Source organism: Chenopodium quinoa, unplaced genomic scaffold, assembly GCF_001683475.1.
Source record: "Chenopodium quinoa cultivar QQ74 unplaced genomic scaffold, ASM168347v1, whole genome shotgun sequence".
Classification (NCBI taxonomy): Eukaryota; Viridiplantae; Streptophyta; class Magnoliopsida; order Caryophyllales; family Amaranthaceae; genus Chenopodium; species Chenopodium quinoa.
Window position 1 is genome coordinate 3059538 of NW_018744066.1, and position 72089 is coordinate 3131626.

Consider the following 72089-nt stretch of genomic DNA (forward strand, 5'->3'; position numbering starts at 1 on the left):
AACTTACACGAGATTAAATGGATTCGTTATTTAGTTTGTTACTTTATTTAGATTACTAACTCAAACAACTTAATAAGTTAAATGGACGAAATCACTAATTAAAGTGGTGATGAAATCATTATGCAATACTAATGTACGAATAGTCAAATATACAACGGTTAGATTGAATGCCCATGAAAAACAATGGTTAGATTTTCATTACTTTATTAGTTATTAGTATTATTACTTATTAAGTTATTATTAGTTTATTATATATACTGATATACAGTCACAGACTCACAGATATATATAATATACATATAGACTATAGAGATGTCAGATATTGATGTGCATTAACTCATTAAGTCATTAACGGGTCGGTTTAAACGGTTTCGGTTCATAAACGGGTCGGTTTAAACGGTTAGCGGGTTACAAATGGTTCGGTTTAAACGGTTTTTTTTTCGGTTTAAACGGTTTCGGTTTATAAACGGTTTGGGTCATTAACGGGTTTATAAACCATTCGGTTCGGTTCGGTTTCGTTTCGGTTCGGATTTGCGCAGTTTGGTTTGTTATCGGTTTACGGTCCGTAACGGATTGACATTGAGCGGTTCAATTCGGTTTCGGTTTGATATTGAACGGTTCAGTTCGGTTTCGGTTTATATTTATCGGTTTATAAACGGATCGGTCCGTGATGGTTCGGATCGGTAACGGGCGGTTTCACGGTTCGGTTTGAAAAGTCCCACCCCTAGTATTTACCTACCAAAAGCAAGTTAAGTGCTTTCAATCACGAGTATCATGCATTCATGCTCTAGTTGTCTACTCCATGAGCACGATTGAACATACATTAACATAAAGAGCTAAAATGAGTTGAATGGAAGCTTTTGAGCTATAACATGTTTACAGAAAGGCAAATCAGAGGATTGGATCAATTTATCCACTTATTTTATTTTGTCTTCTTTATTTGGTTTTTATGCCTTTTTATAGCATCCCATTGAATTCGAATTGATATTTCTGTTATTTGTACAATGTATTAAAATTAAACACAAGCGATTTCGGCCGAAAATGGAAGGACGGAACACAAATCTTAATTTGCCCCTAAAGCACCCAAAGATAAAGAAATCAAATTCTTCTATTCTTCTTTCACCCTAAATTTAATAACTTAAATCAATGGCAATAACAGAAATAACTCATCTTCTGTATATTTCATGCACGATATATATATATATATATATATATATATATATATATATATATATATATATATATATATATATAATATATATATATATATATATATATATATATATATATATATATATATATATATATATATATATATATATATATATATATATATATATATATATATAATATATAATATATATATATATGAAAGTCCACTTTAAGTGTGAAGAGGTTCCATCTCAAAACCGTATGACAATGATTCAATGGGGGTAGTCCTTAATCTTCTAATATAAATTGAATGTAACTTCCTTGTTTCTTCAATATGGGATGCGCATTCCAACACCCCCCCCCCTCATTTATGACGATCTTTCATTCTTTCAATTTAATGTGGGACAAATACTTCTACTCACGCACTCAGATGTGGGTTGGTTCATGGGTTTAACCTTAACCGTACCACCTGTTTTTGTTCAATGACTTAGGGTCTGTTCTCATTGACTAAACTCAGCTGAACTGAACTGAAATGAATATTTTATAAGAGAAGGAAATTAGGAATTGTACTGAACTGAATTGAAATGAATATTTTGTAAGAGAAGGAAATTAGGAGCTGAACTGAATTGAGTTGAGCTGAACTGAACTGAACTGAACTGAAATGAATTTCAACGTAAGAAAACAGGCCCTTAGATCATAAACTTCTACACACTTTTTTAATGAAAGAGATTAATCTATTGCTCATGGGCCCATGGCTTGATGGTAATGCACTATAATGTAGCATGAAGATAAATCACAATCTATAATATCATTAAAAAAGGATAAATCATAGTAATGAAACCAAAAAATGGTCCAAATGGAGGCTAATAAAGAGCTGAAAGACTTGGCGTGTGAATTAGTGACCGTGTGGGAGGGGGCGAGTGAGTGACGACGTCGACGGTTCCAAAAAGAGTTTCTACTTTTTACGGACTACATTATTATTTCCAACTCAGAATATACCCACCCTATTATATTCAATCCGTGTTTCATTTCCTTTTCAGTCTTACTCATAACAAGTTCGAATAGTAAGAAAATAGTACAGTAAAATAACAATAGTGTGAAAACTACAAACTTCATTCTTCTTATGTGGCTTTTGCTTAATTAGTAATTTTGAGGGAAAAAGAGAGAAGGAATGATCACGCTTAATTAGTTGACATCTTTTTATTATCACGCTTCTTAACGTATGTTTTTTAACGATTAATATATCTAATTATCAATATTATAAAATTATAAAAAGTAAATATTAATAAAATATATATTTAAGCGATTCAAACAAGATCCAAATGAATATGTTTTATCGTACCTATAAACCACAAAAGCAAGTCAAAGATTTTTACTCGTATGTGAATAGTGTAAAAGTTAAACGGCGTCAACTAAAAAAACGGAGGAAGTATATAATTGAATAGACTTAGATTCACGACATTTTTGTTAAAATGACCCTAATACCATATCAAAGAATCAAGTCAACCAAAAACTTAATTACTTGTACTACTTATATATTTGAAGTTTATAATTAGTTTATGTACACTATTAATTTCCATAGGAAAAAGGGGAATTTAAAATTTATTTTAATGTTATAAGTAGTGTAGGTGCAATTTAATGCCGAAATTTGAAGTCAACACTCCTAACCTGACATGCAAGGGATCGAAAATGTTTTTTTACAAAAAAAAAAATTGTTGTCACATGAAGACGTGAAGTGCAAAAGCGTAATGGTTGTACCATGAGAAATGATATAGTAAGAGATAGTGGGGTGAGGATATATTATTAAAATGTAAGGAATTTCTAAAAGAGAAAGTGTGTCACCTTAAAAAAAAAATGGCCGTTTAAAGAAAGTGTGTTACTTAAAAAAACACGGAGGAAGTATTAAGGAACACATATATGATATATCATACTCTGTATTATTCATTGGAAAATGGATATATAGCTTTATTTCAGGCTTATTGTTGTTTTTGTTGTTGTTGGTGGTGGTGATGGTGCTATTATAGTTTTTCAATTTTTGTTTTTAGATTCAAAAGGTCATATGACCTAATTTGTATGATGAACTTATACTTGATCATAAACTTAACTATTCAGGTTAGTTTTCAAATACTCGTTCCATTTTTTTTTTTAGTGTATCATTATTTTGACCGATGCACATTTTGGCCATCAATATTTCAACATTACGTTGAGAAGAAGAAAAAATAAATAAATAAAAAATTGGAGGGATGAGTAGCTATTTTTACTTTTCAAAAAACTGAAACCTAAATACGATACCTAACAAGACCTTAATTTTAACATAAGACAAGCGCGAGTATATCAAAATGAAAAATAAAATACTGTAGTATAATTAGGGGATTGTAAGACCACATATATATGATTTTATTATAATGATTCATTTGTCATTCACTCATTCCCCCTTTAAGCTACAAGTGATGATTCATAATGATGCTTTAGAAAAATGGGCAACCCAGTCCAAAAAACTTTAGTTTTCAACAGTATAATTGTTGAAACCCATTGTATCCCACTTGTGAGTGTCCCACATTGGAGAAAGAGGAGAAGTGGTTCCACTTTATAAGGTAGAGGAGTTACTCCTACTATTGTCAATTGGTTTTAGTGTGGAAGCTCCAAAGCCTAGTTTGTGGACCAAACTCTCCTCCTCCTTGTTCAGATTGCCCAAGCCCATTCCATATTGTTTCAAAATTTATCAATAATTCCTTTTATAATGCATCAATTAAAGGGTATGATGAAGCTAATACCTGGGAAATATAAGGTTGTCAATGGCTGCTGCCTTAGTGAACAACCAAGGAAGGTTTTATTTGATAGTGATCAACACACTTGTAAACTAACGTTGGTTGTTGCAACTGTTTTTACTCGATTTTCTTGTTTGAAAACGCAGCAGGTAGGGTTTCAGCAACATTTGATACCAACACAACACTAATGCTTACTTTCTAGTTTCAACGGTTCATTGTCTTTGTCTTTTGATGAGCAATAAACCTATTCTTACGTATGATTTAGAATCGCCTCATTATTTATTATTGTTTTTGTCAATTTCATCGAAAATGCTAGCTAGGTAGGACATTTTTCAAATTAAATCCGTCTTTGTACATCAACATTATGTCATATGATCTCATCGTGACTAACATGTACTGATGTACTATATATGTTACAAGTTTGAATTAAAGCGACACAAATATGTATCGCTAGGCTCTTCATTACCGTAACTATAAGGACTATTATTGAACAATACATAAGTTCTTAAATCGGTACCGATTATGCTTTGTTCAATATTTATACTATTAGTTTTCTATTTAATTATTTTACATTAGCATGCAAAAGATATGTTGGAAAATTTTCTAGCCAATAATTAATTCTACGTACCAATAACCATTATTTTTAATAATAAAGAAATTATTATCTTACTAATCATGTGCTTCATGTCATTATCTATATATTGACATTAAAATTAACATGATATGGTAATCTCAAAACATACGATTCCTTTAGATCCTTGAAAATTCTTTTTTTATTAATTCGAGTCATTTATTTGGTCACATCTACTTCAAGTAAACTTCATTTTAATCATCTAACTAAGGTCAAACAAAAAAACCTTTGTTTGTACGAAAACTCTTTAGTAGTTCAAACTTATAACATTGCATGATGTAATTCATTGTACAAACTTAGATCATCATTTTGGACCAACAAGGTTCTACCACGACATTAAATCATAAGAAATAATAAATTCTCCGTGTTTGATTTAATATTTTTACTCGTCTAATTAAATGTGAAAATAATTTAATGTGAACCATAACACAAGAGTTATGGATGCTCCACCATTTGAATCTCAGGTTCAATCTTGGTAGTAAGTAATATAGTACCAAGTAATAAATCCTATGCTAGTACCGTTGAATTTTGTGTGTCTAGTTCATGAACATGAATGCTTAGAAGGTAATAAAATGGTCCATATATTTTAGGTGCAATTGCTGAGGATGTCTATTGCTTCCAGAATTCCAGCAGGTAGGCATAAATTTTTGATTGAACTCTTTATCCTTTAGTTTGACTTCATGGTTCATTAGAACTGTTAGGTTTTTTTTCTTGAGACTTGGGGCTCCAGTCCCCGCCCAGTTATTGTTGCAGGAAATTAAGCATGCGGTTCCTTAATTACAAATAATACAGTCCCAATTATTGCAACACCAATAATCAATCGGTACATGAATTGTATATAGTTACGTGTTACAACACACATGTAAGCTCACACATACATTTCATACCCAAAGACCCACCCTCCTATCTCTCCCTACTATGACTTGACCCTTAGAGTTCCAAATTCTATTTTGCTATTATTTTGAATTTTATCGGAATAATATAATTTAAGTAAGCATAAGAAAACAAAGTAGACAATTACAACTTATTGTCGAGTACCAATTTTTTGTTTTATCGATCGTCACTATGAAACAAAATACAATGCAAATTGATTTGGAAAACAATTGTCACTGAATGTCTTGTATCCCTGCATATTAGTCACAAGTTAAACAGAATTAGCAGCCAGAAATAAATATTTTTTTTATAAACTATAAACAGCATTTGCAGGACATCAAGTAAAGGTCTGTTCTCTTACGTTGAAATTCAGTTCAGTTCAGTTCAGCTCAATTCAATTCAATTCAGTTCAGTTCAGTTCAGTTTAGTTTAGTTCAGTTCAGCTCCTAATTTCCTTCTCTTATAAAATATTCAGTTCAGTTCAGTTCAGTTCAGCTCAGTTCAGTTCAGTTCAGCTGAGTTCAGTCAATGAGAACAAGCCCTAATAATGTCAAAGACAGTACATTGCTATTTATTTGTTACCCGTGTTTACTATATAATTATGTACTTTGGAAAACTAAAGAAAATGATTAGATTGATCACTGAAGATTTTCGCTTGACGAAAAAATTTAATACTATGTAAGGTAATTTATTTGAAAGATATTCGATCAAATTTTCCAAGAACTACAACAATGTTATAAACATGAATTGTTCCCCAATTTTGTTATATCAAACAAATTATATTTGACATCTACAATATGCACTAGTTTGACCCTAAGAGTGTGTTTTATTCATCTAATTTTACTTATAATAAACTTATCTTAAATTCTCTGAACTTGTTTTACGTTATGCAAACTTATTTTAGTTGAAATTTGCACTCGACTAACCCTTATTAAAACTTACTTTTCCTGAACTGAACTAATCTAAACTTATACTCCGTATGAATTTATTTGAACTCATTACATTTAAAATAATGTCAATTGTATAAGCACTAATTGATCCATAAACTATGACTGATAACACTCGTGATGTATCTTTTGGGCATTCCCATGGGATGCCACTAAACTCTATTGCTGCTAATATATAATTTTATCCCCCTTTCTTCAAAAAAAAAAAATAAAAAATTTCATTTGAAATAAGCTTGGTTAAGTTGATCTTGAACCAGGAGCCATGTCATATCCGCAATTTAACCCGTTCTTATATAAGTGGGCGTGATAGAGTATATAAATTAATTAGACTTTAACTATCCTCTTAAAAAAGTAATTTAATACTCTTGTAATCAACTAATCATCATTCCCTGATTATTTGTAATTTGGAAACTTTAAAGGAATCTACCATATGATAATTTTTTTTATTGAGGGAATCTACCATATGATTTTTTTTCCCACTTTACTATGTTAAAAAGAGTTATATAAATCACATTAGTATAAATTACAAAAAAAAAAAAAAAAATTTTAATACATATATCAACTAATTCAACTCTCAATCTTCTCCCAAAAAAAAAAAAAAAAAGTAATTTTAATTTTAACGTACTTCTTATCCAAATTACCTGTCTCTTCTCTATCATCACAGTCCACTAATTACCTCAAACACACAATTTTTTCACTCTATATAAACCCACAATTTTCCCTAACGTATACACCTAACTTCCTCTCATTCTCCTCTGTTTCCCCTCTATTTCTTCTCCTCTGTTTTATTTTTTCCTCTGTTTTCACAAACTCCAAATCCAGAAACCAACACAACAATGGAGGACGGAAATTACGATCATACCCATCACCACAATGTGAACTTTGCTCAACCAAGAAAATTTAAAGAAAAATTAAAATCCAGTCTTGCTGAAACATTTTTTCCCGACGATCCTTTTAGAGGATATAGCAATGACCCTCCAAAACAGAGATTAATTAAGGGAATTAAGTATTTTGTTCCGATTTTCGAGTGGCTTCCGAGTTATAATTTTAGCCTTTTTAGGTATGATGTTCTTGCTGGTCTTACCATTGCTAGTCTTGCTATTCCTCAAGGTATCAGTTATGCTAATCTTACCAAAATTCCTCCCGTCATTGGCCTCTGTAAGTACCTACATCTTTTCTTGCTTCTTCTTTCGTTTTTGGAAAACTTTTGTATACATCCGGTTTTCAGTAACTTACTGTACATCGGGTATACTTTTGCCAGATTTAGTGTCACTTTTGTCAAATTTAGTGTCACTTTTGTCAAATTTATCAATAAAACATAAATAACTCTTATATATGCCACGGTAACTTTTGTGCGTTTTAGTGTAACTTTTGCACATTTTATTGTCATTCTATAACGGATGTTCAGTAATTTACTGAACATCCGTTTTATTTAAAAGTTTGTGTTCGTTTTTATAAATTAATTATTAGCGGAAAGTCAAAGATAGCTCGAGTGGTTAGAACTTCCCTCCCGATTTTAAGAGATACTGGATCGATATAACAAAATTATCAGCGAATTTATTTCTATAAATGTCGTAAGAAATAGTCTATCGATATAACTCCTTAGAGTTTCCTTCTAATGTGGATCGTGCATTAGTCTTTGACTGTGTTTATGCGGTTATGTATTTTCTTAGGCAGTTTTATAGTAACTTGTTTTTTTTTACTACGTGTGTATAATTGTATATACGAATTTATATAAGCTATATTATACTCGGAGATTCATATATACACCTGGTGCAAGATGCACATATGAATTTGGTCATTTTCAATTTGTATTAGTCCGTGGTATAAATCACAAATGCAAATTTTCTTTAGACATACGAATTATTTGGTCGATTAATCTAATTTTTAATCTATTGAACACAGAAAAGTTATCTCAAATCTGTACAGTTTATATCTCAAATCAATTGAGGTTTGTTTTTTTTTATTACTTTTAATCAGCTATTTTGTTTACATATAACTATATAAATACTCCGTAGTAATTATTCTTTAGTATTTTCTTGTGATAAAAAAAAAATCATTAATGATTAGTAAAAGAGATTCTATAAAAAGTATCTATGGGCACTTTTTAAGCTAAGATAGATGCTATATAAAGGGATTAAAATTAATTATATAGATACGAATAAAACATTTTATCATAAAATAAAAATATATTCTTTCCATGTTGCTAGAAAATAAATTGAACTTAACAAGTGTAGGTCCTAAAATTGAATACGAATTAATTAATGTCACCAAGATCGCAAAAACTAGAATATACTGAGTACAATAGACCAATAATATTTATATTATTTATCTTGAAATATCAACTTAAAATTATTGTACACGACTTAGAAAAAATGATGTGTACTGAGAGAAATAAAACATTTTTTTGTCGTATGACATAGAATTAAAGACGGGTGCAGTAGCAGCAAGGATAAAAATAAAAGTATAGGTTGGACTCCAAGCTATATTATGTCTACTAGTGTGACTTGTGTCTATCAAGATCGTCGTCTAAGATACGTAAATTGGGGGGCTAGAAGGCGACATTGGGGCCTCACGTATATGTTAATTGTCTTCTGTGATTTATATATGCGTAGAATATGTCGAAAAAAAACTTAGCTTATTATCCATCAGGTAAATCAATTGGTAGTTGGAAGTTCAAACACGCTCAATTGATTTTAATTTTATTTCATTTAATGATATTGGTTACGTTATTAAATACCCTATTATCAGTAAAGTCGTGGCTTTGTCTCGTGGAGTGGTTAATGTTGAAGCTAAAATTTAACCTACCCTTTGTTAGCTTATTGGATGTCCGTGTGTTTTTCAATTTAACGTGATTAGACTTAATTGTTGTAGAAAAAAATGTTGCAAAAACTTTCTAAAATCACAATCAAAATTAATTAATCATAAATTAATTAAATGCAGATTCAAGTTTTGTGCCACCATTTATATATGCTGTATTTGGGAGTTCAAAGAATTTGGCCGTGGGAACGGTGGCGGCTTGCTCCTTACTCATAGCAAACACTATTGGAGAGACGGTTTCGCCAACGGACAACCCGTCTTTGTATCTCAGCTTGGTGTTCACTGCTACTTTCTTTTGTGGAATCATTGAAACTGCTTTGGGTCTATTAAGGTAATGCATGTCTTTTTATGTATGCATATTGCATAACATTCACGGAGTGTTTCGTGCATATTTTAGATCGATCAAAAAATGAGTCAATTATACTTTGTAGTAAATAAATTACATGGCCTAATTAAACGATAAACTACCCCGTATAAGTTTACCTTATAAATGTTTATTATATTTAATTAGCCCTAAAACTTATTTATATAAGATGAAGAGAATACACCCATAGTAATAATATGTCGATCAAATTTCTTTTAATGGTGAGTCGACTTTTGGTGACATAGGAGCTTTGTGTTATAGGACTATAGGAGTATACTATTCTATTATGTGCATGACTTAATGGGTTGGTATGTTAAATTACCTTGTCCTATCACATCGGAGTTTCTTAGTGATTTAATACTAAAAAGTGTTAACATTATAAGTAGAGGGGAGTTGGGAAATAGTCCAGGTTGTATCTGAATATTTGGTTTAGGGGTCCATAACTCCATTTCCTAGTCAAAAACATTTCTACTTTTCATATGGTTTCATGGATGAGTCAAAGTTAATGATTTCACATTCGATTAGTTTTTACAATAAGTTAGATTTTTTTATTAGTATGATTAATGCTTGCTATTAATTAATTAAAATTGAAGTCGACGAAATGACTTTACTAAAATGGAAAAATTGTTGTTTGTATATATTAACTTTTGGTTTACAGAGAGTCACAAAGGAATTTAGGTTTTAAAGTCAACGAGTTGGATCTATTATGAATACAATGTAAATTCACGCAAGTATTAATTGTAAATGATGATATTAATTTGTGCTTTCCTAGTGTTATAGTACGTAGTTGGTTACTTTGAACCATATATACCAATATACCATGACGTGCCACCAACCTTTTGCTGATTTTATGAGACCAATTAGCGTGTCAAGATCGATCATTTTCTAAAAATAATGAAAAAAGTACCAAAGAGGTGATGAAATTTGAAATATGAATTTGATCTAGTGTTCCAAATTATCTATAATTTGGATCAAAATTAGGTAGGATACTGTGATCTGTCTATGATGTAGATTTTTCAAACATGACTAATGCTCACATGTGAAATACCTAAGTATATACTTGTATCAAAAGTACTTCAATGATGGAAATGTTGACAACAATCACAACATTAAATCATACTCCTAGTACAACTTTCTTGATTTATAAAGCGATTTTAACATATTTTCCATATTCAATAAAACAATTTTGTTAATTACTCAACGCACACTAATAGTTTCCTGTTCTTAATCTATTACATGCCTTAACGACAGACAATCTTTTCCTTTTGGGCGTAATATCCCTATTTTAGCTTCTTATTCATAACTCTTTCGTGTGACATTTAGCATTGAATATTGTGTGTTTCAGCTTAGAAGGCCAAGATTTAATTATATCATACACCCGTGCAATAAATCATTTAAATCTAATCCGAAATTGCACGAACCCTATTAACATAAAAAATTTGTTCCATTTAATTTTCAGATTAGGAATTCTGGTGGATTTCCTATCACATTCAACGATTACTGGGTTTATGGGAGGAACAGCAGTGATAATTATTCTGCAACAGTTAAAGGGATTTTTGGGGTTGACACATTTTACTGCTAAGACTGATATTATCTCAGTAACGAAAACCTTGCTCAGCCACAAAAATGAGGTACATTACACATCTTACCTTTTCAATTCTATCCTTTAAATTTATGGCTGTGTTTTATTATTATAAAGATTAAGGCCCTACTTCTTTGTTATGTCGTTTTATGCTTTTATTAGTATTATCCTTGATTGATAGTAACAATAATTCCCTTAGTTTGTAAAGCACACCAAATACAAAAATGAGTTTTTTGTTTTCACCTTTAAATCACCATACTGATGATTAATACTACCTCCGTTACATATTATTTACAACGATTTGACATAAAGTAGAGAGAAAAAATGTCTAATCGTTGCAAATAATATGTAACGGAGGTAGTACATACAATATGAAATTATAAATACGCGACATATTTTGTATGTACCGTCATATGCACAAATGCATATGCCTTGTGAGCCCTTTGAGGTCACAAATTCGAGCCCACCAAGGGCACCAACTACATGAGAGTAGGGAGATTCCCCTATCTCCCCCGTTCCCTCTATTCTCAAGGGTTGACCTACAGAGTTGAACTGTCTTAATCTTTTAGAAATGTTGATTCAATAGGGTCCTTCATCTTACCTTGAAAAACAAAATTATACAAATATACTCGACTGTACATTTGTCCGTAACAAGATACAATATTATGTTTAAACGTACATATATTAGTACATCTTATTATTAATGGAACACTCCATATTTTTTTTCTGATTTTTGATTGAATATATGATTAAAGGTAAAGCTTAGTCTTGTATCATTCAACAATTTCTGTTTGATTTTTGTTGGATGAAGTGGGTCCCAAGTTATAAGTTGCAAACTTGAATTTTTCTCATTACTTGCATGATTGAGGAAACAGATCATCATCACTCCCCTTTGTATGTTGTAACGATAGTCAAATTAGCAGTTATTGAATTGAGTTGTAATTTTAATGTTTGAATTATTTGTGTGTATATGCAGTGGCATTGGCAGAGTGCACTTATTGGTATAATCTTCCTTGTTTTCCTACAGTTCACTAGATACGTGGTTAGACTCCTCTCTTTACCTTCCTTATTCTACTTTTTCATTTACTTTTAATTTCGTCTTTGATTAAAAAAAAAAAACAGTTGATTTATTCACAAAAACGTCCTGGGATAAACAATCACAGAGATAAACATGGGCGTCCTTGAATTAATTTAAATGCGCTTTATTATTTGTTTTAAAAAAAATCTCTATAAACGTAACAACACATGATTGACATTTTGGCATAGTGTATAAATGGATCTTTGGACGGTCCAAAACTTGATCCTGTATGACTCGTGATGTAAGGAATATATATGCTGATAATTATAATGTAATGTAATTCAAAGATTCTATAACTCGTGATTTTGTGAATCATGTTAGCATGCAAATTTATATTTTATTTTTAATCCTTTCTTTGATTCTGTGGACAGAAAACCAAAAGACCAAAGCTATTTTGGATTTCAGCCATGGCTCCTCTGGTGGTTGTCATAGTCGGCGGCCTTTTCGCCTACCTTGCCCATGCCGAAAAATTTGGTGTCCAAATAGTGAGTTGCCACATTTTGTTACATACTGCTCTTATATTCAAATTGACTAGGCAAAATATTACATGAAATTGTCTTGAACACTTCATAAGACCATAACACAAACGTCACAAAATTATATACCGTGATCTAGGTATACAAACAATAAACGTTACACGATCATAGATGGGTTTAAAATGTATTCTAGCATGTATTAAGTTGCAAAATCATGACATGTTTCAATACCTTTGGAATGTTGGACTTATTTTAGTTTTGGTATTTTATTCATAGGTTAAGAGTTACGTTTATCATTTTCCTATGTTAGAAACGATTTTTCCATTGAATTAACGATTGATGGTGCATATTGCAGGTTGGTCATTTGAATAGAGGGATCAATCCATCCTCCATTAAACAATTGAACTTTGATCCCAAGTACATTGCTACACCTATTAAAGCTGGAATACTTACAGCTATTCTCGGTCTTGCTGTAAGGCTACTAATTCGTCTTTGCTTTAATCAGTACTTAGTGTTAATGTTCCAAAAATAATTGAATTCATTAATCAGAATAAGAAAAATTTTAATTTGAGGTATGGAATCTAATGTAACAGGAAGGAATTGCCATTGGAAGAAGTTTCGCGATAATGAAGAATCAACAGACTGATGGTAACAAAGAGATGATCGCGTTTGGTCTTATGAACATTGTTGGCTCATTTACTTCTTGTTACTTGACTACAGGTTTGTCCAAGTTTCTTCAACTCTGAAAAAAAAAAATTATTAGACTTGATCAGGATTTCATGTTAACAAATTTATATGTTATGTGTGTTTCTTATGTATGTATATATGCAGGGCCATTTTCGAAGACTGCTGTAAACTTCAATGCAGGATGCAGAACACAAATGTCCAATGTGGTGATGGCGATAATTATGATGATGACATTGTTGTTCTTGGCACCTTTGTTTAGTTACACTCCTATGGTTGCTCTTTCTGCAATCATCATGTCTGCCATGTTCGGTCTAATCGAGTATGACAAGGCGTTCCACCTCTATAAAGTTGATAAATTTGACTTCTGTATTTGCATGGTTGCCTTCTTTGGAGTCACCTTCCTCAGTATGGATATTGGCCTTGGGATGTCGGTAAGAATAGCCTCGTTTATCTGAGTCTTTTGATGTTGTTTTTATGTACTCAGAAAATTTACTTCTTTGCTTGGTTTAATGTATTCATACATTTTGCAGATTGGATTGGGAATTATAAGGGCACTACTATACACAGCAAGGCCAGCAACCTGTAAGTTAGGGAACCTTCCTAACACAAATCTGTATCGCGACATAGAGCAATACCCTACAGCACAAGGGACTGCAGGAGTCCTGATTCTTCAACTAGGCTCCCCGATTTTATACTCAAACAGCACATATGTTCGAGAAAGGTGATTGATTAGTATCAAACTCGTTTATAGCCCCAGAGTTTCTTAGGATGTTCTTATAGCTAAATACTTGTGTTTAATGTCATGCAGAGTTCTAAGGTGGATTAGAGATGAGGAATTGAACAAGGATTATCAAGGGGATTCCGTTGAGCACCTTATTTTGGAATTAGGAGGTAATTACATTCATCTCACTTTCATGTCTCAAACATTAATATATCATCAACATGTGGGGTAGAGAGTTGAAAAGTTCGATATTTTCTTACTATAGGAGTGACAACTATAGACATGACCGGAATTGAGGCTTTGTACGAATTGAAAAGACTCCTAGGAGCAAAAGAAATCAAGGTATGTCACATTCTTTCATCTCTCTAGTTGAGTATATACTTCTCGGATTCTTTGTTTTATGTTTATAGTATGTGTTAAAAGATCGCGACTTATAGTTGGTTGTTCATAAAAATGCAGATGATACTGGTTAATCCAAGGATTGAAGTAATGGAGAAGTTGATAGCTTCAAAGTTCATTGATGTAATTGGCAAAGAATCTGTATTTTTGTCAATTGATGATGCAGTTGAGGCTTGTAGATTTAGATTGGGCGGCCCAAGTAAATTGAATGGGGCAGAACAAGCATGAAGCTCCACATTTTTGTGTTGTAAAGAAGGGATAAATTTGCAATGCTATTGCAATTGCCATGTAATATTTTAAATGGGCTTTTAAAATTTTGTAACAATTGTGGGCCCAAGTATACTTTGAGGCTGAATGGGTGCAAAATGTTCTCCTACTTCTAAAAGAAGAGGAACAAAGAGAGGTGGAGGGGTGGGGAAGATGTGCTAATGCATGTAGTATTTTAGAAGGTATATTGAGGTTTTCATTCTTTGTGGTGCTTTAAATTTGTATAAATGATGTTGTATGGTTGTCGAAATCTATAATGAAAGCCATATTAATAGGCGTTTGCCTAGTTTTGCAATAGAATTTTTACAATTTAAGTCATTTATAGTACTTTATCGATCCTAGATTTCATTTAGTTCACTTTTGTCAAACAGACTACTGTAACGCGATTTATCAAACCAAATCACAACCACTTGTTAAAAAAATTGGTTTGACTGTATGAACCCATCGTAAGCTTGAAAAAGCACAAGAGACATGATGGTGGGCCATTACTGATACACGGACATCATATTTCAAATTAGGCATGAGCTTGACACAATCATAAAAAGACTGACATAATTAATTAATAATGAGGTTCGCAATAAGGGTGGCCATGACACTACAAATGGGCACTGAGCCAAATCATGCATGAGCTTCGTTTATGAAATAGTGACACGAGCACGATATTCCATAACACCTTTTAAGTTTGACCCACTTGAACACGAGGCCAACTAAGCTATGGCTAGATAGTTAAAGGTTTAAACAGGCCAACAAAGCCCATTAAAGCAAGAAATTACTAACTATAAAATCAACACAAAGTGATCAAAATTAGGGTAAATGGAAAGAACAAGAAAGAGGCAAGGAGAGGCCATGGGAGTTTATGAGGACCGTTTGCCACTCTCCTCTTTGCCGATGATTTCTGCGACCAAATTAAACGGCCCTCAAACAATCATCATCATCAACAACAACAACAAAAACAACAATTATACTTGTACAACTTCTACTCCATTTTTCTTGCGTTAACTAAACGCCCCCTTATTTTATACGGAGTACAAATTACATGAAATAATAATAATAATAATAATAGTAATAATTTTATGAGGCTGTGATGATTTTGTTCTTTCCATTGTTGTCGATTTCAGTTTGGATTTGTGGCTAATTTCTTCGAGTTGGGTAATTTTCCCATTTGGCTTGGCAGCAATTTGATTTTGATTTAGGTTTTATGCGTTTGTTGGTGATTTTTCTCTCCTCAAATGCTTAGACTCAAGTCTTGTTATTTTGATTTGCCGCCTTTTGGTTGATTTTTTTCCCTTTTTTGAAATTTGCTGCACCAAATTGGTTGATGAATTCCAGATCTGAGCCTCCAAAAATTAAAAATTAACTTTTTTTTTCTCTCTCGACTAAATCGGTTTTTGGGGTATGAGTTTTGGAGCAAATTAATTTTCAGAAATTATTGATGGGGTTAAAGAGGGTGTCTTTGATTTTCTGGGTTGTTAAAGATTGAAACTTTAATGGGCATTTTAAGACTATTTGATGGATATTGAAAGTACTACTATTATTATAGATAAACTTTATTATCTTACCATTGCAATTGTATCATTGTGCCATTGATTGTGAACAGCATAGCAAGTGAAGGACAACATTCAGCTCTATGCCTCTATCCCAAAAGACATTACATAGCAAGTTGTATTATTACTTATTAGTCACAGACTCACAGTTGCACATAATTATTGACGGAAACTAGAGTTGTACATGAGTCAAGTCGGCCTAATATGGCTCGTTACCGGTTATATTTGGTATTGTATTGATCATATTCAACCTATTATCACAAGTTATTGATCAACAAACGAAATAAGGCAAATTGGTACTCCATATGTGGAACTAACGAATTGCATAGCTAAATGAAGTAAACCCTATATCATATTAGCAAATTAAATCAAAATCATTTGGAACTGAATGGTTAGACACCTAAACCCTGTATCACACAAGCAAATTAAATCAAAATCATTTCCGATTAAATGGTTAGAAGGTTAAACTCTAATCTACTCTTACATAGTTGCACAATTGCTTGCAGGATTATAACAGTACATACTCCGCCCTCAGCGAAAGTCTGCTGCTGGAGGTTCGTTCTCTTTCAACCCCATTTCTTTCTTATTTTCCCCTTTATTTGATGTTAAAATTATAATTTTGATTTAAATGCTTAGAATTTACTTGCTTCTTTCATTAATTTGGATTTACTGGCTTCCTGCATAATTCAGTATTTTCATCAATTTAGAAGTGAAAATTCTAATTCGAAATATAAAGGGGAGTTGTAGAATAATGTTTTCATGTTAATTCTCTGTATTCTGAATTATCTTATCAATTAACTCCCGATAAAAATAAATAAATAAATGCTGAAATGTCGATTTTGAGCAAGTTATTTTTCTTGAATGAATTTTGCAGAACACAATTTGAATAGTACTAATGCGTAGAATCAGACTACTGTAATTGAGTTGCAAAAGCAGAAAATTGGGTTCATAAAGCTGATTTTTGTAGAATTTTGCAGTCCATACTTCATAGGATGATTTAGCAGTATTGTAGTGACTATTGATTAAGGCTGAACAATCCTAAGATTAAGACTATAGCGAGGTTTTTAGCGAGTTATTGCTGTTGCTGCTATTGCTGTTAGCATGCTAGTATATAATGTATATTAAGTTTGAAGTTGCGATTTGAAGATAGGAGGATGGAATGTGTAAAAGAGCACCAGAAAAGTTGTTATGTAAAAACTTAGTGTTAAAGCTGCTTCCTTTGTTGAATTGAGTTTAGTTGAGGTTAGTGCAAATTGCTAATCCAGAACCTCGGGAACCTGCCAGCTTTTTATGGACTGTTTAATCTAGAGTTAGAAGAAGAGAAGCTTTCAAAATTAGCCTGCTGCGATTTGTGACTGTAATGGGGCTGTACAATTGTGGAGTTTTATAGCAGTAAATTTAGTATATGTATAAGCCGATCCTTGTGTAAGGTTAAGCCTGCAATTAGGTTGCCCAGGAGCATGTATAAGGGTTACATTTGTAGGAAGACATCTAAAAGGATTAAAAGTAAGTCTAGAATTTTGTTTGGGTCCATTGGTTGACCCACTAGAGAGAGTGAATAAGATATCACTAGTGCAGAAAACGTCTCTCATCCTGCACTTTGAGGAGGGTAAGGTGTTGATGTTTAAAGTAGAAAGAGAGCAAAGAGAAGAACTTTTAAGAGAAGAACCTTTGTGGGTGTTGAAGAACAATAGGTCCAAAACATAGATGGTACATTAAGAACTTAAAATCCACAGTTTGCTTGTCGGTGTACGCAAAGAGTATTACCTCATATATATTTTTGCATATGAACATGGAATTGACTGTATTACATCATCAAATAAGATAAAGAAACTAAAATTCTTAAGGAAATCCCTTTAATTGCCTTGACCGACTTCACATAACCTTCAAGAGGTTTCTGTATGACCTAGTTATCCATTTTATGTTGTGGAGGACGCAATAGAGAAATTGCTTTGGGACTTGATACAAATCCGTTGGTGGTATTTTGTGATTCTATTACCTTGATGAAGCTAATACTAAAGGCTATAATTCACGGTTCTTGAGGCCCTTTAAGAGTTCATCACAATATCTCAAAGGAGGGGGAGAGGGGTGGAGGTTTCTAGGTCGCTTATAGTTAACAGGCGGTTGAACAATCAATACCCTTTATGATAGGCTTTTTTTTAAAAAAAAAATTTGCTTGGCTACACATCATTTTACAGAACAAACCTTGGGCATGTGGATTTCTATGTTGTTTTGATAGTGGATTAAGCAAAAAAGGACTCTGAGATTGCTACCTTATGGAAACTGGGATAAATAGTCATCAAAGAAGTGCAGTTACTTTTTCCAGGAAAAATTATTGTTTATGTGATTGGTAAAGAGGATTCATGATGGTAGAATTTATCGTCGACTCATAAATCATAGGGCTTTAATTATGACATTGATGATGATGATGCATGATGATTGATATATCAATTGTTATTAAAAGTTATGTTTCATGAGAGCTTTCCAAATTCTCAACTCTCAACCCACAACCAATCTTGCTAAAATGTTTTGAGTTTCGCTAAATCCCTTCAACTTAACATACCACCTGCTCAACTTTTTTGACCTGATCCTGGGCCAAGTTCAACTTTTTTTTTTTTTTTTTTGTTGTTTACAGCTGGGAATATTGAGCACTGATTATAGCTGTTGAGCATTAAGACTTGAGCTCATAGGGCATATAGCGTGAGAGAAGTGTTTGCTTTATGTTCTAAATTCTAGACTGGAGTGCCAAACTCCTAAACCTTCATGTTTTCTGTGTATACTTTATTTTCAATATTCATACCTTCTGTCCTTATTAATGAGATCAAGCTTCCTTAATATTAGTTTGCTTGATTTTGAGAACCATGTTCTTTGGATTTTCCTTTATTATGGAAAGATTGGGTATAAAGGATAACACCACTTCTCTCTCTCACAATTTCGTTATCAATCTTCAGAGACTCATGTTGTCTGTGATCAGATATAAAGTATTGCTGATGATTTCTGGCTGAATTACATCAGAATACTTTACATTTTTGGGTGAAAGGAATTTTTCATATACTTCATATATTATTTCATTTTTCAATATAGATGTTTTCTCAACATGTCTTTGCAAAGCTGGAAGAACTAAATTAACATGTCCAAGACATCAAGTTATTGTATGTCTTGAATCCCTTATTTTCTTTTGAACTGAACCTTCATCTGTCTCAATTTGCTAATGATATATTGCATCATCAGTTGTTAAATTGCCTTTGATATGAATTTTACTAGAGTAGAGTTTGATCTGACGATTTGAACCTGCTATTTACCGCTTCATAGGGTGGTGACATAGGCTGTACTGAATTCAAACCTTATCTGATAACCAAAGATATCATACTAAGAACATGTTTATAACGCAAGAATACTTTAATTTAGACACTTTACCGGCAATTTTTTTTCCTTTAACCTTTCATTTAGCTCTTTTGCGAATAACTTCCTTTATAAAATGTATTTAAAACTTAAAAAGGTGCTTGTAAACAGTTCTATATATACATGTAAAATGGTAATATCAAACACATTTTTTTTTCTTTTTCGTTTACTTTTCCTTCAATGCTGTAAAGTTTTTCTCTTTAGGTTTATCATGCTAGCTTGTATTGATGTCGTACAATGTTTATAGTGACTTTTATAAACTGTGGTCAAGTGAAGCATAAATACGGATACAAAATGACTTTTGTTTGTATAATGAACCCTGACTGTGGTGGCCACATGTTCAAGTCCATCCTCTAGATAAATGCTGTCTTTAAACTCATATATGTGACACAGTGACTCCTTGTTTCAGACATTATGCTCTTATTTTTAAGTTTCAAATGTTGATTTCAACCTCTGAAGTCTAGAATTATCTCTTTACAAGGCTTGTATTCGCTCACAAGTTCACATTCTAAGTCTTTTTTAGGATTTATTTAGTTCATGATGTTATTAATGGTAAGAAGTAATTTGAGGTTCTTAACTGTTTTTGTGTTTGGGGTACTAGTCAGTGCAAGAAATTTGAATTTCCACACCTAAATTACTCTTGAGTCGTGGGTCAGACTGCCTTCCTCTCAAATTTTCATTTGGCGCTTTTATACTTGAGTCAGTGGGACTACTTTGCTTGATTACCTTAGAACAGATTCCAGCTGTCTTAATACATCATTTGTTGATAATGTCTCTTTTAGATCTTTTCATAATCGTATTAACTTTCAAATATAGTCAGTATCAACCTGGGGTCTCATTGTTTTATCGTGATAATTGGATCTTCATCGTAGAGAATTTATTATATTGTTCTTTATAGTGCGACTGATAGGAATTTCTTCTCCAGAACCTTCCTATTTGATATCTCTGTCAAGAAAAGTATCTGCTTGTGAATGCTTTTAATTTTAGGTAGATGTATGTACGGCTTTGCTGTTACAATGTAGAAGCTTTTACATCTAACTCTACAACATTAACAAATATCAAGTACCTTATTATAAGTTTTATTCTTATTTTGTATAATTTCTTGTTTGTTTTTTAAGGTAAATGTGCTAAGTGGTTGGTTTTGTTTAGTTGTGTTGAAAGACTTGAAACTAAACAGTCTTCCATTCTCTAGGTGTACGGATAAAATGGCTGGTAACATCTTACCACTCGTCTGATAGATAGTTATATATGACACTATGACAGCAAGGGTAATGCGTCTGTGTATAATTTTGCATAGAAAGCGCATGCTGGAGTTCATGGTAATGTGATTTTCAGTTGAAACTTGTGTGAAGACTGAATTTAGAGCTGCATTACTATATACATTGACATGAGGTTTTCCATTTGAGTCCATTACTGTTAGCGTCATTCATACTACCGCCTAATAAACTGGTCACTATTGTCACAGGACTTCATATAAATTTGATGGTTGATACTCTCTTGTTGGAAAGAATCTGATACTTGGGTACCTTGTGTTTTTGATCTGTCACCAAAAATGACAAAGAATTGCTTTATTTTATCTACAATGAATTCTCAGAAATCTCTAATCTGAAGCTATGAGAGCCATTCATTTTTTATTTTAGCTTTGCATCAGCCATTAGGCGTTAGATTATTTGTTTAGCATACATCGACAAAATTAATTATGCTCGGTTGAGTAACTTTAGTCAGTTGGCTGTCGGTTTTCACCATTCTGTTCATGCTAATGAATGTTCATGCAGCTGAATGACTAATCAACCCTACTTTTGGTGCATGCTTCTTCTCTACATGTGCTAAAAACTGTATGTTTACCCTGCTACTAAACCCCTCCTCACCGACACTGCTATTTGTGTATTGCTAATCTTGTTCATGAAAAAACTCAGAGATTTTTATGGAAATCTGTCCTGTAAAGTGTCCCATCTTTTAAATTTATAGGTACCAACTTACAACAATATCTCACATTCAATCATCAGAAGCTTTATTTAATGTGGGTCCTCAGTTTTTATGCATTAAAATGTACTGTAATCTTCAACTGTTTGATATGCTCTTCTTAACTTCCTCTATTTCTTTTCTTTTCTTTTCTTTTCTTTGCTTCGGGGTGGTTTGCAACATGTCCGTAAGAAGACCCCCACAGAGGATCTTGCTTTGTTTAGACTGGTTATTATTCTTGTGATTCCTTACTTTACAGAAGCGAAAGTTCCGCTTAAAAGAACTATATCTCCCTTGCATTGTTTTTAAATGGAACTGGTTAGACTTCCTTTCTTCCCCTTCGTCTTTACTTTGTTTATAACCTTTTTATCAGGGTGGCAATAAGGTTGTTTGGATTGAATTAATTTTCTTCCGGTCTTATTAGGGCGATGAGTCATTTAGTTTGGATTATATAGGTACTATTGAAATTAGATTGTTATGATATTAATCAATACAATCCATTAGTACTCGGTTTGGGCCAGGTAAAATCGGACAAGTTATTATGGGTAGAGAAATTGGATCATATACGGGTTAATTTTTAAACCGGCCTTTTTCTATCCTTTACAAGGTTATACTAGAAAATAAGATCAAAGAACCTTCCCTCTCTTTTTGTGTTTGCCTTTGATTAAACAATAATTAACCAAAGTAAGCTTTAGTATGGAGATTAATATATCATAACCAAAAGCCATGGTTCCAAAATATCACGCTGTTCTTTAAGTTATCGCCTTTTTTTTTAACTGCTAATGATTTGTGAAGAAAGCAGCACAGTATCTTACTTTCCTCCATTTTCGACGCGTTTAGGTGGTGAAAGTTGTTGCTAATCATCTGTTAAGAATATTCTTAATCAGGTCTAATCATCAGGCTCTACCTTAGCTATGAACTGATAATTCTAGGCAAAAACAAAGATGGTCATCAACTTTAAGCTCAGAATGTAACAACTGAAGCTGTAATTCAGCGTCTTTTAGTGTGATTTGTGTTAATTTGGTGGGACTATGAGTTGGCAAAGTTCTAAAGTTTGTTTATATATTTTAGTTGATTTGGGTGTTACATTATTAATTTTATTATTATTATGCAGGTCCAATGATTTTTCGAGTTTATATTATAGGCGCAAAATGACAATTTACTTAAATTTACAGGTTTTAGAAGTGATACATTATAGGACAGTTTTAGCGCGATTTGTAATTTTACTTGTTTATATTAATAGCCTCTTATTATTGGGAAAATCAACTTGATGTTATGTTTCAACTGAAACTTTGTACGAAAGAGTATAAAATATCTTTAATGGCCTTGTTTTTTAAGCGTTAATGAATGTCATTGGCCCTAACATTCACACCTTTTAGAAAACACTAATTAGATGTGAATGCTAGGGACATGGTTACCTTTCACTAAAGGCCCGTCGGACATGATTGGTGTCAATGATGTATTTTTGTTACAAAAGTCTAATCATAATATTCATCGCGGTGGTTGCTAGTTTAACATTTCGCCTATTTTTATTTGAGAGGTGGTATTGAGTCAAGCGAAATTTGTGATTCAAATTCAAATTTAAATTCGATAAAGGTTTTTCATTACTATGGAAATTGACATGAGACTTAACTTACAAATTTGTTATTATTGTTTTACATTACCTTATGGTAATTAATTTGTCTCTTTTATGCGCACATTTTTTTTTTGAAACAAATCAATTTATTAATAAAAAGTCATCCGGCATCTACAAATGAAATCTAAATTAACAAATACATAAAATTGAATCAAAATAGGTTTTCCTTCATCAGAGCTACGATTATTGAAAAGATCATTCACTGTGGTACATCTCTCGCACACATCGCTGGAATATACAGCCTTTTTGGAGAGACTTGAAGGCGTTAAAGCCTATGGAAAACTGCACATTATGAGAAGTGAATGTGAATATTTATAGTTCTTGTTAGGTGACTTAAAGGCGTTAAAGCCTATGAAAAACTGCACTCAAAATTATGTTCAATACAAAGTTTTAGGCATTATTAAGTATACTTTAGGCTCTATACAGGTATAATCAACAATGAGATTTATACAAGATTTTGTAGTATATTATTAATTTTCGAGTGTTTTCATGAGCCAAAGGAATATTATGATCGACAATTAAACTAGTGCCAAACCACCTAAAAAGAGTGTCTAGCCTCCCTTGTTCTTATATGGGGTGCCAATTGCTGCTAGGATTCTTAGGAGTGGATTAACCCTACTTCATAATCTATTATTATCCTGTCGATGCAGTTGGTTACATAATAATACAGCCTGATTTGCTTCTTTTGTTAATTAACAAACCATATCTTTCGTATGCTACAAAATTAATAACTACAGAACTACTTCATCTTTAGAAATTGAAGGTAGTTTGTTTAACAATGACTAGTCGACTAAAATGACAAAAATTTATTTTATTGAATTTTGGTAGTAACCTACAAAAGACTATGGTGTATAAATTTGCTCATCGAAATTATACACGCACACACCTTCTCATCCACGCTCGTATTGCCCACATACACTTCATTCATGTAAATGCATTAGATTGTACGTGAATGCTTCATACAATTCTTATTAAGTTATAGTCCCTTCATCTCTATTTAGTTGACATGATTTTATTATAATATATGCATGACTTTTAAACAAACATCAAATTTACAATGGTTTCTCACGTAATTTGTATTGCCTTCTTTTAAAAGCAAAGTTGTTGTAGTATCAACCAATAACCGATATCATCTTTTCTTGGTCAAATCTTCTTCTCTCCCAATAATTTCATGCTAACTACTATAAGCATAATGATATTACCAACTTAATGTAGTAAGTAGGTTATTAATCGATAATCATTAGTTGATAGAAATTAAATTCAATAAGTTTACATAGTTATAATAAATTAATAATCATATAGTATAATATGGTATAGTACTATAGTAGTAGTTTTTTTCTTGCATAAACTTTTCGGATTTTGTTTTCCCTCAACTTTAATTTATGCCAAAATTGTAATTTTTCAATTCGTCGATTCTTGATAGAAGCAAACAAAAACTAACTGCTGTCGCATAAACTATAAAGATCAAGATTTATCTACTCCAATTTGCACCTCTTCAGCATCATTCTTTATAAAGTACGTAGAAATTGTAACACATTTAAAGTATAGGACAAATTTTGCGGTTGTTTTTTTCCTCTTCGTTTCAAATAAATTGTATAATCCAAATGTTATAAGTGGGACTTGAATGCTTTATTACGTGTCTTACCAAACTAACTTCTTCATGAATGCTCGACAACAGGAATACAAGTATTACCATCATACCGTACATTTTTTATATCATTTTTAAACGCGTTACATAGTACTGATTAACATAACTTAAAATTAGAGATAAATGAATAACAATGTTGACACCTCAAAAATTAATTTTGGCAAATTTATGGTGAGCAAACGATCAAGCCCTTCTCACTTCTGTTAAAGGTGTTCCAAAATCAATTTCCGGTAATAATAATTGTTAATTTGAATTATTAAGTTGAATTGGCAATTAATTAAGTGTTGTTGCTATTTAGATTTAATAAAATATCATTTTCCTTCTTCCCTTTGAATATTAATGTGTATTTGTTAACAACATGGCAAAAAGAAACTAAAAACTGAACTAACAGACCACATATTAAAGGCAAAGGGACCCAAATGAGTTTTGTGGATACCATGTGGAAGGTTTGACAACACTTTTTATAAGGCATGTTCTTAATATTAAGGACCCCTCTTGGGCAATTAGTTCACAAAAATATCAACTAAATTTCACCAAATATATATATATTAAGGTTGGTGGGGGTGGTGGTGGTGCATCGGCGGTTTTCTGGGTGCGTGAGGTGGTGGTGGTGGACGGTGTTGGGTGGTGGTGGGTGGTTTGGGTGATGCTTGGTGGTGTTGGAGGTGGTGGGCAATTTAATTTAATTAAGGTTGTATTTTTTTTTTTTTGGGTTGGATTATTAATAGTTAAGCATATAACCTTATTATTCCATAATCATGTTTTCAATCTTTTGCCTTGGTTTCTGAAAACTTGTACTTTGTTGCAACTAAAATGAACCGGAGGTAGTATATATATATATATATATATATATATATATATATATATATGTATATATATATATATATATATATATCGTTATTTTATTACTTGCAACACAATTTAATAATACGTATTTTGAGAAACAGATTAGATAATATAAACGTACATTGAAAAGCTATTTTAATACCCTACCCGTTCCAAACATATGCAAATAAGAAAAACGTAGTAGGTTGTTTATTAATTTCTTGACTATCTAATTCGAGTATGCATATATAGAAACGTTTATTTTACACTTTAGTTTATATCATTATACAAAAAACTAAGTAATTAGAGGTTTAATTAAGCATGGAGAAAGCTTCAGGATACTTGATAAAAAGGAAAGCATCTTATCTACAAATTAAAAGGACAATAAGTAAGGTAGGGTATGTATATAATCTATTTTCCTTTAAGATATATGGCTTCTTTTACATTATATCCAGAGGTGTTAATATTCTATGGACCACCTTTAATTTTAGTCCTTTTGTTTCTTTGCCATCCATTCATTTATTTTGGTACTGTGGTTTTTGCCCTCATGCATACGATTTATATGTTGATTGGCTTAATAATTTTCATCAACATTTATTAGCTTTGAAAATTAACTCCTATCCATATATTTTTGAGTCAAAACTATGATAATGAACTATATATATACGTACTCTAAAAATATATATATTATTGGTTGTTAAAAACATGAATTATATACTCATAAATAATTTATCAACGTCTTTTGTAGAATGTGTCCTATTAAACCAAAACTTTACGCAAACATGAAATACATTTGTCCTTAAACCTCTCCTATAATTCAAACCATGTGTGTAATGTACATATTGCATTGTATGGAGAATAGCATTGAAGGTGGGGAAAAAAGTTAAGAGCTTCAATTCATAAAAGTAGTACTATATATTGAAGAAGGATAGAAATTAATAGCAATATGGAAAAACAATGCATAAAAAGAAAAGGCATGTGTCACAAATAGTTCTAATTTAAAAGTGTAACAATTTGGGAAGATGTCTTAGATCAATTCTTTGGCTTGCTTAATGTGACTTGTCCTATATATTATTGTCTTATTTAACAAATGTCTTAAGAGTACATGTGAGATGTTTCACGAGACAAAATAGTTTGAAAAAAGATCGAATTTGTGAGATTTAGAGTGTATGTGTTGAGGCTATAATTAGTATTTGGTCCAACAAAATTGTTGATCACAAAACTATTAAAAGTACACTGCATTGGGCGCATATTTTCTACTGTACAACTTAATTAAAGTTCATTTTAATCAATATATATCAGTATTTTATATTAAATAGTATCGATATTATGATTTTTATTTCTATAAATCAAAGGAAAGAAAGCCGAGGAAGTATAATACTATAAAGAATAATTCATACTCTACAAAATAAAGTAGTTGGTTTGTATGTCAATTAATTACACGGTAATAAATATTATTTCAAGTACTTCATACTTAGAATAAAAATAAGATGGAAATAATACACACGGTAATAATTAATGAAATCAGTGCAAGGTGTAAACCGGTAAATTGGCCGTTTAAGGACAAGTTAGATAGTTTAACCCACCCAATTGGACTCCAAGAGGGCATTAGGGACCATGGTAAAAATTTTGGCAATTTTTATTTCCAGGCAAAAAAAAAAAAGTAAAAAAATTCCAAAATTGAAGGCTTATATCCACGCTTTTCGAGAAATTTTAGAGGTTTCAGGGCACGGTGTCAAAAAGGCCTTGAGATTTTAAGGAATACATCTCGGGGTCATATAATGACGTTTGGAACCATATGTGATCATTATATGTTGTCATAATGTTCGTGGTAGGATTGATTTAATGAAATCGGTGCTAGTTATAAACCGGTAAATAAGCCGTTTAAAGGCAAATTGGAAGGTTCCACCCACTCAATTGGACTCCCGAAGGGTATTAGGGACCATGGTAAACATTTCGGCAATTACTATTTTCGGGCGAAAAAAAGTCTAAAAAATCCAAAAATAAAGGCTAATATCCACGATTTTTGAGAAATTTTGGAGGTTTCGGAGCCCGGTATCGAAAAGCCTTGAGATTCTGGGGAATACATCTCGGGGGCATATAATGTCGTTTGGAATCATATATGCTCATTATTTGTTGTCATAAATGTTCGTGGTAGGTTTGAGTTAATGAAATTGGTGCAATTGTAAACCGGAAAATTGGCCGTTTAAAGGCAAATTGGATGGTTCCACCCACCCAATTGAACTACCAGAGGGTATTAAGGACCATGGTAAACATTTCAGCAATTTTTATTTTTGGGCAAAAAAAGTCAAAAATTTCCAAAATTGAAGGTTAATCTCCACGCTTTTTTAGAAATTTTGGAGGTTTCAAAGCCCGGTATCGAAAATCATTGAGATTTTAGGGTACATCTCGGGGTCATATAATGTCGTTTGAAACCGTATATGATCATTATATGTTGTCATAAATGTTCGTGGTAGGCTTGAGTTAATAAAATCGATAAACTTGTAAACCAGTAAATTGACCGTTTAAAGGCAAAGTGGATATTTCCACCCACCCAATTGGACTTCAGAAGGGTATTAGGGATCATGGTAAACATTTCGACAATTTTTCTTTCCGGGCAAAAAAAAGTAAAAAAATTCCAGAATTAAAGGCTAATATCCACGTTTTTAAGAAATATTGGAGGTTTAGGGGCCCGGTGTCGAAAAGCCTTTAGATTATTGGGGATTGACAGGGTAAAGTCGTATCCCGTAATAAAAAATAATTACCTAAATCCTCTAACTAAAGTAGATAGGGAAGTAGGGTCGAACTCCACAGGGAAACAAGTCTTTCTACTCCTAATTAATTATTATAATCTACATTATGAAGTAACCAATATATAAGTTGAATATGAAACTAAACTACAAAGATTGAGAGTAAGGAGAAAACAATATATAAAAGGATCTAGGGTATAGGTTCACCAATAAATAATACACCAGGGTAAAACATAATAATCAATCATTGACATTGCATAAATAACATGATCAACAGGCTCTCGCAATTTATTAATCAACATAGATCTAACAGGCTCTCGCAATTTACTAGATCTAAGTTCCTATGAAAATAGCCTTTAATATCAAATTAACATCTGCTCGATTCATCAATTCAATATTGCTATACTTTTACAAGCTATAATTGTAAAGCGTTAAAACAATTCAATAAGAAATTATCATGCAATATAAAAAATCAATAATAGTCAATCATCAATGCATCAATTAACCAGATCGTAAAGGGCTTTCGCTACGTATTACAATCACAGAATTAATCTACCGGTATTAAATCTCATCTCTCGAATCTCGACTTAACCATTTATAAATTAATCTGCCTATTGAAACTAGACCTAAACATCAATTCTCATATGTCGAATCCTCGAATCAATATTGTCAAACTCATGCATAAAAGATCAGACCTAACCTAGTCACAGAGCATTAAATCAATCAATAGGAAATTAATCTAGCATTGATAATTAACAACAATAAATTACCCCTTCATATTATATATGGATCCCCATAAACCCTAGAAATAGAACTACTCACACATAATAGAAACTAAACTAATCAAAGCAATAAAGTAAGACATAATTAAAGGAATAAAATAACAACTAAGATTAAGGCCGGGAAGAGAAATAGTTACCAAACAAATCTGGAATTAAGAATGGATTAAGAACAAAGGTTTAAGAGGGAGAGAATCTAAGAAAACAATTAAGAGAATAAAGAAAGAGTAAAAAGGAAAGAGAAAGAGAGAGAGAGAGAGAGAGATGTAAAATCGTATTACGGAGGAGTATTTATACTCCGTACAAATCCTAAATTAAAACACACTAAAACGACGCTAATCGTCTCCTAATAAATACACGCGCCCGATCGGGCGAGGCATCGCCCGATCGGGCGCGCCTTTTTTTCTTCCTCAATAATAATCTCTCGTCACCGGGCGCCAACCTTAGCTTCTCCCGCCTGGCCGGGCGCGCCTCCGGGCGCCAGCCTCTTTGGCCGGGCGACTCACTTGGGCCACTATTTGGACTACGATTGGGCTCCAATTCTTCGGGCCAATCTGGGTTTCCTCTTTCGGTCTTGAATACTCGGTCCAAATGCCCCGTTAGGCCGTTATCACCTATACCGAGCCCTTAATCACCGGTTCGATTGCTCTAACCGGCCTTGGGCTATAAAAACTGGTCGTGCTTCTCCGATGTTCGTGATTGCTCCAAAATATCTCGGAAAAATACTCCAAAAGCATAAATCCTTGCAAAAGTCAACCAAATCTACGAAAACACTAGAAAACACCAATAAGTAATAAAAGTGGCTCTAAAGAGCCAAAAACACTACCAATTATGACCAAGGGACGGGGGTAAAGTACTATATAAAATAGACACATCAAATTCCCCCAAGCCAAACCTTTGTTTGTCCCTAAGCAAAGATCTCATCAATGAATCAATAAATATGCTTCACCCCAAAAGTAAAAATCAAGCACAAACGATCCAGGGTAAATCAAATAGACATGTTTCAAAATCAACCAATCAAATCCATCTAATCACCAATCTTCCCTAACAATTGCCAAATAGAGCAAACCACAAGAGCATATAGAATTCAAGACTAGTGCTCACACACTCGACTCTCATTTTTGTGGCGAGTAAAAGATGTACTCGATCACTCTCCATCCAACCCCTTTATGTGAACAATGCCCTCCCAACTCACACTCTCGTGTGTATAAAACAATGAACGCTCACTCCTATTAGTCGACTTGAAATATGTCAAATCATAACTTGCATTGACAAACAACACTTTCACATTCATACAACTCTATGCACAAAGGTCGGAAGGTCTTTAAAGCTTGTAATGTAAGGCTAGAGTAAAGGGTAGGAATCATTTGGAACAAGTGAGAGAAAAGCTATGCTTAAGGGAGCAAATCCTATCAAAACCCATGATCAAAATAAATAACGATCAACATCTCCTACATAACTAACTCTAACATCAACCAAATATACTCCAATCATAATAAACAATCTCAACTCTTACATATCACTCATAAAAATATAATAATGAAGGAGTAGAGTGAATAAACATACTTTAGTTCCAAACTTGAATTTTTCATTGAAGCTCAAAATTTTTCTGATCAACCTCCAACTAGAACATTTGAACATTGAACACTTTTCTTTTCTTTTGAAGTTCACTTATTATTTTACATTTTTTTCTTGAACTTCTCTTTTTTTCATAACATCATGCTTTATTTTTTCAATAAAATATAACTCTCAAACTCATAAAAATAAACATGATCAAAAACCAAACAACTTCTCAAAAGCCCACCAAAATTGTGCAATTAATAAGCACAATACAAACTCTCTTACCTCACTCACTAATAGCTCCCCCAAGCCAAGCTTGGGACTAGTAACCAATGGGGCAAAATAGGCTTGTAATATGGCTAATAAAACAACAAAAAGTCAAGGCAACAACATGGGTAGCAAGAAGAGAACAAATGTATCTACAGTATCTGGAGGCTACCTAAAAGAACAAATGCCTTCGTCCTCCTCAATGTACATAATAATGAATCATATAAATATTACTAATAGCTGCAAACCAATACTCAAATTCCTTGACATACCAGGAACCATCACACATTCCTAACAAAATCAACCAGTCAAGCACCATATTCACAAATAGTTGGAAAATTTGACGCATGTTAAGGTTTCAAGGCAATCAAACATCAAATCATGATCAACTAATCTAGCCCCGCGATTCCTTTAGCCCTTCGATATTTTCTCAACTTTTCTAGTATCTCTGCACAAAATCACACTCCCACAAATATAAGTTATACTCTCCTCTACCTCTCTAAAACAAAACAAAAAGAAAACACACAAACAAAAAAATAAAAATAAAAAAACTAAATAAAAAGCAACAAAATACGAGTTGCCTCCCGCAAAGCGCTAGTTTATCAAGGTCCTGCTCAACCATACTCCTTCTCTCAATTAGAAGAATTCAATGCCTTGAGTAACTTATCAAACGCTCCTGCAAACATTTCATTAAGCACTATATAGGGCTTAATAGAAAGCACATTTATCCCTATAAAGAAAAAGTTAGGAACACATAAAGAGAACTCAAGGTAGAAAGAAAAATCAAAAGAGGGAGATGAAAATACACCACAACCTTCTACTTCCTCCGCTAAAATTTTAGAATTAATAGAACGAACATAGAGGTAGTGATCATTGTCTTTATCATCCAATAATGACTTGAAAATTCCACCCTTACGAATTGGACTCCCGGAGGATATTAGAGACCATGGAAAACATTTCGGAAATTTTTATTAACGGGCGAAAAAAAGTCAAAAAATTCCAAAATTGACAGCTAATATCCACGGTTTTTGAGAAAATTTGAATGTTACGGGGCCCGGTGTCGAAAAGCATTGAAATTTTAGGGAATATATCTCGGGGTCATATAAAGCTGTTTGGAACCATATATGATCATTATATGTTGTCATAAATGTTCGTGGTAGGCTTGAGTTAATGAAATCGGTGCAAGTTGTAAATTGGTAAATTGGTCGATTAAAGGAAAATTGGATAGTTCCACCCACCCAATTCGACTATCGAAGGATATTAGGGACCATGGTAAACATTTCGGCAATTTTTATTACCGTGCGACATAAAGTAAAAAATTCCAAAATTGAAGTCTAATATCCACGTTTTTTGAGAAATTTTGGAGGTTTTGAGGCCCATTGACGAAAAGCCTTGATATATTAGGGAATACATTTCGGGTTCATGTAATGTCGTTTGGAACCATATATACCATTATATGTTGTCATAAATGTTCGTGGTAGGCTTGAATTAATGAAATCGGTTCAAGTTGTAAACTGGTTGATTGGGCATTTAAAGGCAAATTGGATAGTTCCACCCACCCAATTGGACTCCCGAATGGTATTAGGGACCATGGTAAACATTTCGGCAATTTTTATTTCCGGGCGAAAAATAGTAAAAAGTTTCCAAAATTGAAGTCTAATATCCACGCTTTTTGAGAAATTTTGATTGTTTCAGAGCCCGTTGATGAAAAGCCTTGAGATTTTAGGGAATACATCACGGGGCCATATAATGTCGTTTGGAACCATTTATAATCATTATATGTTGTCATAAATGTTCGTGGTATGTTTGAATTAATTAAATCGGTGCAAGTTGAAAATCGGTAAATTTTAAAGGCAAATTGGTTGGTTACACTTACCCAATTGGACTGCCATAGGGTATTAGGGACTAAACATTTTGGAAATTTTTATTTCCGGGCGAAAAAAGTCAACAAATTTAAAAATTTAAGGCATTATTCACGCTTTTTGAGAAATTTCGAAAGTCTCGAGGCCCGGTTTCGAAAAACATTGATATTTTAGGGGATAGATCTCGGGGTCATATAATGCCGTTTGGAACCATAAATGTTCATGGTAGGTGATTAGGGGATTTTTGCTCCCACCAATCGAAATGCGCCACGTGGGCCAATCAGGACCTGCCAAGTGTACTAACTGTCAGGGCTTGCCACGTGGCACGCGCTTATTCGTCCACCTTGGACCTGTTATGTCACGACATGTGGCATACTCCATGCCTAATGGAGAAACCGGCCACCCAGGCCCAACTTCCGAGGGAAGCCCAATCGGCCCTAGGTTTACCTAAACCTAGGATGGGCACGTTTCCCAAGGTTATAAATACCTCCCTTAATCCTCATTAAGGGGGAGAACAGAAACATTACGGAACACACTAATAACCGGCTGATCTCGCTAACAAAGCAGATTACCTACATTAAACACTCTCACCTAGAGAGACCTTATTACTTTAATTTCCGCATTAATTACTCCTTAATCAGGTACTAACTTGACCGTTGGAGGCGGAGCTCACAGGAGTCTCCGTTATTTTGCAGGTACAGGCGTCCGGTTCCAGTCTCGGAATTGTAACTCTCCCGCAGGACATCAGAAAACCCCGAAACATTTGGCGCCGTCTGTGGGGAGAGTACTTCAGAGATGGCATCCAAGTCTGTACCGACTCCTGAAGAGAGGCGTCCCCTAGACGACCCTCAAGTTCAGTCGGACCATGACACCGAAAGTGAATTTGAAGTTGAAACTCATACAGCTTCAGACGGGACCCTAAGGGCCCGACGTACCCGTCATACCGAAAGGAGGGAACGGGAGCATCTTCAAACAGGAAGCGAGCCAGCAGGCGCACCGCCTGTTCGGCAACAGCCAACTGATGGGTCTGCTCCCATCACAAGGAACGAACTCATGACCTTCATGAGAGACTTCAAGGGAGAGATTCAAGAGTTGATCAACAAGAAGCCGCCTGCTTCAGTCAAGGAGCAGTCGGCCAAGAAACCCTCCACTTCACTGAAGAGGAAGCCAGTTCAAGGGCGAGAGGCGACTCCTCATCCTAAATCTAGGAAGCGGGAGCCACCTGTCCTTGATTTCACAAAATTCCGTTATCCTACAGGAAATAGGAAACCGGTTCGTCATATTCAGGCGGACGGGTCGAAGCACACATTCACAGATGCTCGGCTCCTGCTAGAGCAGAAGAAGAGTGACCGATTGTCAGAGTCGGCTTCTACTTTAAACTTTCAAGACAGTTTGCGAAATGTCTCGATGAGGCATACTCAGTCGTACCATGAGAGTCAGTCAGGCGACACCTCCCGTCAGTCCGGCTTTCATAAGGCCCAGGCGGTACCAAACTTACTATTTGTGCCGCAACAACAGTATTTTATGCAGCCACCTCCATTTGGTGGACCTACAGCAAAAAACGTCCAACCTATGGACTGGCAGCTACGGTTGCTTAGACTTGGTGAACAGCCGTCGGCCTTCTCCAAGGAAATTACTGAAGCCGCTCAGCCGGCCAAAGTGAAAAATGTACTAGTAGGCGCCTATGACGGCACTACTAACCCAGAAGACCATCTGATGGCATTCACCAACCTGATGTACCTTCAAGGGTTGGATGATCCCACTTGGTGCAAGTGTTTCCCAGCGACTCTCAAAGGAATCGCACAGCAATGGTTCGGCAACCTGCCGACTGGTTGTGTAAATAGCTTCAGGACGCTTGCTTACTTATTTGCCTCCAACTTCGCCATGAACATCCCTGCGAAGAAAGCGACCCTTGATTTGGGAACAATTCAGCAGGGCGAGAAGGAGGGGCTTCGTTCTTACATCAGGCGGTTTAACCTGATGAGAATACAGATTCAAGGGTTACCGGATGAGGTAGCTTATACCGACTTTTTTAGAGGTCTCAAAGACGGGTCTACCTTCAAATTTGATTTGGTTCGAAAAAGGGTGGCGACTCTTCAAGAGGCCTTGATTGAAGCAGAAGCCTATATACAGGCGACTGATCTTTGTACGATAAAACAGTCGGACGGGAAAAGGTTCGACAAAAGAGAAGGACGACAGAAACAGTCGTCAAACAAAGATGAGAAAAGAAAAGAGGTCTGGGCGGCTGATTCCTCTAAACAGCCGGCCCAGAAAAAGAAAAAAGAATTCAAACCATACTCCTCAAAGTATGCGTTTAACAAGGATAACCAGTTTATCCTAAAAGAAATCAAGGGACGGATCTCAATTGAGAAGCCGGTCCCCATGAAGGGTTCTGCAAACAACCGGAACCAAGATAAAATTTGTGCTTATCATGATGACGTTGGTCATCACACCAATGACTGCATCAGTCTTATGCGGTACCTAGACCGCCTGGCTGAGCAAGGTGATCTTGACACTTATGTCAAGAAATCTACGGGGAACACTTCCTCAAAAAAGCTGTCGGCCAAAAAGAATCAACAGGCCGACAGCTCCGATACAGATGATGCAGTCGTCTACACCATTGCAGGCGGCTTCTCAGGAGGCGGCCCCACTATTAGGGGCAACAAAGATAATATAAGGCGGTTAGATGTAAATTCCGTTCACCAAGAACGGCCGTCCAAATATACATTTCCTGAGATTGTCATCACTGAAGAGGATCTAGGAGGGGTAAGGGGGCCGCATGACGACCCTCTCGTTATTGAATGTAAAGTGGCCAACCAGAGAGTTGGCCGAATCCTCATAGATACCGGGAGCTCCTCAGATCTCATCAGCAGCAAATGTCTGTCGAAACTGAAATATCAGACTGACTGCATACATCCGGCCTCACACCCTTTAATAGGGTTTGGAGGAGGAGTCGTCCACCCACTGGGACGAGTAAATTTACCCATTCGCCTGGGCGAAAAAGGGGAAGGACGACACATGGTAGTCCGGTTCCTAGTAGTAGAGGAACTCTCGGCCTACAACATGATTCTGGGTCGACCAACCCTGAATAATTCCAAGGCTGTTATAATCCCGTCTCTTATGTTGCTCAAGTTTGAGAGGGATAATGGAACAGTCGGCTCCCTAAGGGGAGATCAGAGGATGGCCCGAGAGTGCTATCTCTCGGATGTCAAGCCCACTGTTATGGCCACTGGGTCAAGTGGTGAAAAAACAGACCTTGACAATGTCAAGGAGAGTGCGCCTGTTCAAGAAGCAGGCGGCAAAAAGAGAAAGGCGTCCCAGACAGAGTCCGCAAGAAAAGCAAGAAAATAGCAATCATTGGCAGAGGAGCGGCCGGATGAGTTCCGCCCTCAGCCGGCTGGTGAGCATGCGGACCTGATCTTGGACGACTCACGTCCTGACCGAACAGTCAAAGTTGGGACGACTGCTCTGAGAAACCTTGGTGACGACTTTCACAACCTATTGAAAGAATACAAGGACATCTTTGCATTTGAAGTCCATGAAATGCCAGGCATTAGTCCTGATCTGGCGGTACATAAACTCGCCGTGGATCCGAAAAAGAAGCCGGTACGGCAAAAGAAGCGGAACCATGGCGAAGAAAGAAGTCAGGCGGCAGCCGCCGAAGTTAAAAAATTACTTGATGCAGGGTTCATTCGGCAATGTTACTTCCCAGACTGGGTTGCAAATGTGGTGCTTGTTAAAAAGCCGAATGGCACCTGGCGAATGTGTGTAGACTACACAGACTTAAACAAGGCGTGCCCCAAAGACAGTTACCCTCTGCCTAAAATTGATAACCTGGTCGACTCAACAGCCGGCCATGCCTTGATGAGTTTCATGGACGCCTATTCTGGTTTCCATCAAATTCCCTTATGGAAGAAAGATCAGGAGAAGACGGCCTTTGTCACTGATCAGGGGTTATATTGTTACACGGTCATGCCGTTTGGTCTTAAGAATGCCCCGGCTACCTTCCAACGAATGATAAACACTGTGTGTTTTTGATCAGATTGGGAGAAACGTCGAGGCATATATTGATGATATGATTGTCAAGACTAAACTTCAGAAAGATCATCTGTCGGACCTCCGAGAAACTTTCGCCACACTCAGGCGGCACCATGTCATGCTCAATCCCAAGAAATGTGTATTTGGAGTTGAGTCTGGGAAATTTCTCGGATTCCTTATCAATCAGAGAGGAATAGAAGCGAACCCTGAGAAGGTGCAGGCGGTCATTGACATGCAGTCGCCTCGTACCATCCAAGAGGTTCAGAAGTTAACAGGTTGTTTGGCGGCCTTGGGAAGATTTCTAAGCCGATCAGGCGACAAATGCCTATACTTTTTCCAGGCAATTAAGAAAAAAGCAAGGTTTGAATGGGGGCCGGATGCTGAGGCCGCCTTCCAGAAATTAAAAGTTCACTTGCATTCCTTGCCGAGGCTGGTCAGCCCTTTGCCCAAAGAGGTTCTCTACATGTACCTGGCCGTCTCTGATCATGCGTTAAGCGCTGTTCTCCTTGCTGAAAGGGACGGCTGTCAGCTCCCGGTCTACTTTGTCAGTCACGTACTGAAAAATGCCGAGTTGAGGTATCCCCTAGTGGAGAAATTTGGTCTTGCACTCTTCATGGCTGTTAAAAAATTGAAGCCCTACTTTTTGGCACATGCAGTCGTCGTGTATACAGACCAACCTATCAAGCGGCCGCTGACCATCATGGAGTCGTCAGGCCGAATGATCAAATGGGCCATAGAAATACAGAGCCTCGAAGTTACTTTCGAGCCTAGAAAAGCAGTGAAGGGGCAAGCCTTTGCTGACTTTATTGTAGAGATGACTCGTCCTCCTGACTCTCAAGTTCCAGACCAAGTATGGAAGGTATATGTGGACGGAAGCTCTACTTCAAATGGTTGTGGAGCAGGCGTCATATGTCAGTCGCCAGAGGGCGACAGGTTCGAGTATGCTCTACGCTTCAGTTTTCAGGCTTCAAACAATGAGGCAGAATATGAAGCTTTACTAGCCGGGATCCGCATGTGCAAGGCGGCAGGGGCAAGAAAAATAGACGTCTGTTCCGATTCACAATTGATAGTGAGTCAGTACAATGGCGAATACGAAGCAACCCATCCGGCCATGATCAAGTATTTACAGACGGTCCGACAAGCAGTCGGCTCCCTTGAGGATTTCCATCTGATCCAAGTGCCGAGATCAGAAAACCACCAGGCGGATGCACTGTCAAAATTAGCATCATCCGCCTCCTCTGATACTCCTCGAACTGTTTTTTGGGAAGTAATGGAGAAGAGAAGCATCGAGGAAAACCCTATTGGAATCCTAGACAGAAGCTCAACCTGGATGGATTCAATCAGGGCATATCTGACAAACGGTACACTGCCGGATGATCCTCAACAGGCGGCAGCACTGAAAAAACGAGCCACCTGTTTTGAAATGATTAAGGGAGAACTTCACAAGAGGGGGTACCTTCAACCCTTCTTAAAGTGTGTTACTCCAGAAAAAGGACGAGAGATACTAGACGATCTTCACTCTGGTTACTGTGCTTCTCATATAGGCGGTAGGACGCTTGCTCAAAGGGCAAGGCGGCAGGGCTACTTTTGGCCTACTTTTGAAGCAGATGCAATGGAGATGGTGAAAAAATGTGACAAGTGCCAAAGGTTTGGCAAACTAATTCACCGTCCGGCTACTGACCTCACTACCATTCACAGCCCACTACCGTTTGCTAAGTGGGGCATGGACATTCTGGGTCCATATACGCCTGCTACAGGCGGCAGAAGGTACATACTTGTTGCCGTTGACTACTTCACTAAATGGGTAGAGGCGGAGGCGGTAAAGGGAATCAAGACGAAAGATGTAATTTCATTCATTTGGAAAAATGTCATCACTCGGTTCGGGGTTCCCATGTCTATGGTTTTTGATAATGGTCCCCAATTTGAGACGCCTGTTCTCAAAAGCTGGTTGGGTGACCAAGGAATTGCAAACTACTTTGCATCTGTCGGCCGTCCACAAGCAAACGGCCAGGTAGAAGCCTTTAATAAAATCATCTCAGACGGTCTCAAGAAAAAGATTGAACGAGCAGGCGGCCTATGGGCGGATGAACTACCACATGTTCTCTGGGCCATTAGGACGACTGAAAAAGGGGCGACTGGAGAAACTCCATTCCTCCTAACTTACGGCGCGGAAGCTGTTCTTCCAATAGAACACTACGAGCCGACTCTTCGAGTGATGCTATATGACGAAGAGGCAAACTGGGAAGCCATGCGCCTGGCATTAGACTCACTTCCTGAAAAGAGGGGCAATGTTGTCTTGCGCCATGAGATCTATCGCCTGAGAATGACTAGATCATACAACAAAAAAGTACACAGGCGTCCACTCAAAGTAGGGGACTTTGTACTTAGAAAAATGGAAGCAGTTGGTAGGGCTAATGAGTCTGGCAAACTAACTCCCAACTGGGAAGGACCCTACCGAATCTATGAGGAAGTCAGGGACGGTACCTACCGTCTGGAAACACCAGACGGACAACCGTTGCCTCGAACTTGGAATGTAGATAATCTTAAGAAATATTTCTTTTGAATGATGTAAAGTAAAGAGCTACTTAATAAAAGTTTGCACTTACTATTCAATTTTGTACTACGAGGGGCATACCGTCTGTACCTTTACAGTCGGCTACTCTCCATTGAGTTTTACACTCTATCTTCAGAGGGGCATGCCGTCTGTACCTTTACAGTCGGCTACTCTCCATTGAGTATTTCACTCACAATAGGGGCATGTCGCCTGGGCATATAGTCGGCTACTCTCCATAAGAAGATGGTCGACTGGTTCCAAACATATAGCCACCCCCCTAATACTTAGCTAAAAAGATTAGGGCCTGGCCGACCCTGTGCCTAACAGGCGGCTACCCTCCTTTTATTTAGCACCTACGTTCACCAAGAACTTACCAAGGCCACAGGCCGAATGATCACACCAGGCGCCAAGCCAACTGATCAAATCTACAAAACTAATACGACCTGTCCCAACATCATAGCAGGCGTCCGACGGCATCCCTCCGGATGAAATTCGTCGCAGAGAGCAGCTCCCTTTTGGGTGGAACATTGTTCTATAAACTAATTACACGGCACCTATACGACTGTCCCCAAGGGCAACCACGTAGCCGTTTTTGAGACAAGGATAACTCTATCACTAACCAAACCAGTGGTAGCAGTTGACATCTGAGTTTGATGACCGCCTGTATTACTTGGGATAAATGCAGGGGGTACCTATTGAGTTAATAGCCAACAAACATTGGCGAATCAAGGGGTCTAGCCGGCCTACGCCGCCTGGTACCTCTACTTCTCAAACAAAAGTGACGGCGACTGAGTAACTCCAACGTTAACTCATAGTCACTCCCTCAAATTTGGTATGGAACCTAAAAGGTTTGAGTCGTCCGCCTGTTTTTAACAAACAGGGGCACTCAAACCCATATTCCTACTAGGTAACCTATTGAGTTAATAGCCAACAAACATTGGCAAATCAAGGGGATCAGCCGGCCTCCGCCGCCTGGTACCTCTACTACTCAATCTAGATTGTGACGAAGACTAAGTAACTCCTATGTTAACTTAATAGTCACTCAAACTTAGTATGGAGCCTAAAAGGTATGAGTCGTCCGCCTGTTTTTAACAAACAGGGGCTCTCAACCACTACGCTTGCTAGGTTAACAAATTATGAGTTAAAAGCCAACAACATTGGCAATAAAGGGAAACAACCGGTACCCGCCGCTTGTTATCTCTACTACTCAATTCCTTGGCGACTAGGTAATACTCTATTTACTTGGTCAGACCACTTTCCTACTTGGTTAAATTTACAAATGACAGGCCCGCCTGCCTAAAAAGGATCAAGACAAAATAGTTCGAATACCGATTGGATAAATGGCCGACTGATCGTCTACCCTGGAAACAAACAACCAGTCGTCCAGGGGCATAGGCGGCGTACTAACTATCCGTACCTGTCTGCAACGTTCGGCCATGTAAAACAGTCGGTCTAGTAAACAATTGGATATTAGATATGGAATACTTAGACAAATTTGAAGCAAAACAAAAATTCATTAAAAATAAGCCGGTCATTAAAGACCAGCAAAATATTCAAAGCCCCGGCCCCCTGGCCGGGTAAATACAAAGCAAACGGCACGCAGGCCGTGGAAAGAATACATAAAGCTTAAGAAGGGGGCAGTTCAGTATTAGCAGTTGCCGCCTGGTCAGCACTCTTCTTGCTGGACTCGGCTTCAGCTGCATCCTTTTTTGATGCCTTACCCCCAAGCGGCACAAGCGCCACTACCGGCTCCTCCTCCTCCTCCAACGCTTCTCCCAACGCCTCTTCTTCAGCAGCCGCCAGGATCTCTTGATTATATGTTTCCGAACACTGGCGGTACGTTCTTTCCCAAGAGGCAAAGTCGGCACTGGGGAAGAGGCGGCCCCAGGTCATGCGCTGGATTTGAGCGGAGTCTTCCATCATCTCCCGGACCAGCTCTTTCTTCTCGTGCTCGGCCTTTTCCGAGAGCTCTTGGGTAAGACTCTTCTCTTGGCTCACCAGGCGTTCTTTTACGCTGGCCAAGGATTTCTCCATGGCTTCGTAAGAGTACATTTTTAGGCGAAGAGGTTTCAGCTCGGCCTTAAGATTTGTGATGGTCGCCTCCAGCTCGTCATTCTTCTTCTGGGCCGCCTCTAACTGAGCCCGAACAGCGGCGGTAGCCTGCGCCTGATAATAAAGAATATCAATGGTCAGTACTTCATTTTGGGCAATTTGAAACATTACCTTATCACAGTCAGAGGCGGCCATAGCTTTTGCAGCCTTTACCTCTTTGTTCTTCCGATCAAGCGGCTTGCGAAGGCCGTTAACTCGGAGCAGGGCCTAAGTACAAAAAAAACAGGCGTCAGTTTCCAAACAAAAAAGAAAACAGGCGTCCAGAAATTTAAATACTCAAAAATATGCTAAGTATACCTCAGCAAGGACCCCTGCAATCCCGTCAAGGTCAAGGGTGCCGACACCCCTGACCGCCTCCCTTTCAGCTGGAGGAACTGCCCTGATCATAGACTTGGCCATCTCTACCAAGTCAGGCTCCTGGGGGCCGGCTGCATCAAGCATAAACAAACGGATTAGACTTAGTAACAAAGGGAGCAAGTCTAAAATTTACAAGGACAACTTCATACCTCTAGGCGGTCCAGTTGGAGCTTTAGAAGAAGTGGCCGGCTGTTTCTCAGCCGCCACCTGTTTCCTGGCAGAACCAGGAGAGCTCCCAACAGTCGTCTTCCGGGCCTAGGGGTCCGGCTGTTGGGAAGATGAAGCTCTTGGAGCACCCGTCTAAAACAGAAGAAAAAAGTCAGTATATGCATAAACACTCCAAAAAGAGGGTGAAAGGTTCGGAGCTCACCAAGGGTGCCCCCTTTTTGGGGAAGTCGGTTGAAGTTTGTTGCATAATAGAGGCCCGCAACATGGCCGCCGCAGTCTTGGAGGCGGTGATTTTGCTCATGGCGTCAGCTGCAAAAACAAACGGCAAAGTTAATAAAAGATAAACAGCAAATGTATGAAACAACAGAGTATTCGACAGGCCGACTACCTCTTGAGCACCGACTACTGAGGCCACAGGCGGCCAAAAAGTACTCGTCATAGAGCCACTTGAAGCTCGGGACGCAGTGCAGGGGTACTTGCTCTCGTACCCCTGAAGTAGAGTCGACCCTCGACTCTACTTTAAAGAGTCCTTTGTCAAGGATCTCTTTCTTAGCCTTGGGGGGAACAGGCGGCATGCTACGGCCGCCTGTAAGAAGGGGCGGATTCCTGTTCCACCTATTGAAGCGCTTGTTCAGCTCAATGTCTGAACTCTCAATGATGAGGAAGGTACTCCACCAGTCCTTCCACTTGTTTGCTTTACCTCTCGTCATGAGGTAGCCCCTGTGGCTCGTTAATTGATACCAGCCGGTACCGCCTGTCTTAGGGGTCCGGCTGAGATAGTTCATATGGGCGAAAGCCTCGAAGCTCGGCTCCACCCCGTGCAGTTCGCACCCGGCCACATAGCCGAGTACGTTGACCCAGGAGTTTGGGGCTAACTGCCATAACCCCAACTCATACCCATCCAAAATCCGCTGAACAGCCGGATGTAATGGGAAGCGCAGCCCTGCCTTGATGGCCGCCTCGTAGCAACCAAAGCAGGCGCTATCATAATTGGAACCAGCCGGCCAGACGACTGTGTCTTCTGGATCCGGCACAAACACTAGAAAGTCGGGGCCCATGGTGTGGTTTGCAATAAAGCTCTCCACTTTCTCTTGCATGGCTGTGATTCGGCCCCGAGGTACCGTGCATTAGTAGGGGGTATTTAGCTCTCGGTAAGAGGCGGATGGTTCCGCCCAATTGTCCCCCTTCTCAACTGTGTGAGAAAGTCTCGCCTCTTGCAGGCGGCTGTTTTTCTCTTCTGTACCCAAAGAAGCATGGCCAGAAGAGCTTGACGAGGAATCGTCCTCGGACGAGTCTGAAGAGGACGACTCCTCCCCTCTCCCGGAGGGGCCCGCCTCCTCTCTTTGAAAAGGAGCAGATTTGTTAACTGTTAAATTGGAAGGGGTCACTATGACTCCCCCCACAGAATTGCCGGCATCCAGGCCGCCTTGTCTCACTTCAACATCTGGCGCCTGGTCAGATGTTTCACTAATCGGCACCCTTTGGGAGGAGCCGTCTGAATTTGAGATCCTAGCTGTCTTTTTCGTTCTGGCCATCCTGCTCTGCATAGACACAGATACAGTCGGACTTTGTATAAAGGGCAAAGATGGGTCCGGAAAAGGGCAGGCGGCACTCCTAGTCCTAGATTCAGCCGTCCCCGGTGACCGGCTGATCACTAACCTAGGTCGTGTCGTGTGCTTCCGTGGTGCCATTTCAGAAAATAAAAAGAAAATTAAGAGTAAGAGAACTGAGTTACCTGAACGAGTGACGGTTGATGAAGTTCTGGAAATCCGGTGCAGTCGGCTTGTCAGAATAGGCGGTAGGCAGAAAAGGTCCAAAATGTCAGAGCAAGTTCAGGGGTCCGAATGTTCACAAATAGTTCTCAAAGTGTGAAAATGACTCGAGACAACTCTCCCTTATATAGGCGAAGTGAGAAGGCGAAGGATCACTTTCAGAATTCAAAATTTGGGCGGGAAAATCTCTCGTCCTTTCGCCGACTAACACCTGTAGCAGGTCGTCGCCCGTTACTGTGCGACACCTGTCACAGGTAACACGTGACCAGTCACGTGCCACCTGTGAGGGGCAAATGATTAGGGGATTTTTGCTCCCACCAATCGGAATGCGCCACGTGGGCCAATCAGGACCTGCCAAGTGTACTAACTGTCAGGGCTTGCCACGTGGCACGCGCTTATTCGTCCACCTTGGACCTTTTATGTCACGACATGTGGCATACTCCATGCCTAATGGAGAAACCGGCCACCCAGGCCCAACTTCCGAGGGAAGCCCAATCGGCCCTAGGTTTACCTAAACCTAGGATGGGCACGTTTCCCAAGGTTATAAATACCTCCCTTAATCCTCATTAAGGGGGAGAACAAAAACATTACGGAACACACTAATAACCAGCTGATCTCGCTAACAAAGCAGATTACCTACATTAAACACTCTCACCTAGAGAGACCTTATTACTTTAATTTCCGCATTAATTACTCCTTAATCAGGTACTAACTTGACCGTTGGAGGCGGAGCTCACAGGAGTCTCTGTTATTTTGCAGGTACAGGCGTCCGGTTCCAGTCTCGCAATTGTAACTCTCCCGCAGGACATCAGAAAACCCCGAAACAGTAGGCGTGAGTTAATGAAATCGGTGCAAGTTATAAACCGGTAAATTGGTCGTTTAAAGGCATATTGGATGGTTTCACCTACCCAATTGGACTCCCGGAGGGTATTAAGAACCATGGTAAACATTTTGGCAATTTTTATATCCGGGCAAAAAAAAAAGTCAAAAAGTTCTAAAATTGAAGGGTAATATATACGTTTTTTGAGAAATTTCGAATGTTTCGGGCCCGGTATCGAAAAGTATTGAGATTTTAGGGGATACATCTTGGGGTCATGTAATGCCGTTTGGAACCATATATGATCATTATATGTTGTCATAAATGTTTGTGGTAGTCGGGAGTTAATGAAATCGGTGCAAGTTTTAACTGGTAAATTGGTCGTTTAGAGGCAAATTGGATGGTTTCACCTAGTCAATTGGACTCCCCGAGGGTATTAGGGACTATGGTAAACATTTTAACAATTTTTAATTCCGGGTGAATAAAAGTAAAAAATTCAAAAATTGAAAGCTAATATCCACGTTTTTTGAGAAAATTTGTTTCGGCCATATATGAATAAATGATGATGGTCACCTTAGAAAACTCCAACATTATTATTATTATAATATGATAAAGAAATGATTATGTTATTACTCATATGCAATTTTTTTATATATATATATATAAAAAAAAAATGCATACAAAAATTAGCATGAGATAGTAGGCTAAATTAGTAGTAAGATTAAAACAACATTGAAGTGTGGAGTAGTGGGAAATTGACCTACATTTTTATGCTAATTCTACACACCGTTTGGCACGCTGCGTTCTCATCGTGTGTTGGTACCCGCGCCTATCGTTCGTCTAGATTGGTCGCGTAATCTTTTTCATCTTTTGCGTGCCTTGCGAGGTCACGTACTTGTAGGACAAGATCATTTTTAAGTCGGGTCAAATTTTATTATGGGTTTTGTTGGAACAAGTGTGTTTTGGTGTAAATTTTGTGGAAAACAAAAAGTCCCACATTGGTGGGAAATAGAAGTTTGTCCTCCCTTATATTGGGGAATGTGGAGTATTTGGGTGTGGCCCTTGGGCTACCCACATTTTGTGGAGAGGGAGGACTTACCTACCAAGCCCACTTATCACACGCGCGCCGAACCGAACCGAGCCGGGCTGGGCTGGGTTGGGTCGGGTTTATTAATTAAACTTAATTTTTGCTCAGTTTTTGAACAAGGCTTAATTACGTAATTAGTGCCTTGATTTTTGCTAAACGGTTTTGACTGGTTATCTCTCTAACGTTTATTTCCAGATTAATTAAACTTTGGCCGTTTTACTAGCTGTTTTGACTGGGTAAATTAACGTTTTAATTGACCGTTTTTGGCGTTAATCACGCTGGTGTTGGAACGGTTTTTGCTACCGTTATACCATTGTTTTGCCTATAAAACATCATGTTATGTTCACTGTTTTTATATAACAAAAAATCACAGAATTTTCTATTCCCTTTTTTCTCTTACAAAATATTCGAGCAGTGTTCTTTATATTTTTTGGTGGTTAGTTGTCCACTGGTTCTGTGCAAATCCACTGGTATTTTCCTTGCTTAGACAGACTGTTTTATCCTGGGGAACATCCGGTTGTTGTACGAGCTGCTTGCACAAATTAAAGGGCAGTACCGTGAATGTTCTAAAGAGAGCGACATAGTCCGCGACTCAGTCTAATTCCCGGTAACTTTGTTCTGTTTTTATTGTTTACATCAGTTCGGTTTATAACAATTTTAGAACAACCTTTTCTGCCTTTATAATCATCATGTCTACCGAGGAAATAACTATGTCCAATGACCTTAACAAGCCCTTCCGTTTTGAAGGCGCTCATTTTAAAAGGTGGAAACAGAAAATGCAGTTTTTCTTAACTGTTAAAAAAGTGCATTCTGTATTGACTGTCCCTAGGCCTGTTATTCCTGATAATGCTGAACAAGATGATCTAGTGTATTGGAATTCTGAAATTGAAACTTGGAATGAAACCGATTTCATGTGCAAAAACTATATTCTTAATGGTCTGTCTGATAACCTGTATGACTATTATAATCTGGAAAACACCGCTAAGGATTTGTGGGATGCCCTGCAAAAGAAATATGACACCGAAGAAGCCGGTGCCAAAAAGTATGCTGTTAGCAGGTACCTGAAATTCCAGATGACTGATGATAAGTCCGTGGAAGTGCAGTCCCACGAACTTCAGAAAATTGCCCATGAGATAATTTCCGAAGGTATGGCTCTTGATGAACAATTTCAGATTGCTGTTATAATTGACAAGTTGCCTCCTTCTTGGAAAGATTTCAAAAACAGTCTCAGGCACAAGACTAAGGAATTTTCCTTAGAGAGTTTGATTACTCGGCTCCGTATAGAGGAAGAATCCAGAAAACAGGACCAGAAAGAAGAAGTCTTACAGCTCTCTGCAAACAATGCTCCTAAGCGTTCTGCTGCTGTTCTCAAGCCCGCTGGTAAGAACTTCAAGCCTCAGAACCGGAAGAATAACTTCAACAAAAATAAACAGAATGTTCAAAAGAACGATGGAAAGCAACAAATTCAACCCCCTAAGAATGGTACTGGTCAATTCCTATGTTATAGGTGTGGAAAACCAGGCCATATGGCACGAAAGTGCAGGAACATGCCTAACCCTGTACCACAGGCTAGCATGATAGAAGAGCCACTTGTGGCTATGATTACTGAGATCAACCTTATTGGTGGATCAGAAGGGTGGTGGGTAGACACTGGCGCTACACGCCATGTCTGCTATGATCGTCGGATGTTTAAAACTTATTCTGAAAACACCGATGATAAGAAAGTGCTGTTGGGTGATTCCCATTCCACTAATGTTGCTGGTATTGGTAATGTTGAGTTGAAGTTTACGTCTGGCAGGACTCTCATTCTGAAGGATGTACTGCACACTCCGGAAATGAGAAAGAACTTAGTTTCTGGTTTTCTTCTTAATAAGGCTGGTTTTACACAAACCATAGGTTCCGATTTATTTACTTTAACTAAGAATGGAATGTTTGTAGGGAAAGGTTATGCTACTGATGGCATGTTTAAACTGAATGTTGAAATTAATAAAATTTCTGATTCTGCTTATATGTTGTCTTCTTCTGTTAATATTTGGCATGCTAGACTCTGTCATGTGAACAAAAGACTCATAAAAAATATGAGCAATTTAGGCCTTATCCCTAATGTTTCCCTCAATGACTTTGATAAATGTGATTTTTGTAGTCAGGCTAAGATTACAAAAACACCTCATAAGTCTGTTGTTAGAAACTCAGAACCGTTAGATTTAATTCATTCTGATATTTGTGAATATAATGGAACGCTGACCAGAAATGGACAACGATATTTCATCACCTTTATTGATGATTGTTCTGATTATACTCGTGTTTATTTGATGAAAAATAAGAGTGATGCTTTTGATATGTTTAAGTTGTTTGTGACAGAGTTTGAGAATCAGTTCAACAAGCAAATAAAAAGGTTGCGTAGTGATCGTGGAACTGAGTATGATACTGATGCTTTTGTAGAGTTTTATAACTCACATGGTATCATACATGAAAGATCAGCTCCTTATTCTCCAGAAATGAATGGTAAGGCTGAAAGGAAAAATAGAACCTTTACTGAGTTAGTAGTTGCTATTTCCTTAAATTCTGGTGCTCCTGATCATTGGTGGGGAGAAATTCTTCTCACTGTTTGTTATGTCTTGAACCGTATTCCAAAGACTAAGAGTAAGATTTCTCCTTATGAATTACTTCGTAACAAACAACCTAACATTTCTTATTTCAGAACTTGGGGTTGTCTGGCATATGTTAGGATTCCTGATCCTAAAATAGTTAAGTTAGCTAGTAGAGCTTATGAATGTGTATTCATTGGCTATGCTGTTAATAGTAAAGCATATAGATTCTTTGATTTAAGTGCACGAGTAATTATTGAATCTAATGATGTTGATTTTTATGAGGACAGGTTTCCTTTTAAATCTAGAAATAGTGGGGGTTCGTCCTTCTCTTTTATTCCTGCAGTCAGGTCTAACTCACAGGATTTAGATGCTGAACCCGAATTAAGAAGGAGCAAGCGGGCTAGAGTGGCAAAAGACTTTGGCCCGGACTTTGAAGTTCTCAATGTAGAGGAGGATCCTTCTACCCTCCAAGAAGCCTTAGCCTCAGTTGATTCAGATTTATGGCAAGAAGCCGTGAATGATGAAATGGACTCACTTGAGTCTAATCGAACTTGGCATCTGACTGAGTTGCCACCAGGATGCAGAACAATTGGCTGCAAATGGGTCCTAAAAAGAAAGCTAAAAGTTGATGGGACCGTTGATAAGTATAAAGCTCGTTTGGTAGCTAAAGGCTACAGACAAAGGGAGAATGTTGATTTCTTTGATACTTATTCACCTGTTACTAGAATAACTTCTATTAGAGTGCTAATGTCTCTTGCTTCTGTTTTTAATCTTGTAGTACATCAGATGGATGTAAAGACAGCATTCTTGAATGGTGAATTGGAAGAAGAAATCTACATGGATCAACCAGAGGGCTTTGTCATCCCAGGAAAAGAACATCTGGTATGTAAATTAGATAAGTCTCTTTATGGTCTCAAACAAGCACCTAAACAATGGCATGAAAAATTTGATAACTTAGTCATTTCACATGGTTTTAAGATAAATGGTAGTGACAAGTGCATATATGTAAAATTTGAGAATGACATTTGCACTATAATTTGTCTGTATGTGGATGACTTGTTAATTTTTGGCTCGAATATTCACGCTGTGAATAATGTGAAGCTATTGTTAAATGCTGAGTTTGATATGAAAGATCTAGGAGAGGTGAATGTAATCCTTGGTATTAAGATTACTAGGACAGTAAATGGAGTTTCTTTGGATCAGTCTCATTACATTGAGAAAATCCTAAAGAAATATGGTTACTTTGACTGTAAACCTGTTAGTACACCTTATGATCCCAGTGTAAAGTTATTTAAGAACACTGGTGAAGCCGTAAGGCAATCTGATTATGCAAGCGTCATTGGCAGCCTTCGGTATGCCACTGATTGCACTAGACCCGACATTGCCTATGTCGTGGGATTATTAGGCAGGTTTACTAGTTGTCCTGGTAATGAGCATTGGCATGCTATTGAAAGGGTCATGAGATACCTTAAGAGGACCATGAACCTAGGATTACATTATGAGAGTTTTCCAGCTGTACTAGAAGGCTATAGTGATGCCGACTGGAACACCTTATCAGACGACTCTAAGGCTACTAGTGGATATATTTTCTCTATAGCCGGTGGAGCTGTATCTTGGAAGTCTAAGAAACAGACTATTTTAGCTCAGTCCACCATGGAGTCAGAGATGATAGCACTAGCTTCAGCTAGTGAAGAAGCAGGTTGGTTAAGAGACCTGCTAGGTGAGATTCCCTTGTGGGAAAAACCATTACCTGCTGTCTTGATCCATTGTGATAGTACCGCGGCTATTGCAAAAGTTCAGAACCGTTACTACAACGGTAAGAGACGACAAATACGTCGTAAGCACAGCACTGTAAGAGAATATCTTTCTATTGGAGCTGTGAGAGTGGATCATGTACGCACGGAGAATAATTTGGCTGATCCTTTGACGAAAGGATTAGCTAGAGAGAAAGTCCATAATTCGTCTAAGAAAATGGGACTATTGCCGTTGAAATGAGTTACACATAATGGTAACCCAACCTATAGACTGGAGATCCCAAGAAATAGGTTCAATGGGTAATAACAAGTTATGGAGTGATATGAGTTGATTATGTTTAAATAAACATAAAATTCCTGAAGCGATCAAGGATGAGTTAATAGGAACTCTTAATGAAATCTATACTCCATTTAGAGTGGAGTACCTAGCTACAGGAGTACTCTTGATAGATTCACCTATGTGAATGTGGAAGTGAGGCCGCTTCCTATGAAATGTGTGGCAGCATTTCTAGAGCATTCACTATACTGGGATAGACGTGCATGGCCGTAATAGCACGGGTCTTTAACAACACCAAGAATAGGTCGTGTGAGGTACGTTGTCAGAGATAGGGTTCAAAACTTTGAGTTACCCTTGTTAAATCTGAATCGTATTGACTATGCAGAAGTTCAAGTTGAAAAACACTTCTGTGTATGCACAATCTATATGTGTAAGGATTCTGCTCGAAAATGTTTTCAAAAAATTCAAGTGGGGGATTGTTGGAACAAGTGTGTTTTGGTGTAAATTTTGTGGAAAACAAAAAGTCCCACATTGGTGGGAAATAGAAGTTTGTCCTCCCTTATATTGGGGAATGTGGAGTATTTGGGTGTGGCCCTTGGGCTACCCACATTTTGTGGAGAGGGAGGACTTACCTACCAAGCCCACTTATCACACACGCGCGCCGAACCGAACCGAGCCGAGCCGGGCTGGGCTGGGTTGGGTTGGGTCGGGTTTATTAATTAAACTTAATTTTTGCTCAGTTTTTGAACAAGGCTTAATTACGTAATTAGTGCCTTGATTTTTGCTAAACGGTTTTGACTGGTTATCTCTCTAACGTTTATTTCCAGATTAATTAAACTTTGGCCGTTTTACTAGCTGTTTTGACTGGGTAAATTAACGTTTTAATTGACCGTTTTTGGCGTTAATCACGCTGGTGTTGGAACGGTTTTTGCTACCGTTATACCATTGTTTTGCCTATAAAACATCATGTTATGTTCACTGTTTTTATATAACAAAAAATCACAGAATTTTCTATTCCCTTTTTTCTCTTACAAAATATTCGAGCAGTGTTCTTTATATTTTTTGGTGGTTAGTTGTCCACTGGTTCTGTGCAAATCCACTGGTATTTTCCTTGCTTAGACAGACTGTTTTATCCTGGGGAACATCCGGTTGTTGTACGAGCTGCTTGCACAAATTAAAGGGCAGTATCGTGAATGTTCTAAAGAGAGCGACATAGTCCGCGACTCAGTCTAATTCCCGGTAACTTTGTTCTGTTTTTATTGTTTACAGCAGTTCGGTTTATAACAGGTTTGAATTTTTTACCATGATTAAGAATGCTCGGTTACTAAGTGATCAATTAGAACAAGAATTTTTTTGCTATTTCAAAGCTTATATTTTTGTTATTTTTTTCCTTGACATAGAAAAAAAAACTTTTTTATACTTTAAACTACTCTTACTATTCTATAAAGATAGCTTGGTTCCAATGCTCCACCAATGCACAATTTTAGTCTATTTTATCACAATGTTTAAAACATTAATCAATTATCACCAATATATGTATTAGAATAAATATTGTCAATGCACTTATCTCGTGTACTTTGTTAAATTTGTCTCAAAGTGTCTTCTAATATTCTGATTACCGAATGTTATTTTTTTTTTAAAATTTACCTACACAAATTTGAAGATATAGTCATTACACATGTCTTTTGTAGACCATAATGGGATGATCTTAATTCTAGAGCTTAATATATATGGTATAATCTTTCTTAACTGTGTTAATGCCTTTAAATTTATTTACTAATGATCTTCTAATATAAATCCACTGATTCCTCAATATGATGCAACAAATGATCATCATACAACAATGAATAACTTGAAGCTTCAATTCAAACCAATTGGCATTCGCTTATTGACTAAGATTAATTATTGTTATTGAAATGCTTCATGAATGATGATTATAAATACACTCATTTCTTTAGCACTTGTGAAATTTAAACTGGTAGTTGGTTAGGACTTTTTTGCAAGTCACCTTTTTCTAATCCCGTTTTATTTTACTTTTGTAATTAGTGAGATCCATTTAATCTAGTACTTGAGCACACTTATGCAGTTATGCTCACCTTATTTTACTTATCTTGGAAAAAATAAATTCAAGTAAGGGTCCATAAATCTTAATAAAGGCTATCAAGATTTAATTCAATTAACAACTTAAATAAATTCAAAAAAATTTAATAATAGAAAATCAAGTTAATATAACACACCCAACCCTTTAGTAATTACTTAAAACATACACGTCTATAATTATAAATATTTGATTAATACTTGTATAATTAAACAGATGATTAAAGAATGCAATCAAGGCTCAATTATTCAAACATCAATATATTTAACATCTAATATGCTTATTAACTATAAGCTTAATCATTCATTCCGATTGACATGTATCATGGGAATAAGATGATGATAAGGATTGAGTTAGAACAAGAACAAATTAAAGGGAATATAAATATGTAATGATAAGATGATTATAAAATAGAGACCATATGATATGATTTTGTTGAATGCGTATGGTAGGAATGTTATTGACAAATTGTGTGATAAATAAACCTTATGATTCGAAACCTCTCAATCATGGCATGTGTCTTTGAATAATATGATGGTCTTTTTAGATTTTGTACTCCTATTTTGTGGCATCCTTCATGCTTTTGGTCCATTCATAAAATTCCATACTTCAATATGTTTCATATAGGTTTGTACTAGCTTAGCCTTTTTTTGTTGTTGTTTTTGTTTGGAAAAAACAGTGAAAATGGTTTTAATTAAACTTAGTTTAACCTACTCTTTCGGCTATTAAAATAATATGTAGCTTGAAATACGATTAGAAACATATAGCACGTGTAAATTTAGCTATATATTTATCAACGATGGATAGTTATTTTGAAATAATTCTTTGAAATAAAAATAACGGTTTTTCTAATTATCATTACCTATATAGATTGCATGTTAAATTAAGGTATTTAAATGAATAGTTGGGTTTGTTTAGGGGCTATTAATCATTAAAGATGGTGTGCCAATTATTTATCGATAAGCACATAGATTATATTTTAACATATGCACACCAACAAACACCTTGTGTTGTGTCATAAGGTTGACAAAAAGCTAAATTCTCATCCATAAGAGCTTCTCATATCCAAGCTGTAACAACATATGATGTGGAAGTTGGGGCTTATAAATTACCAATCAGGCAATCATACATAAAAAGAATAATACTATTTGCATTTTGACAAACTTTTTTAGTCAAACCAGATAAGGTGCCAAAACTAGGCCTTTAATTAACAAAGATATATTTTGCATATTATTATATTAAAGCAATTTACAAAAGTTAAAGTTACACCTTCTAAAACATATTTCTTCGATTCGAATTTAGTTGTTACTTTATATATTATCAGTTCAAATTAAACTATCAATGTGTTAAATTCATCACTTCAAATACCATTTTAATCTCTCAATTGACAAAAAGAGAAATAAAATTGAGGAAGTAGTAAATACTCTTAAATGAAGATTTGAAAGTAATTTACTTTTTTAAAGGAAAAAGAGGGAAATAGTGATACGCAAACGCGTAGAAAATAGAGGGCGGAGTGCAGCACAGCTAAAAACGGGCTGAAGAGTATGGGCCGGTTGGGCTGGGCTTTAAATGGGCTCCACAGCATATTGGTCGCCGACGATCCAGCCGTGCAAGACGTGACATGTGGACCCCCTACTCTACTCTTTCTATTCTGTCTTCAATTTAAGGACTCATCCTCATACAGTCATACTCGTTCTTCCTAGTTCCTACACCTTCACGATTTTACTACATACGTACTAGTAATTTATCATCTTTGCCTTTTTTTTTTTTTTTTTTTTTAAGATATATACTTCCTTCGTTCTTTTTTACTTGACCCGCTTTGACTTTTACACTATTCATCACCCCTTCTTTGACTGTCTTTTGTGAATAATATGTGAGGAAAAACATATTCATGTAGGATCTTTTTGAATTCATCTCAATAAGTACTATCATAGTATATAACTTTTATAATTTTTGCTAATGTAGAATTATAGTTATTGATCGTTAAACTTTTGCATTGACAAACGTGATAAAAGAAACAAGTCAAGTAAAAAAGAACAGAGGAAGTATATGGTCTGTTCTCTTCAACTTAATTTCAGTTCATTTTAGTTCAATTTCAATCAGTTCAGCTTCTAATTTCCTTCCCTCATAAACCGTTCGTTTCGGTAAATCAAAACAAGCCCTATCTCCGATTTTTTTTTTCCGTAAAAAAAAAAAAACAATATATTATATAGTATTATATAACTAAAGTAATAGGAAGTACATACAAATTAAAGTTATTGCTAAATACTAATGCATTCGTTCTATTCGATCTACTTGCATTATTTTTTGAGTTTTAGGTTACTTTTTTAATTTAAAAATAAAAATGTATTTTCTCAACATATACTTCATATATACTAAAGGTCTGTTCTCATTGACTGAACTGAACTGAATTAAACTTATTAGAGCTGAACAAAATTGAACTGAACTGAATTGAGCTGAAATCAATATTTTATGAGAGAAGGAAATAAGGAGCTGAACTAAACTGAACTTATTAGAGATGAATTGAAATGAACTGAAAATAATCTGATGAGAACATAACTTAATAGTGTTGTTTGAGATCACCTTGAGAGACATCATTAACTAAATTAACGAACGGTTTTTCTTGAATAAAGAAAAACCCGAAGGTAGCTAACCTATATTGTCTGTGCTAATATCAATTAAGACAAGAGTTCGTTGGGAAATTTTATTTGTTGACCCATTGAAATTGTAGGTGTAGTAGTGTAATATGTTCTTTTTTTTTTGAAACGGTGTAATATGTACTTTGTAACGCTTTGCATGCATGTTCATCTTCCATATATGGTTTCTCGTAAAAATTATCAAAATAATTCAATGTTACAATTAAATAAGTGTAATGGTCTACGGGCTATAGTATTTAGTAGTGCATTTAGTTATAGTCCTTTTGATTTAGTTAAAGACATTTAATACGGGTCACTAAGATGGGATTGATATAAAATGAGAGTACTTACCAATTTGCTATAATTTCTCAAGCATTGAATCATACTGAATTTATTTGTAATCGCTAATAAATTTCACATTCATAATTATAAATAAATTCTGAATGTGAGGGACCATCTTACATATTCTAATGTATAAAAAAAAATTACACTAAACAAATACCAGTATTATAGAAATAGATTGATATCAAATTTTAGGTATCACCCTAAATTAATGAATTTAACCAAAAGGTGCTTGACATCTACTGATCTAAACCAACTTTCCCATAGTGACAAAAATTGAAAATTGTAAAATGCGAGTAGTAAAACATAAACCCTTTTATATGATTCTATATATAGACACTCCACAGAGTCCTCGCATTCACTTCATTTTTCCATTTACCTAACGTCTTTGAGAGATCATTTGGGTGGTTGCACCGTCCACTTAGCTTTTATCATTTAACATTCAATTTACTGGTTTACGTAGACACCTCCCATTCATAAATTCAAAGCAGCAACAAGCTTTTTTGTGTTCGACTAGAAGCTAGTCAGATATGTTCTACACAACATATTATATGATCCCATGATACTTTCCCTCATCTACCACCTCGAAAGTTTTTAGCACTGTGTTAACGGCAAAAGACCAAAATATAGCACTTAAAAGAAACGAAAGGAGTAAGAGATAAGAGATTTGTGGGTCCATTGTTAATAATATAAAAAATTATTAATTAGTGGAAAAAAAAATTTGAAAAGGAAAAAAGTCATAATCTATTACTAGTTTAATACATACGTTATAACAAAAGAGAAGTACCATACGTTCACACTAGCAACTTCCTAGACGCGATATCTTTTATCAACAACTTTATTATCTTCAATTTTTTTTCCGTAAATGATGCCTCAATGCAATTAAATAAATTGAGGACAAAGATTGGAATTAACTTCTTTAGAGTTATATTATTTTACTAGTAACTTAGATTGCGTTATAACAACCGTATGATTACGTTAGGAATTGGGAATATAAAGGAAATGTAGCCTTTGATTATGCCAATATATGAAAATTATAAAATTATATCTTCTCATAGTTTCTCTTACGTACTTCGTGTGCTTTTAGAGTTTAATTATCGATCAATGCTTAATATGAAAGATTAAGAATATTAATACCGTAATTAAAGCCATTGAAAAAGTTTGCTTGAGAAGAAAGATAGTATCCTCTTAGATTTTACTTTAAAAGTAGCTCATCATGTACCCCTACTACATAGTTTAGGAAAGAATATTTGTATATTTACATGCATGCATGGAAAAAAATACACACACACAATTTTTGATACTATCTTAGCTTAGAAAATCGCTTGTTTTTTAATCCTCATGGTTTGTTTTCATATACTATATAGTCAATGCTCTTTATGCTCATCAATTTTTGTTGTTTACAAAAGTCGTCAGTTGTGATGGCATTTTTTTCAACCTTTCATAATTGTTATTATCACATTATTATAAATTTAAATTAAAAAGTGTGTCTAACTATGAGAAAATAAGTGAAAATAATCATGAAACAAAGAGTGTAACTTTTGAGATCAAACTTATTAGAGTTGTCAAGTTTTAAAGATCAAACTTCATATTTTGTCAATCACTGTTACGTCACGATCTTTTGAACTTTTAGGTAGAGCAGAATAGAGTTCAGCAATGCAGATTTCAGTAGTAAAACAAAGTAAGTGTTAATAGAGCAGATTGAATCAGTCGAACAGGACTCAACAAACCAAATTTCAGTTGAGCATAATAGCTCTAAAAAACAAGGCCTTACGTTTATCTTAGAATTGAAGTTGAAACAAACAATTATCGTCATAAAACTATATACTCGGTATAACGTGACTATCAAGCTATATATAGACTTAGGATCTGTTCTCTACAGCTTAATTTTAGTTCAGTTCAGCTCCAATCAATTCAGTACAGTTCAATTCAGATCAATTCATAATTTCCTTCTCTCATAAACAATTCAATTCAGTTCAGTTCAGCTCAACTCGGTTCAATAAATCACAACAGGCCCTTAGCCCACGAATCAATTTTTAAAGGAGGTACAAATAGAAGCATATTGTTTGTCCATATAAATTTGTAATTGAAAAGCTTTTCAACCACCACATTCACTCATTAGTCATCACTCTTTCACTCGTACCTACTGAGTAAGGGGTACTTTGGAATTTAGGGCCCGTGTTTATTCAGCTTAATATCAGTTCAGCTCCAATTAGTTCAGTTTAGTTCCTAATATCCTCTCTCATAAATAATTTATTTCAGCTATATTCAATTAAGCTCATCTTCAATCAGTTCATTTCAATCCAGCCCCAATCAATTCAGTTCAGTTGTTTTCAGTAAATTGGAACACACTCCTAGACCTTGCCTAAATGCCAATGAGTTGATAATGTGTTTTTTTTCTTCCCAATAAATGACTACACTTTACTTTTCCTATTTTAAAACATGACATTTTACAAATACGAAGTATAATAGCAAATTATGTATTATAATACACGGAGTATGTTTTATTGGTAAAATTGATTCAAATTTAATTGATCAACATAAAAAATACTTTAAGTTCCATCCTAAGACCACTCCCAGCCAAGCACGCTTAATTTCGGAGAATCGAATAGCTCCTTAAAAAGAAGATGCATTTTGTTGATATGAGTAGTATATGAAACTCTTTTAAAGCAATCATTAGGGGTAATACAAAGCATGAACTAATAACAACAACATTGATAGGGAGAGTTCTCCCTTCTTTGAAGTTATGAGTAGTTCATAATTAACTAAATTGATGTGACTATCAAATAAATCTTATATTTCCATTAACAAAACAAATTTATAGAGCTTAAATAATTGTTTTCATTACCGTTCATTAGAGGTATTATTTCATTTATTAATAAATCATGTCTAAAATGCCACAATAAGTATAAAAATTACAAGCAAAAAATATCATTTATTGTACTCCAAACTATAAACTCCAACAGAGAGTTTCAGAGTCCCAAACTAATTTAAAAAATAAATAATTATTTAAAACTTAGCATTTTGCTAGGTACTTTGTATAATGATGTGCATTTGTATCTGCAGATTAAATAATTATTTACAACAAAAATTCATGGCACACTGATCACATTTTCTGACAATAATCATCCAAAAAAAGATGACTGTTTGTTTAAATTTTATTTATAAAAGTCATTTGGGTTAGGAGTACATGAAACTGCTATGAGTTGAGCATGTGAAATTGGCAGTGCACAGTCATGAAATCGCAATATATACATTCACGCAGGTGCAACACTATTTAAGAATATCACAACCTCAAATTTTCATTCTCCGAAACTACCCGTTTGTCACCTCTTAAGTAAATATCGTAACATTAATTTTTCATTCTCCAAAACTACTCCCAACTTATATCATTAAGCCATATATAGAGCACAATATTAAAAGTATTATCATAAATTTATATTTGCTATCCCTGAACGTGAGGAAATTAAAGGTAGAGGCAAACAAGTGGTGAAGTTATATACTCGTACATATTAAAAAAAATACACATACACAATTACACACACAAATACTCATTAGAAAAAATGGTGAAAATATAATAAATACTCGTACTTTTGTAAGGGAAATTAAGGGGAGCGTGGCAAAAGGCAACGTTAGGAGAAAGGTTAATCATGTGAATTCAGTAGACGTTACTATTTACTAATACTGGCAATTCATTGACTCTACTGAGCTCCTTTCTTTTGACAATTGGCGCCTCTATCATCTCAATTTTATCCATATTTTTTTTAATTATCTTTTCTTTTAACGGGCAAATCATCCTTAAATGGGCTAATTTATTTGCTTTTTTATGTACTCCATCTGTTTGGAATTGTTTGATCTCATGCTATATTGACGAGAGAGCTTATTGTTTGTGCTTAGTTGGTTTAGTAAAAAAAAAAATTTGACAAAAAATGAGATATTTTGACCAATGCATATGGTTAAAACATACACGTACTTTAGTTGTTTAGTAAAGAGCTACTTTGTGAATTTGTGATTAACCAAATAGAGTCCTTTATGATTTAAACTAGTTTTGGCGGAAATTTTCAACCCAACAATCGATATGTGGTGGCTCAAGGTTACTTTTTTATAGTGCAATCAAAGTAGCCCAATCTTTATTAGCTAAAGTAGCAACTGTAAATACGCCCTTGAAGAGCTCTTTACAATTGTACTACTCCATTTACTATCTTTGTAATTTTTAAATTTTATTATCTTGTGTCAAAGATATAAATCCGAGTATATTTTGTGTCAAACTGCATTATATGTTAAAATTTTAGATAACCTTTTTAGATTAATATATACCCTTAACCCTTTTCTTTTATGAAAGAATAAAATCCTTTTAATAAAGCAAGAAGCGCTAATTTTTGACAAAATATACCACTACATTGAAAATGAAATTTCAATGCTGAGAAATATTTAATAACGTGGTCCTTATCATTAGTAGACAAAGACCTCACTAATAAAAATGATTATGATGATAATTACTGAAGCAAACAGAGTGATACATGCATTACAAACAAATTCTAAGCCTCAATTATAGGAATAAAACTCTTTAGAGTTTAGACGCGTAAATAAAATAAAATTGGCACTTGTACAAGAAATTAGAAGAAAAATAATAAACCAAAAAAGAAAGAAAAAGAATTTTCATTTTGGAAATGCTAACCAGCTAATTTCTTGGTGGACAAAGGTTTATTAGTTCTTGGAATGTTTCATTACCATCTCCGCTAGTTAGTACTTAGTAGTGATAAGACTAACAAACATGTATTATTGGCAATCATAATTCTAACAAATTCTCTATAATCATGTGATTAGTTTATTTTAGAACATTTTATTACATGTTTGACTTATTATTACTATTATTAAGGATTATCAAAAATTACTATTCAACTCTACACTTTTTTTATTTTTCATTTTTTCTAGCATCTAAACGTGAAAATTTCAGCCTTCGCATGCAATTATATGATTGGACAGTTTTTCACGACCAAATTGTTTTAGGGGGCCTAACTACATGATTCTTCTAACTTATTTCATGGAGTAAGCATTTCTAACCACAATTTTTTGTAAAACAAAAACAAATAATGTTCTCTTAGAATATAAAATTTGTCTAGTATTTTCCTCAAAAAACAATAAAATAAAGTTTATCTAGCAAGATAGTTTTAAAAATGATGAGCATAGTTAACTTATCCTTACAATCGATGAAACCGATAATAAATTAGTAGAAGTTATATATAAACAGATTGAATTATCATAAAACTGCCACCTTTTTAAAAATTAAATTGTTTTCTTCTCCTTTCGGTTGGAAGGGGATTAGAGTTATGATTAGATTTTGTCTTAATATCTAGGTAGCTCAAGTTCATAATTCTACTAAAACATTTAAGTAATGTTCTCATAATTCTACCTAATCAAATTTATCTAATTAAATTAAATGAAAAGGAACAATATTTTGTCTTCCTTCGGTTGGTCCAATATTATTTTATAATCTCATATTCCATACACCCTTAACTTCCAAGAGCTTTGAATACCAAAACCAAAGCTAAAGAAGAAAAGGATAAAGTCGCCAACCTTATACTATAAGTAAATATATATTATTAATTTAATTAAATTAGATATCAATGAAGTACCCTAAAAAAACTACTCCCCCTAACAAACACGTCCTTAATTTTTTTTTTAATAAAAAAAAAAAAGAAAAGAAAATTCAAGTGGGCTTTGAGCTGTGATTTAGCTGGCCCTTGATGTAATATTTTCTCTCTCATCCTCACTAAATATACACATACAACTCTCCTCACATTTTCTACACTACCTACATTACATAGAAACCCCCAAATTTTCCCTTACATTAATAAAAAGGAAAATTCATTACTTGAAAACACAAAAACAAAAACCCTTCTCTTCTTCTTTACCTCACACTCCTAAATCAAAATCTCCTCTGTTTTTTCTCTCTCTTGTTTCTCTCACTAAAACAAGAAAACAAGAACAACCCACATTATTTTTTTTTTCTTAGATCTCATTGCTCATTACCAAAACCAAAATCAGTGAGAGAATTTGAGAGCAGCTCACTCTCTTTCCACACATCCTTGTAAAAAAGGAAGAACTGTTCATTTGATTCTATAATTTTTTCTGGGTTGTTTTATAGATGTCTCATATGAGATGATGAAGAAAACAACCCATATTTCAAACCCTTTGTTACTTTGCTCCTCTTATTTTGTTATCCTTCTAAACATTGTTTCTTTACTATCGGACACCTCCTCGGCTTTCATCGGACATGGGAGGCTCAGCGAAGCAGAGGTGAGGTACATTAGCCGACGGCAGCTTCTGTATTACAAGGATGAGTTTGGCGACAGGGGTGAGAAGGTAAGCGTCCCGCCTAACCTGAGTTTCGCCAACCCAAGGTTAAGGGACGCCTACATTGCTCTTCAAGCATGGAAGCAAGCCATCTTATCCGACCCATTTAACTATACGGCTAATTGGGTCGGATCCGACTTGTGTCATTACACAGGTATTTTCTGTGCTCCGGCGCCTGATGATCATAACATTGTGACAGTAGCCGGTATCGACTTAAACCACGCGGACATCGCTGGGTACCTCCCGGAGGAGCTGGGTCTCCTCCGTGACTTGGCGTTGTTTCACATCAACTCGAACCGATTCTGCGGGACTGTCCCGCAGAGGTTCCGCAACATGAGATTGTTGCACGAGATAGATCTGAGTAATAACCGCTTTGCTGGGAAGTTTCCGAGGGTTTTGCTGTCTTTGCCCAGCTTGAAGTACCTAGATCTAAGGTTTAACGAATTTGAAGGTACTGTTCCACGAGAGTTGTTTGATAAAGATCTTGATGCTATTTTCATCAACCATAATCGGTTCCAGTTCGAGCTTCCGGATAACTTTGGGAACTCGCCGGTGTCCGTCATTGTTTTGGCGAACAACAAGTTTCATGGGTGTGTGCCTGAGAGCTTGGTTCACATGGAGAATTTGAATGAGATTATTATGATGAATAATGGGTTTAGATCTTGCTTGCCGAGTGACATGGGTTTGTTGCAAAATCTCACTGTTTTTGATGTTAGTTTTAATGAGTTGATGGGTTCTTTGCCGGAGTCGATTGGTCAGATTACGACTTTGGAGCAGCTCGATGTGGCGCATAACATGTTCTCTGGGTACATTCCGGCTAGTATTTGTAAGTTGCCCAACTTGCAAAACTTTACATACTCTTACAACTTTTTTACCGGCGAGCCCCCGGCTTGCTTGCGCCTGCCTTCTACTAGTGATAGACGGAATTGCATTCCCAAACGGCCCGTCCAACGCTCTGCTTCTCAGTGCAGAGCGTTCTTATCACATCGTGTTGATTGTACCTCATTTGGTTGTGGCTCATCTACACCTTCACCTTATTCTCCAACTCCCGCTCCATTTTATCCTTCACCACCCCTTATCTCGTCTCCCCCACCTCCCGTGTTTTCGCCTCCACCTCCACCACCTCCCGTGTACTCCCCACCACCGCCTCCACCTTCTCCACCACCGCCTTCACCTCCACCACCACCTCCGCCAGTTTACTCACCACCTCCACCCCCACCCCCACCCTCACCCCCACCACCATCACCACCCCCACCATCTCCACCACCGCCACCACCACCCTCCCCACCTCCACCTTCACCCCCACCTCCCTCTCCTTCACCGCCACCGCCTTATCTATACAATTCACCTCCCCTGCCCCCGCCATACGTTGAGCTTCCACCACCTCCAGCACCATCATCACCGCCGCCTTGTCCTGAACATCCACCACCATTTATGCCACACCCTTCGCCGCCTTATGTATATGTATCACCACCCCCACCTTCGCCGCCACCAGCTCCAACCTATGAAGGTCCATTGCCACCAATCTTTGGATTGCCATATGCTTCACCTCCACCCCCACCTTTCTATTGATGATTCTTTTGTTGAGATGAAAATTCAAATTCTCTTTCCTCTAACTTCCCCTCTCTTGTTGAAAATCATGATCACATTCTTAGCTACTACCATTATTACTATCATCATCACATTTTACTATTTCGCTTCTTCAATTGGTGTTTTCTTTTGGACAATAAAAGAGGTTGTTGTAAGCTTGTATCATAGCTTATATAGTCGTCTTGTATCAACGGCGATAACAACGACGGCGACGAGTCAACAAAGAAGTGAAAAACAAAGAGGAGGAACAAGTCTATATTCCACAAAATTCATTCATAAATTGTTATGGATAATCTGAGTTTGTCAAATAAAATTTGGTGCAGCGGAAGTTCAAAAAAAGAACCAAAAAATTCTCAAAAAAACAAAAAAAAAAATTAGAAATTGCAGGGGAAAAGTGTATGTATAGGCTTTTGTTATGCAAAAATTGAGGAAACAATCATAAATGTGGATGGATTAAGGGGGAAATTTGCAGCTATAACACTTATCCCTGGTGTTGCTGCTGCTGCTATGTGGGTTTGTTATTAATTTCTTTTTTTTTTCTTTTTTAATTTATGATCATACCTTTTTTTTAATTTCTCCATTTATAGTATAATTTTGGAACAATTTTAACTTTGTATTCATTTATCAGAATTCATATCACTTTTTCTTTCATTTGTTAATTTATGTTCTTTTGAAATTGGATTGTTAATATGAAATGAGTATATATGTGATTGCTATGTATACAGAAGAGAATTGATTGATTCGATTTCGATATGGTTAACTCATATTCATATATGCATGATATTCTGCAGAATTTTGCAACTTTTAGATTATTGTTATAGTGCTACATTGTCAACCAGAAATTGGGTGCTCCATTTTAGTCCAAGAACTAAAGTCTACATCAAATTCCCAAGATTGGGAATCCACATGGGGTTGGTTATTTGGTGATCCAATTCTTTTCAACAACTTGGATCAATCCATTTTGTTCTAGGATTAGGACATTTGAGTACATTACATACTCTGCTAGTTGTTTACAGCTTTTCATGTTCGCGACTAATTAGAGTAATTTTATTCAATTCATTCTCTCGAGTGATTACGATATGATTTAGGTTGAATGATTAAGTGAGGAGTAACATGAAGGGTGTTAGTATAGAATTGTGATCCGGTGATCCATAATTTTCGACCGAGGCGAGCAATGGGAGAGAAATATAAGTAAGAAACATATAGTAGTAGTAGTTCTGGATTAGAGTCAGAGGTATTTAGGTTAATTAATTAGATTAGTGTCACGAGATCCCACCATTATTTGTTCAAATTTCAAACTTGTAGTGAGTAGATAGTTGGCCTTGACACTTCTTGCTTCAACTATACACTTTAAACACCTCCTTGAATTTCGGGAAATTATGACCCCTAGAAAAGATACAGAGAACTATGGTGCACATTTTTATAAGAAATCTTGCCATTTTTTTTATCTTTATTTCAAAGGGTTAATTATTCTCTTAGGTCTTCTTTTTAAAAATGGTTTATCTCTGTTGATTATTCAATTATGAGTTAGGTTTGAAATTATTTACCGATTGAAACTTATTTTTACTTTTACGAGTTATACTTAATCTCACAGGGCCTTTATTTACTCAATGCTTTTGATTATTGTTAAAAGTAAAATAGAGGGTTAATTTTCTTATAATTTTTGTTGAATTGAAATTATTTTAACTCTTCTAAAGACAAATTATTTACTTCTACTTTTAGCTTCTTATACTTTGTCAATAAGAATACAAATATTCTTTAAAAAGTCATTTATTTACTCAACGCTTTTGAATGTTAATGAAAGTATGAATCTTGTTTTTATATATGAAGATGTATTGATCATTAAAGTAGGAAATGAAATAACGTGAAAGAGTTCACAAGTGGAGGTGTAAAAAGTCATTGCTTTCATGTTTTGTTGTGCTCTTTAGTCTTTAGGAGAGCATTATAAGGGATGGCTAGGTAGTGAAGGAGAAAAGCACAGTAGTACAAAGAAATATAATAAAGCAAATGGTTTTCAACAATTTACCGACAATAGGGGATGGGAGTTTGAGAACTTAAAAATTTTCTTTTTCTTTTTTGGGTAGGCTGATTGACGTCTTCTATTTGACACTTTTCATCAATCAGTTATAGAATAACAAACTATGGAGTAGCTAAAATGTCCTTTATAAATACACAAATTTTTAGGTAAAATAGCTGTATTATGTACATATGGAGTATAAAATACAAAGAGTAATTTAGGAGTATATAATTTCAAAACCATATGCAATAGGAGGAGTAGTAGGGATGGCAATCTAGTCCGGATCCGACTCTACTCCACCCGGATCCGAGGTAAAATATCCGCTCCAAGTCGGAGAAAAAAGTAATCCGAGTTCGACTCCGTTAAAATAATTCGACTCCGAGTCGGAGGAGGGTCGGAGTCGGATCCTACAAAAAATCCGACTCCGACAAATGTCCGACTTTAACGGATTATCCGACTCCGACTCCAATAGATAGTGGATTTTTGTGTGGCTCATGGTGGCATTGGGTGTGGGTTGTAAAGGCCCAAATAGCCCAATATCTCAAAGTATATTGAATAATGAATAAAAAAACTCAGAGTCGGGTCGGATGAAGTCGGAGTCGGAGGTCGGATATTGAAGTCGGAGTCGGATGTCGGAGTCGGAGTCGGATGTCCATCCGACTTCTTGTCTGGTCGGAGTCAGATTTAGCATAATCCGCTCCGAGTCCGACCCGTTGTCATCCCTAAGGAGTAGCCTCTTACCTTTATAAAATGTTTAACTCGTTTTTTTTTTTTTTTAATGTAGGACACTTATATGTGTTGTTTGAGAAGTTTATATTTCAACAAGTTAATTACCACTTATTTTTACTGAAAACGATTTATCATGTACATATGTACCAATACAACAATAACAAGTTAATTAAAATTTGAGAGGGTAGTTAATATGGCAGTCTTACTAGCTAGAATAAACCCCTCAAAAAAAAAAAAAAAAAAAAAGCTAGAATAAACAATGGAAACAAAAAATGGCCGTTAAAAATGGAGCGGGCAAACGACGCACCACCTTATCTCTCGTGCAACTGATGATCTCTTTGAATAAGTCACTGCTGACCCCCACTAATTAAGGGGTAGTTGGATTTGCCACACTATTTCTACTTCTACTATTTTGCATGTGACCTCAATATTAATTTCTCCTTCAAATGTCTTTTTCTTTGCTACAAAATATTAAAGTATAAAAGTAATAAACAATGAGTAAATCAAATTATATTACACGGCTATGCAACCCTCTCACAAGTCACAATATCAGATTAAGGGCCTGTTCTCATTTACTGAACTGAACTGAACTGAATTGAGCTGAATTGAACTGAGCTGAACTGAACTGAATATTTTATAAGAGAAGGAAATTAGGAACTGAACTGAACTGAATTACACTGAACTGAGCTGAACTGAACTGAATTTCAACGTAAGAGAACAGGTCCTAATAAGAGAATTTTAAGAAATTAATCCAAATGATCGAAAATTAATTTTAAAATATGGTAAAAAAAAAAAAAAGTGTGGAAATAGTGCTAAATTCAAAAAATGTCAATTAATAAAAAATAGAGGTAGTACGGTGTATTATACAAGGGTTGTGTAAGATATTACTGCCTATTTGCATTTCATTTTCCTAATCTTTCGTACAAAGTTTGTGTAAAGTTGCACTAACGGTTCCAAGCCGGCATTGGCCAGAAAATTGTGCCAAAAAAAACAAAGAAAATAACGTATTATTATCTGATTTAATTATTTTTTTGAAAGAAACGCATTAGATAACTGAAACCACATGCATTTTTAATTTGCAGGTGTCGCTTTTTCACATACTAGAATGATAAGATAATAAGGCTTTTATTTTAATTTTCCAAATGACTTGAGATTGAACATGACTTTGTTATCATTCCTAATCATTTGTCCATATTTGATGTTAACGATCTCCGATGTGAACCTTCCTTTGCAAAGGGTGATACGATAGTTATCTTATAAGTTGTATGAAAAAAGTTTTTACATATTTATTTTTTGGAATAGCAAAATTAATAATATGGATTTAGAAATTTAAAATATGTTGAGCCTATAAGAAAATCCACATATGAGTGAAAGAGTTGTCGCACATTAAAAAAAAAAGTGTAAAAAGTAAAAAAAGGAATATTGGGACGAATCTGTATCCCACATTGAAGAAAAGAAAAAGTCGTATAAACTTTATAAAGGTAAGGGGCTACTCCCCTCATTGTCATATAATTTTGAGGTGGGACTTCATTGGTTGTATAAAGTGGACACTCGTGACGAGTGTGGCCCCAAGCCTGTTTATCAAAATATTATCTTACATGAAGAAATTACAATACTCATACAGTCATACTCAATACTAAAATGTTTCATTAATTTTTTTTTACCCTTGGCGCATTAATATATAATGTGTCAAAACCAAAGTTAAATTTGCATTATTATGTTCTTAGGAACACCTAATTAGATGTTTCAAAGACTAAAAGACTATTTCCGATATACATTTGCTCGTCTAGGTATACTTTTTGCTCAATATGACCATACCATATTTGTAAATTTATAGCTAAAATGCACTCTATGAAAGTTAAAACAAAGTCCCTAATTGACTACAAATAACAATTAGAACTTTTTTGTAATGTAGACATATTCCCCCGGCCCAAAATATAAGAAGTACAAACCTAATTTCAATATACTCCGTATTATTTTCGATCTCATAGACTTTTAAATTTTTAATCTCTCAAACGTATTCAAAACCCTACGTATTTGCATATTTTTCCTACTTTAATTTCCATCTCTTATTTCACTTAAAAAAAAAAAAAAAAAAGAGTTGACCGATGTACCAATTGAATGTGAAGAACCGTACAATGAGTTTAAAGACGAAATGAAAGTTGACCGATATGAAGTAGCACATAACGTCCATGATTCAATTCAGTTGTTCTTGTACTTACTCAAGGTTAAATGCAACCTCTTTCAGTAAACGAATCCTAGGAGTTAATGAAAACATTCAATGATATGATGATGGTTATTATGCTCACAAATAATTGATTCAAAACTACATAAAAAAAAAGTACAACTTTTAATTTTCGTTAATACTCTATCTTGATTATAAACCAATCTTCATGTGATTTGCTTATTGATCAATGTGAGTATTATGTACGTATTTCACAAGTTCACAGTGAAAAATAAAGCAAAAAGTTTGTATGTAATTCAAAATGGCTATTAAGGGTATATTCTCTTCAACTTAATTCCAGTTCAGTTCAATTTAGCCCAATCAGTTCACAGTCCAGTTTCTAATTTTGTTCTCTCATAAAATATTCAGTTTAGTAAATCAGAACAAACCCTTAATTATTATTTAGTTTGAAGGTTAAAACCGTTAAATAAACATCATTTGTTATTTGATCTATGATAGTGGAGTCTTTTTATAATCTTATTAGTTTTTCTCTATCTTCAAGATGTTATAAATAAATATAAAACAATACAATATATCATGCCTAATGACAAAGTAAGTTTATAATCAAACTATGCTTACTTTACAATTAGAGTGAGTTTCCTCGGCTCGCCATTAAATAGACCCCACACCATATATACACGGAAAAATTGACTCTATGATGTATTCATTTGGATTGAGTTTATTGTTTTTGAGTTTTCTTTTCAAAATAGCTCATTTATTTTCCATTAGTAGCCTCTCTTGAACATTTTCCCATAGACAAAAAAATCCATCTGTCTAGTGTAGAAAAAACTAAACGAAAAAAGGGCCCCTTAAAACATAGCTTATCACATGGGTTGTTAGATTATTTCTCAACTTAAATTTTAATATCATAGAGTATATATGATGATGTTTGTTTAATCATACAATATATTGAAAAATGATGCACATATTTATACAATATAGTTTGTTTTTCGTATAAAATAATTTGACTTTTTTTGTTCCAATGCATCACAAAAAAATTGATTACTACTACTGTATATCATTGATACTGTGTAGTCATGTAACGTAGCTACTTTCATACATTAAATTTGTAGGCTCATCTTACAGCCTGTTAGTGTGAGTTAGTTCGAATAATTTAATGCTCTTTTTTTGTAATTGGTGATGCTCATGCAATTGACGTCAACTTATGTTTGGTCATGTACTAACCACTTTATTCATCACTTTGCATTTACCATTTTCCATTTACCACTATTCATATTTTAGAACCTTATAATCTATTTTAACCATATACCATACATTTACTACTGGTAATATAATAACTGTTATGCTTTGAATTTGTTGTTTTGGGCATCATACACCAAGGTGGTTTGTAGTCTTTGATGAAGAAGTAAATTAAAGCACCTGTGAATAACGGTCTGTTCTCATTGACTGAACTCAACCGAACTGAACTGAAATGAATATTTTATAAGAGAAGGAAATTAGAAAATGAATATTTTCAATATAAAAAGGGTAATGTACTCTCTCTATTTGGTAATTAACATATCAAATTGGAAAATGTTTGTTAGATCATAAACATCTTTTTTATGGTTAGTGAGCTGTTGTGATGACTACAATCATGGATTTAAGTTCCATAATTCCATAAAGGTCAAGGATATAGTCGAGGATGTAACACTACAGTAAAAATAGGAAAATGATATAGACAACCTCAAGAGCTCTCCACATATAAGGAACTAATAAAAGTAGAAAAATAACAAATATATAACATTTATTACTTCGGTTTAAGCGTACGTAATAACAAATATATAACATTTATTACTTCGGTTTAAGCGTACGTGATCATATACTGTGTATCATGTAGTCCTAAACTAATATTGTACTTTACAGAGATTATATATATCATTACCCTAATAAAATCTTTGAAGTATAAATAACTTAATAGATATTCTTTAGAAGATTAAAGATCCATGAACTCGAGACATCAAATTATGCATAAATATTTCTATGATGTCAACTTATCCCATAGAGTATTACCAAATTTTTTGTTGCTAGAATTGTGAAGACAACGTTGTCAACCGTAGAGTGTGCTTCTAGAAATGTGCAACTTATTTAGTAGCTAGACTAGTTCCATACTCCCATACCAAGGCTATTATAGTCATAGTTTCCACTTTCCATAAAATAGTCTATACGACTAGACCCACCAAATCTACCAAGTTGTTACGTATTGTATTGTTCAACATTCAAGTTTTAGCATAACTTAAAATAATATGCTATCTATCAACCAACCATTCGTATTTTTCGATCAGATTATATGAATTTTGCAAACTCCCAAACAACTACCTAAGTTAGCTAGCTTAACTCACATGCACGACGAAAATTACCTAGAATTTAGCTCATTAATCTCCTAATTAGGGTGTAAAATAATGCTAATTAAATTGTTTGGACTTGTAGGAATGTCAATGGCCGGTTGTGAAAATTAGAGGCCAATGCATACTGCATACATTATACGTTATTGCATGCATAATTGTTACATAAGTACATAGAAATAAGACTAATTATAGTAGCATCTATAATGTGAACAAAAATATACTAATTGTCTAATTGAGTCCGAATTTATTTAATTAGTGATCAAACATGCATGATTAATTATTATAGTAGTTTAGAGAGATCATAAGTCAAAGAAGACTATTAGGGGACTTGAATTAAGAGGTGGATCGAAGTGAATATTCCAATGTCATAGTGATTGGTATTTTTGAGTTTTTGGATTTTCCCATTCAAAGTTTCAAATGAGATCAGATGACAAGGATTTTCAATGGTATTAAAAAAAATTACAAAAAAATTAAAAAATTAAAAAAATTATATTCTATTTCCTCTATCCCTAAGAAAATCCTTATTTAACGCTTTAAACCATTACAGTCCGAACTCCAAACAGTAAAAGTAATTAGAAATAGAGGGAATATCATGTTATTTTGATAGCAATTAGGAAGTAGATTTCAGAAAAGACAGATTTATACATACACATATCCTCCAAAACTTGTCTCAATTCTCTCAAAGGTATATATATATATATATATATATATATATATATATATATATATATATATATATATATATATATATATATATATATATATATATATATATAGGGAAAAAAAATTAATTTCGTTAAAAAGTGAGAAATTGTCCTGAAATGTTAATAATGGTCCTACAAATAGAAGGCAATTTCGATAATGCCCCTCCAATGTATAGTCAACTTTAAGGTGAGTTTCTAAGGTGTGATTAATTAGTGAAAGTAACCTAAATAAAAGAAATTACTACCTATTTATAAGGGTAATAATGTAGTATATACTATAGTGGATTCAAGGTCGTCATTGCACTAATGTATCCATCTTAAAGTTTATATAATTAGAGCATCTTACAATATTATTGGTTGGTAAAAGGTGAGATTAAGAAATTTGTTTAAGTTGGATTAGTATTAATAATACGTAAAAAGGTGCGGAGGTAAGGGCTTAATTTGCGGAGTCCACATGGCCCATCTTTACTACTACTCCTTTCGGTCATCCTCATATTCGCCATTTCCTTGTTTGCCTTAT

The 72089-nt window shown here is 35.5% G+C and overlaps 2 protein-coding genes and 1 long non-coding RNA gene across 4 annotated transcripts; all 3 read left to right on the top strand.

Annotated features, from left to right (window-relative positions):
- The first annotated feature begins 6817 nt into the window (after positions 1–6817).
- Positions 6818–15065, top strand: LOC110691051 (probable sulfate transporter 3.5). The gene is made up of 12 exons (XM_021867986.1): positions 6818–7529; positions 9315–9522; positions 11015–11186; positions 12114–12179; positions 12587–12700; positions 13047–13163; positions 13285–13411; positions 13523–13809; positions 13909–14099; positions 14187–14269; positions 14365–14441; positions 14559–15065. The coding sequence occupies exons 1-12, from the start codon at positions 7208–7210 to the stop codon at positions 14724–14726; spliced, it is 1932 nt and encodes a 643-aa protein (XP_021723678.1). The 5' UTR covers positions 6818–7207; the 3' UTR covers positions 14727–15065.
- A 435-nt stretch (positions 15066–15500) lies between these two features.
- LOC110691052 lies at positions 15501–23010 on the top strand. 2 transcript variants are annotated; one of them, XR_002505195.1, is made up of 3 exons: positions 15501–16700; positions 16816–16863; positions 20904–23010. It is a non-coding gene; the product is annotated as an uncharacterized LOC110691052 (long non-coding RNA). The 2 variants fall into 2 exon arrangements; XR_002505196.1 differs by having other exon boundaries at positions 15502–16700; positions 22788–23010.
- A 38377-nt stretch (positions 23011–61387) lies between these two features.
- Positions 61388–64209, top strand: LOC110691053 (leucine-rich repeat extensin-like protein 4). Its single transcript, XM_021867987.1, has one exon. The coding sequence runs from the start codon at positions 61766–61768 to the stop codon at positions 63530–63532; it is 1767 nt and encodes a 588-aa protein (XP_021723679.1). The 5' UTR covers positions 61388–61765; the 3' UTR covers positions 63533–64209.
- The last annotated feature ends 7880 nt before the right edge of the window (positions 64210–72089 follow it).

Bases quoted from the DNA above. Each gene is read 5' to 3' on its own strand.
- LOC110691053 (XM_021867987.1), top strand. From the start codon at position 61,766: ATGATGAAGAAAACAACCCATATTTCAAACCCTTTGTTACTTTGCTCC.
- LOC110691051 (XM_021867986.1), top strand. From the start codon at position 7,208: ATGGAGGACGGAAATTACGATCATACCCATCACCACAATGTGAACTTT. The intron at 12,701-13,046 runs GTGAGTTGCCAC...TGCATATTGCAG, and splicing joins AAAAATTTGGTGTCCAAATA to GTTGGTCATTTGAATAGAGG. The intron at 14,442-14,558 runs GTATGTCACATT...ATAAAAATGCAG, and splicing joins TAGGAGCAAAAGAAATCAAG to ATGATACTGGTTAATCCAAG.